The 71,524-nt window shown below is 44.8% G+C and overlaps 1 protein-coding gene and 2 long non-coding RNA genes across 7 annotated transcripts in view; all 3 read right to left on the reverse strand.

The window, feature by feature from the left end:
- Window positions 1-6,303: 6,303 nt before the first annotated feature.
- LOC108500023 lies at window positions 6,304-9,657 on the reverse strand. Its single transcript, XR_001875741.1, has 2 exons — window positions 9,459-9,657; window positions 6,304-6,476 (listed from the first exon to the last, which is right to left on the reverse strand). It is a non-coding gene; the product is annotated as an uncharacterized LOC108500023 (long non-coding RNA).
- Window positions 9,658-29,509: 19,852 nt separating this feature from the next.
- On the reverse strand, window positions 29,510-60,209 carry KLF15 (Kruppel like factor 15). Of its 4 annotated transcripts, none has more exons than XM_017820601.1 (3): window positions 60,056-60,209; window positions 44,413-45,520; window positions 29,510-38,474 (listed from the first exon to the last, which is right to left on the reverse strand). In XM_017820601.1, exons 2-3 carry the CDS (start codon window positions 45,453-45,455, stop codon window positions 38,306-38,308), a joined length of 1,212 nt encoding a protein of 403 aa, XP_017676090.1. In that variant the 5' UTR covers window positions 45,456-45,520; window positions 60,056-60,209; the 3' UTR covers window positions 29,510-38,305. The 4 variants fall into 4 exon arrangements, with proteins under 4 accessions (XP_017676090.1, XP_017676093.1, XP_017676091.1 ...); XM_017820604.1 differs by lacking the exon at window positions 60,056-60,209 and adding an exon at window positions 49,786-49,945; XM_017820602.1 differs by lacking the exon at window positions 60,056-60,209 and adding an exon at window positions 46,663-47,930.
- A 3,267-nt stretch (window positions 60,210-63,476) lies between these two features.
- Window positions 63,477-71,524, reverse strand: part of LOC108500046 — an 8,080-nt gene continuing 32 nt past the window's right edge. The window contains exons 1-3 of one of the 2 annotated variants that reach the window (XR_001875747.1): window positions 71,445-71,524; window positions 63,963-64,035; window positions 63,477-63,568 (exon numbers count right to left, since the gene is read on the reverse strand). The exon at window positions 71,445-71,524 is cut by the window's right edge and continues 32 nt beyond it. This is a non-coding gene — a long non-coding RNA (uncharacterized LOC108500046). Of the gene's footprint in view, window positions 63,569-63,792; window positions 64,036-71,444 lie in introns of both variants that reach the window. The other variant, XR_001875748.1, reaches the window with a different exon arrangement.

Genomic DNA, 71,524 nt, shown 5'->3' on the forward strand with positions numbered 1-71,524 from the left:
TTTTGAGGACAAGAAGTGATGATGCAGACAGCTGCAAGACATAACCTGGTCAAAGTATGAAATTGCAAGGCCATGAAAACAGAAAGCTCATGTACATGCCTATAGACAGGGCTGTACTCGTGCTCTTGCATGATAGTTGTTACTCACTGTCACACACACGACTTTCGCATCAGCTGTTGCTGTGGACCTCAGATCTAAAGAGCTGCAGAGGCCATTAGATGCCTAATCACCCGTGATTAATTCAAATGGAGCTTTCCTATTCACAGGAACACTCCCTGCTTCCGAACAAGAACAGCAGACTGTTCCCAATTGTGTCTCAACATGCTCTATAAAGTGTGATGAAAGAAGACAAGAAATTTTCCTCGAGAAAGACAACAGTCTACTGGTGTTTAATAAACTTGTACATTCAGTTCTTCATGAGCGCAGACTTTTATTACCTGTGGCAGGCCAAAAATGCTAAGCAATACACGCCTCTGGGATAGTCCCTTTAAAGCTCTCAGAGCCCACATTAACATGCCAAACACGCTAAGGTTTACTTCTCTTTGTCTCTCTCACAGTCCCATCTGCTATTTCCTTAAAGTGAGACCCAGTTTCAACAGCACACACCACTCACACACAGAAAGATACATTCTGGCAGGTTTGTAGCTACATCTGCTGCTGCTTGCATAAGCCTTATATATTTTAGAAATGGTAAGTCACGTCCTTGGCAGCCCATTCTCACCTGTGTACTACAGCAGACAAAAGCTAAGTAGGTTTCTCTGAATCAGGCTCTAGCTTCAGGGTACGTGTAGGAGGAACTATTTCGCACAGGCAGTCTTTCTTACTCAAGGAAGAAGGTGGATGCACGGTAAGAATTTTTACAAAACATATATTATTCAGATAATTCACTTCTATAGCACCCAGAATTGTGCACTGAAAAGGCACTATATATCTCATAGATAGGGGCGAACATCTAGAGTGAAGAGACGGGTCAGGATGGGGAGGGGACACAGACAGGGATGACACAAAAAAACCCAAAAACCAAAACAACAACAAAAGGAAAAACAACAACAAAAAGCCCCCCCCCCAGGTTCTATTAAAGGTCTTGCACTGAGACACCCAAAATCATCACTCCTAACCGAAAGTCACACCCAGAGTCCTTAAATGACACCCTAAGCTCTTTCAACGATTTCGTGGTCACTCCCTGCCTCAGTTTCCTCAGTTACACAATCACGAGTTTAATTCTTATTTGCTAACGCTGACAGAATGTGGATAACAGTTTGGGGGGGGGCTGTTTTCTCCATTTAATCTGGCACAACGCCCATGATTTACTGCTCAGTCTCATGCAAAAGCTCTGACTTTTTTGGTTTTTGATTTGTTGGTTGTTTGTTTTTTTTTTTTACAACTCCAGAAGCTCCACCCTTGGCTCAGCGCATCCAGTTCCAAGAGAAAATGGCCAGAAATTCTCTCCCCATCGTGAAATTTCACATGGAAGAAGCAAGCCAGCTGCATCGGCCACATTCTGCTTCTATAACCACTGTGAAATGTGAAGAGATGCATAAACCTACATGGAGAAATAAAAGCTCTTCCAGTACTGCGCTGAGGCACTAGGAAGCACATGTACAGGGTAGCTAAGCCTCTCTCTTGACATCAGTTATGCCAGATGACCTCTTGGCACTTCAGTTTCAGCCAGACAACAATGTAAACGTTATCGTGCATAAAATGAATTGTTGTCACAATAAAAAGAGGTGCTACAAGTTTCCAGGGAAGCCAAGACAAATAGGAAACTGAAATGGTTAAAACAACATATAAACAAAAGAAAACAACCAAACATCACATGGCAGGAGCTCCACAAAGAGCTGGCCCAAACCAGCTCTCCAAATACACCCAGAGGGTGAAAGAAGCATCTGCTCCCACACACATGTTGTGACCAGTGTCTGCACCAGCAGCCAGCACTATGAAATAAACGACTCCAGAAAGCACATAGAGCCTTACCTGCTGCCCTCAACCTTCCCCACTGGGCACTGCTGGCTCCACCTAGGCAGGGCTCTCCTCCAAAGCCTCTCCCACCTCCAGAGCAGCCAGACCACTTATTCCTGCAGTAAATACAATTTACTACAGCTGCTTTTAACATACACCCCTGCGAACTGAGCCCACCCACCACAGGACCCACAAACCTCCTGCCCAACCCCAAACCCTATCAGCAAAACTGATGTCCCTGGGCACATGGGCACTTTCAGGCAATCACAGCCCCTGACAGCTGCAGCTGCCATCCCTCAGGGAACCCTAAGCTCTGCGGAGGGAAGAAACAAATCGAGAAATTGTTAAAAAATAGCTGCTTTCCTCCCAGTCTCCTGCCCAGGGCTGTTAATTAAGTCCCTAGTGAGAGAAGCACACCAGTCCCCCAGTACTTTTCACAAACACCTGTGGAGAAATGAGAGCTTCGACCAGGGCTGAGACTGGGCTGGGCAGAAATTTGGAAACCCCTTTCTTCTCTTAGTAGACTGCAAAGTGTCTTGGGATCTGTTTTCAAATTAGCAAAATATTTCAGGAATCGCAAGGTTCGTGTTCTTGTAGTACACATGAAGCCATGGGCTACTGTGAAATGGCCACCAACTGAGGCATAATATTGCTTTGAAAACCATGAGGTGATACAAGGCCAGAGCACAGTTAGTGCAGGTTTTATAATATCACTGTACATCCAGGAGTCACTGTATGAATTTTACATCCTGCCCTGGCCATCCCAGCAAACTATCCCTTTATCTCTCCCTTGTGTTCACATCCATCTTTACAATGAGTATGAAAACAAAATAAACTTTTTTCAACAGGGTTCTGCCTTCTAAAACAAACAAAATAAAATGTGTGGTTGGAGCTGTGAGTTTTCCTAATGCATCAGAACCATCATCCAACTTCATGGGAAGGACCACAGAGCTGATAGAAGACTCTGACCTACTTGATTTCTCAGGAAGAAGCCTTGGTATTTATGAGCTGCGAAGTCTGTCCTTCTCTGTCAGAAAAGAAAGCTATAAGACTAAGACTTAATTCATTCCTCCCACACATCACTCCTTTAAAAGTACCACACCACTGCTCTAGGTTGATACACTTTATTCAGTTTTCTTCACTGAAGAAACTTCACTTCCAGCTTGTCCTTAGAGCTGATGAAGTCACTTGCCCCATAACCTGATGGTAAAATTCACAATATACAATGCACACAAGCTCCCAGCTGGCTGCCAGATGGCAAGAAAGTCATCTGATTCCTATTAACTTCATTGGATTTGAACCCAGGAGTTGAAGAGCCCCATATCTCACCGCCAGTCTTGGCTGAGTCAGTTCCCTGCTGCCCTCCTTTCTTTGAACATTCAGATTCCATTCACACAACAAGACACATGTCTAGCCAAATACCACCTCCAGCCCTAGCTAAACTAAATCCAGCTACCCACGTGAATGATGAGCACAAACTTAACTACGCAAATCTCCGAAATACATTATCTGAGCAGACACTTGGGGTGATCTCTCCTATGGCAAGTATAGCCAAACCACCTGCACTATCTTCCAGAAAAAGCACTTTAAATATAGTAATGATTTTAAATTCTTCACTTAGCGTAACTGCTCACATCACTTTGCAGATTTAAAGCCATGAGGCAAAGGTATGTTAATCAACCCAGATTTATGGCAAAGCTTAGAACAAAACCCACTCTCTGCCCATAGTGTTAAGCAGTAACTAGAAACACAATCCTCCTGTATATTAACACCTCCTCTTCCCGGTGTCATTGAGAATAATGAGATAAAAACTGCAGCAACATAGCATGGAATGGAAATTAGTTAGAAGTCCTTGATAAGATTGTCTTCATTGCAAGGTGATACTGCTTTGTTAGTTTCCAGCTGACACACAGAGAACTGGCAATAGCCTTGTGGTATTGCATGGAGCCTGAAATGCATGCATTCCCACTTCTTCAGTTGAAAACTGAATGTCACGAATTGATTTTCTATTCAGCCTAGAAGTGTCCTTCATGACCTCAGACCTCAGGCAGTTGGCCTGAGAGCTCACCCTAGAACTGCAGATTTTGACAGGAAAATTCTGTTAGATGTTACACCATAACTTTGTTTGAAGGGTGTGGAGGAAATGCTGTCCAACCTGTTAACTGCGTAAAAGGTCCTTTGAACTGTACTTACCTGTTGGCACAGAGCTCAGTTAGGCAATCTTAAATGTTTGCATTTGATTATACATATAAAGAAAATGTGAAGCTGTGTCACATTGAACTAAGATAATTTCAAAAAGACATGGATAAACGGCTCAGGAACACACTGCAGGAACACCTAGAGATCTCTGCCAAGGGAAAAACAGATGAGAGAAACCTCAGGTCAGCCTTTTATGTTAATTCATCTGATCATTCATCCATCCATACTGTCACCATCCTCCTCTTCAGTGCCAATGGTTTTCGATAAAGCACAAGGAAGGAAAGTTTTGAATGGACAAAACACAAAATCAGTATCCTCATATGTTGGCCAGTCCTCATATTTGCACTGGATTCTCCCACAGCACCTACATTTTGGGAGAGTGAAGTTCATGTTGCAGACTCACATGCACAGAAGCACAGCAACAGGCAGTTATCAAGGGTTTTCATGGGACTGGTGGTAGCATAAAAACACACACAAGAGAACAGAAAGTATTCTTGTTACCCAGTATACAGGCACCCCACACTCCCTGTGTCCAGGCTCCCAGAGGGTATTTGTTGTGTAGTGTGGAAGAGCTGGTAATGGGGAAACTACTAGAGATACAGAAAGGCAGCTGCTTTGGTTAACACTGTGACTGTTGTAGAGGAAAAATTTAGGGATGAGTAAGGGAGGGAAAAGACAAAAGGAAAAAGATGCTTAATGTCAAAGGGCTCCAATGCACATCCTGATTTTTAGCATCAGCCCTTTTGGGTTTACCCACATTTCTATGGAATAATTCCTGTGTGGTGAGAAAGTAAATGTAGTTCTGCAGGCTATATGCCAGAATATTCAGGACAGTTGTAGATGATTTATAACTTAGAAAAGACACTGAGATCAGTGCTTGGACCACACTGGCTCTTTCTCTATGACAAGGCACAGGTCTATATAACGCAGAGGGATTAGGGCCTATCCATCCATTGAAGACACTCATGAGACATCAGGATTCTGATGCCAGGGGAAAAAAAAGTTCCCGTTTACTGCCTCCTGGCTCTGCCTAATGAGCTGCAGCATATCATGTGCACCACTAGTGTTTTAGCCTCTTTATTTGCTTACAAAGCAGATGTTTGACAGGCACAGAAATAATTCCTTCAAGATCTGCAACAGCTGTGGCCAGCATTCAGATAAGAGGCTCGATATTTCTACAGCCATCCAGCCAAGGCCTTATGCAACTTGGTTAAATTGCCTTTTGAGACACTGCCTTGCCAGCTCGAGTAAGTGGCAGATACCTCTCTATGGGAGAAGAAATAAGTCTTTTGTTAGACGTCAATTTGCTTTTCCTTTGGGCTCAAATTTTGAAACACTTTATTTTTTTCCTCTGTATTGTTTTGGGAAGGTTTTCATAATGTGGAGTCTTCGTGCATCCAAACACGTGCTGCTCCTGCCCCTGCCAACCTTCTGTGCTTTGGTGTGGAGGCACATCAACTCTGTCTCTGTATGAACAAAGAGCCTTCCTGAAGTCCATGGTGTTGAATGTCCATTTTCATAACCCTAGACCTCCTCCTGTCTGCCTGACACTGTTTACTCTGTGCAGGGTAGAGTCTACAGCTGATGTGTGAAGTTTAAAATGTTCTCTTTCCAGAACTAAAATATCATTCTGTGACCATTCATTAAGGAAAAGAGAAACCAGGCTGAACTCATCAGTATCCCTTTGGATATCTGTCAACAAGCAAAGGAATGTCCCAAGACAATTTTGCACACAAAATGGAAAATGTGGGAAGATACAATTTTGCACACAAAATGGAAAATGTGGGAAGATACAATACAGAGGTACTTACCCTCTGTGGACACAAGCCGTCAGCAGTATCTCAACGCTGACCTAGTATTTGCTGACCTAGCAAACCCAGTGTCAGGAATCAGTGCATGGTCTCAACCAGCAGCAGGTACTGCAGGTTTGGCTCTTGCTGGTTAAAATATGTTTTTGCTATAGTCCACATCTATGTTATCATCACAGCTTCTTGGTTCACTGAAATCATAACTGGCTCAGAATTTAAACAAAAGAGCTGAGTACGCGAGGCAACAGCAAATCTACCTGGCACATTTCACCTGTGGTTTTGGGATGCTAGAAGTAACAGAATATATGCTGATGACATGGAAGAGCTGACACCAAACCAGATGGAATTAACCCACAGATCTTTAATTAGGAACACTATGGAAAAAGTGAAGGTAGAACAAAAACTTTCAAATTTCCAGTGAGGAGCTGAGAATAAAACTGAGCTTCATCAGTTCAGACACAAATTTCCTCAGGCTTGATTGCTCTGGGAGTGGTCATCACAAAGGCAGATCTAGGAAATAGAACAAACATGAGTGAAGTTCAAAACAACAGCACACGACCACTCTTTGCAAAACAGGAGTCACAAAACAGTCAAAGGAACTATTGATACTTCACCCTTCTATTGCATCTCCCTTTGGAGGACTTCAAAGTGCTTCATCAAAGACACATGTCAGATTGTGATGCTTTTACTCATGCACATGGCTGTCTATGTGACCTCATTTGATTTTATGGTCCAAAGCAGTATATGAAGTACAAAGGGATCAGATTCCTGCCCTAGCTGATGCCATGTCAGTCAATTTAGGATTGTTTTTTACTGATGAAAACGTCGAGTCAGTAATTACTGACACTTTCTCTTGCCACTAGTCTTGATATTCAGAGTCCAATGTAACATCACTAAAAAAACAGAACTCTGAAGATGAAAGTACTAGTCAAGGAAAAATGGAGAAATACCTGAGGTGTTAAGCACTGCTCTCAGTGGTTGATACAGTGCATACACAACATTACTTACTGCATTAAAAGGTATGAAGATCTCTGGCCTGCTCTTACACTTGGTCTTTCAGATTCAGATGAGGGATCATCTTAGCTTTTCCTTGCACTCATGTGAAAGGTGCCTGAAGACAGGCCCACTGAGGTGTGGGTAAGCTGAATCAGGAGCCTGTTCTGTGCTACCCTTCCCCCTTTCTGAAAGAAAGGTCAACCCACAATGGCAATTCCATGGTGAGTAAAGTGGTGACCATTAGATCATCATAGCATGGCATACTCCTATTGTTATCATGATCATCCTAATAAAGAAATCTTCATGAGGCTTCTCTTGGGTGTAGCTGTCATTAATAAGCATTTCCTCTTGCAATTTATTTCAGTTTAGTTAAATGATAATTCCACTAAGAAACAGTGTCCATAAAGCAATGGTATATATGACATGATCCTGCAGATGGTTAACATTTAAGAGAACTAAAAACATCTTAAATGCTTTTAGGGACATTTCACAGTAGTGAGAAATGAAATTAGATTAGATGGATTGGATTAGAATAATTTTTTTCTGGCCTATGCTATTGGGGATTTCTAGGAGCTTGAAATCACATTGTGAATCCATTCTTTGAAGTGGAAAGAAATGGACCAGAATTTCCTAGAGATTTTCTGCTGTTTCTTTAATTCCCAGGTGCAAATTTTGTTAATTCTTCCCCTTTTAGACCCCCTCTCCGAATTTTAAGTGAGTGTTTAGAGAAAATCCTCCTGAGCTCTGGCCAGGCTTATTGAGGTAGGGACTGCCTGTGTGTCCCCTGCCTTTACATCACCTTCACAGCCCAAGACTGGGGCTTCTCTACTCTGCCATGATCAAGTCAACATCTCTGAATATTCATTAGAATCTTTCTGGCTTTGTGTCATGTTCAAGTGTTGAAGTGCCCACTAATACCAGAGATGCTTCAGTGTGGGAATCAGATCCAATTAGACACTGTACCTTCATGTTTCATCCAGTAGCCCACAGTTTGAGTCAAGGCAAGCAACTGAAATGCTGATCAAGGGGAATGGAGTCCTCTTATTTATCTATGGCACAGATCAACTCAAACCATAACTGCTCAAGAAGATGAGAAAGAATGCTTTGAAGCGCCAGTGCAGCCCTGGGAGCTGTTTCACAGCAAATATCTTCATTGTAGTGTTTCTCTTTACTCAAGTATTTTCAATTCTTGGTGGTTCTCATTGATGGTGTTTTAGCTTACAGAGGTTCTTCAGAATGGTCAAGATCTTCCCCTGTACAATTGCTCAACATGGTCACAATTTTGAGACAAGCTGTGTTAGTCAAGGGCAGACCTTGGACTGCCATGCCGGAATTTTGCATTTGCAACTTTTCTGCAAGCATATTTTTCGGTTTGACTCTCAGGTCAAACATCTAGTTGATATATGTAGAAATAATCTTTTGTGGACACAACTCAAATGAATCTGAGTGTCCAATGAGAAAATTATTGTTTGCAACTGATTGCACTTAGAGTTGCAACACAGGGGAGAGTGGTTTTTTGCTTTTTTCCCCACTCGTCGCCTTTGGAAATTTCACAACCTACAGTTAACCAGACTCTGAGTCTGAGCTGAGGATCTTGCAACACTGGTTTATCTATGCCACTGAAAACCAAATCTGTACAGCGTCATAACTTTCATTGATCCACCAGGCTGGATCCAAGCTGATAGCAGATCCGATGCGATCTCAGGCAAAGAAAAAGAATAAAATCAGATCTGTTGATTCAGACTGACGTGGAATTGCAGCCTGGCAGCACATAAGCCTTCTGGTTAGCAAACAGACTGCATGGCCCAAAACTTCATTCAGGACAAACTCTGACACAGTATGGTAAGGCAGACATGTCCCCATCACAAACAGAAAGATTCTAGTCTCCTGGGACCTGTGGGGTACAGCCAGAAGAGGTACTACAGACTTCCTACAGTGCAGGGTCTTTGAAAGCTACAGCCCAGGGCCAGAGACCCAGATGCTCCTCAAGCAGATAACCTCACATAATCAATGTTCACTAGTCTTGCTGATGAGCTTTATAAATGCTCTCATTGATGCTCTTGGTATATATGACCTGGTTGGTTTTGTTTGCATTTTTCTCTCTATTTATTTTCTGCTACTACATTAATGTAGTCCTCCTTACACTCACTATTGCCTGGATCTGTCCCACAGTCTTGTTAATGATGTCACAAGCAGGGTTATGACTACTTGTGACAGCACATGCAAAAATAACCCTTCAGGAAATAAGGAAGCCACTGGAAGGACTGACATACCAGGAGGCAGGAATCCCACTTCTGTGCGAAATGTCCCATGTCAATAAAACATTAAAGAGGGGGGAAAGTATGTGGAGTGTAAGGAGATCTGCATCAAGCATTGGATTTTCCTTTAAATCTCATTCCAGGCTCAACAGAGAGACAAAGGATCAGGGACTTCACGTTGTTTCATCTCCTTTGTTCTGCATTCTTGAAGGGAACAAGTGAAACCACAAGGACTGACCTTTCCTAGAACCTCTTCCGCTTTTCCTGGAAATCAGTCTTCAGTCACATGATAGGGTTTTACTGCTCTTTAGGAATTCCAGATCCTGAATGAGGCAGACTGTAAACAAGGAAACCTGACACCTCAAGGACAGAAGGAGAGAACAAGATGTCCATAGACACGCTGGAGTGTTTTCGAGCACTGCAATGTGTTCTGTGATTTGTTTATAAATGTACCTGTCTCTGAGTGTACACACACATCTATACACAGTCCTACAGAGTACATACTATCATTTTTTCTCCCACATCTCTCTGAAAGCAGAAAGACTCAGTCATAAACAAAGTGGTATTCTCCAGGACAGGCACTGCTCTTTCAGCCCAGTCGCTATCACAGCCCTCCCCTTGTGTCTGCAGTTCTGTGGTTTCAAACCCAGTTGTTTTCTAGGATAAGGCAGGGATTGCAGGGCCTTGTTTGTGGGTGCAAGCAGGTACATGAGCACCACAAGCTGTCACTCACTAACGGCCTCTCTCAGTTAGCTGGTTATTAAAAACCAGTCCAGCTTTTAAGGACCATAGCTGACTTTGTGGATGCTGGAAACAAGACATGGGCTGGGTGCTGAAGGGCAAACAGATGACTTTTTTGGCAAATAAGAAGTATGATTTAAAAAAAGAGATGGGACAGACTCTTCAAAATGCACAAGGAGAAAAAAGTAACTTGGAGAATCAGGGTAGAAGCTGGATTGGTATACCACACCATTGAAACCCTTCTCCAGCAGGAAAATGATAACACAGGAAAAGCTGAATCTTTACACTACAGCATGTTCTTTCTTCTCCAAGTCAGATGCAATTTAGAGTCCTGTGCCAAATGTTCACATTAACTGCAAAGAGCTCCTTAATCCTAAGACATTTTCAGTCTTAACATTAAACAGTTACCCCTTATCAGAAAACTAAACTTAATACAGCTGAAACTCACCCATAAACAGGGTCAAAAATGGTTTCTTCTCCCTCCATTTATAATAGAAAACTTCTAGACAGTTGTAGACAAACGTTTGCTATCAAGTCCTTCCCAAGAGAGTTACTGTCTTGCCATTTACAAAATGTTGATCAAGGAGCCCTGTTTGCTTAAGTCTGTTTTGGAGGCATAACTCTGAGTGGTACTGTGAGAGGAACATGCACAATCATAGCATCCAGGCCATTAATTAAAGCCTTATAAAATCCCAACTGAAGTTACTGGAAGGATTCCCATTGATGCATTAGATTTTGGATAAGGCTTCAAATACAAAAATTGAACTGATAAGTGCAGAGCCCTCTCCCCTCTCTTGCTGGATTTTTCCTGCTATTTGGATCCTTTGCATGTCAAATGCCATCAGGATGAATGACCAAATCTTTGCTGGAAAGAAAAGGTGGTTTATTTTGTGTGTGGTCCCTTCTGCATTGTGCTGGGGCTTGGTTCAAGCTGCCAGGTGCTGTCTCTCCATCTTCCTGGTGCTGTGGTATCTCCAAGGCCTTGCAATACCAACAAGGCTATGACTAACAGCACGGCCCAGAGTAAGGAAGAAGCCCTACTGCCAGTTTTGCCATATCCCACTGAGACAGGATGAGCTTTACTGGTTGGGGTGGACAGTGACCTTCAGAGTATTTAGCTGAACAGCTTCTCATAACAAAACTGTTTTCTTATGTTGCATGTGGAGCCATCACAAGAGCTATTCACAGAATCTTTCCTCAGTCCTCTCCATTGTTATACACTGGTTTAGCCCACAAAGCACCGAGATCAAAATATTGGAGTGGGATAAATGTGAAACTATTGGAAGGAAAAAAACTCCCTTATCTCAAGGACTGTGGTGGTACAGCTTCTTGGTTAGACAGCTGCTGGGGCTCATTTTGTTCTAGCCCTGAGCTAAGCATCTGCCAGATCGTTTTTCTGGTGCAGTGTTATTTTCTGTAAAAATAGAACTAATAATTAGATGGCGCTAATATGACTTGTACTCATCCTAAGAGGCCTAATAAATAGAGGAAAATTCATGAGGAAATAGACTTGGAATACAATGTTAGTACTAATCATAAAATTGAAAAATTCTGCTCCCTCAGAAAAATCAATGGGCCCATGAAGTCCCTGTTGTTCCCTCCTGCACGAGTACAGCTACACGAATAACCCACCACAGCTTTGCCATCCTGCAAGGAGCTGCCTGTCCGCAGTTGGATACACCCTTGGATAAATGTCAGTGTGCTTCCTTGGCCATGAAAGCATGGGAAGCTGCTTTCTACCCACTGCAGTGGCTCTTACTGGGCAGGAAAAGACAAGCCAGCAATCAGCCCAAATTTACCTTGCTCATGGACCCATAGCCTGGAGCTACTGCAAGACAGTTCTGGTTCCAGATTTTCATCTCTGGATCCTCTGGACATAGTTCTAATGGGCTGAAACATCTCAGAGGAGGAGGAAAAAAAACAGCCAACAGCAATATCTTTGGCCAACCAGCAGATTTTTCTTTCCTGACGATCCACCAGTGTGTAGATGCCTGATGGTTTGTATCCCTTCTGGTATTTTTCTCTCCTATCACATGTAACTGTGAATTCTCTCATTAGTCAGACTGCACTCATTCCAGCACATCATTTAATCTTTCTTTATCAAAACAGTGTATAGACAAAGCTAACTTATCTGAAATGTAGGTGGTCTCATCACTTCTCTCTGTGCTGTATTTTTCACTGCTCTATTCTTTTTTGAGGTAGTCATGCCAGGTAGCTTTTGATGAGTAACGTACTGTTCATGTTCATCTGTTGCTGTCATGTAGCTAACAAAGCCCCAAAGATGCCACCAAAGGTAAAAATAAAGCCCATTGCATGATACTGAAATCAGCTTTTCTGCATGAGTGTGTGCCCTAGGCCATCAGACAGCTCTTTTCCTTATGATTCTCTCAATCTCTCTTTGGAAAACATCTTGCTCATTTGCACAAAGAGAAAGCACAAATCCCCTAGATTTTACGTGAAGGAAGCATAACACCTCACTCAGAGTCATTTTATGAGCAATTAAAACTTAATTGCAGATACAAGTTGTTAGAGAGGGTGCAGAATATTTCTGCTGTGGCTACAGCCACTGCAGAGAGGCAAATATTCCCTGTTCTGGTTAGTGGGAGAGCATGCCCATTTCTTGGCTACATAGTCATGCATGCACCATGGATATTTGCAAGCACAAGGTAATTTATGTTAACATCGAAAATGTGTTTACAAGTACTCAGCTTCAGAAATCTGTTGTGTTGTCTTACTGTATAGAAGTGGCCAGCAGAACGCACTGTACGTGCGGCACAGATATAATTTGGATCATTGCTCAATGCCCAAAGGGACAGGGTTAATAAAGTAAAAGGGAACAGAGCACCAAAGCACTATTGATAACTGTATGTGCACCAGAGACCATTTCACTGACTTTGTGGAAGAGCTTTTTATCATGTAATTTCTCAATATTAAAAACAATGCTTGATACTGCTTATCCAGAAATCTACAGTTCCAACCAGAAAAATATATAGACTGACAAAAGGCTATTATTGGGAAAGTCACAGCAGGAATTGCAATGAAAAAGCAACTAGCCAAAGGAGAAAATTCAGTAATCAAGCACTATGACATAAAGGTTGGTCCAGGATCTGTAATGAAACTCAAAATTTGAATAGCAAGGGTGTAATTCTGGAAGGAATTCAGGGATCCCCACTCTAATTATTTCCATCACAAAGGTAGGAATGAAGGTTAAGGGTCTGCCCAACACCATATGACAGAGCCCATCCTAATGTGGAGCCCAGTGACTCCTGAATGTGGTACCATTTCCTTTCATCATGTGCTTGCTCCCTGCTTAGAACAGTAGGTCAAACACAATTTGTGACGACACCAGGAGAGGAAGAACCTGTGATAAGGGGAAGGTTTTAAACAGCAATAAGAATTAAAATGAGACTGCTGTGTTTTCATCATGGCAGAAGTAGAGAGAGCAGCCTAAGGTAAGTGTGGAGCTGGGGGTGCAGAATGAGACAAGACTAGAATGAGCAGGGCTGTTGAAACAGCATCAACCATCTCTGGAGGGGAGGCCTGGGAAATCCCCACATCCCCTGCTTTATCACACAGGGAGGGATTTGGGGAGCTGAACTAAAGGGAATAGGAGAAGGAGGAGGAAAGAGAGACACTTGCAAGCCAGCTGTGGGCAGCATTGCCCCCTGGAGTGAGGTCCAGCTGGGGGAAGAAGGGAATCTGGCCAACCTGAGGCACAGCTGTAATTTTAATAACCAGACGGGAGACTCAATGCCCCACCCAAGGGGCAGGAGCCGGTATATTTTCCTCCAGCAGCGAGGTCACCTTTTCATTTCTCACCTTGCACCGACAACCTCCACTTCAGCATGATTTGCTCTCGTGGAGGCACAGGGAAACCAAGCCAGACACTGCCGGATCAGAGAGCTTTGGGATGGGCACACTCAAACTGGTGGAGCAGCAGTTTGAGTCAGTCTTTTATGAAGTGGCTTTAGAAGCCACGGGACAGTGGCTTATACTGTCTCTTCTCTCTAATAAAGGCTCACAGAGGTCTTAGCTGGCTGTCCTGGCTGTCCCAAGGGAGGGAGGGGGAAGGACCTGACACGGTTTGTTTTGCACATGTTTTAATCAGCAGAGCAGTGCTTCATGAGTGCTCTTATACATGCCAGAAACAATCCTCCTACACGGAGTTGTCAGTGATATTAAACAGAGTGAGAAGGCAAGAAGGTCCAACCTCATATGGGCCAGAGCTGCTATTTTCAGGGTCAGATAGAGAGCCTGAAGTCTGGACTCTGACTTAGGAGAAGACTTTCCTCTCAATTCTGTTGGACAAAATGAACAGGCTCTGCCCTGGGGCAGAGGACATGGGGGTGGGGAGTGGTGACAGGAAACCCCTGCAGAAGCCATGGCTTTTTATGACAAGCAGTTAAAGGCTGGGGTTTCCCCACAATTCCTTGAGTGAACAAGTGCATGTCTTTCCTCTGCTGAGTTTGTGTTTGTCCTTCTCAGCAGTGCTGGATCATTGTTCCACTGCAGTTGTTCCAGTGACTGATGCTAAGAAGATAACACTGAGTTTAGACTGCTGGGAGCTTATAATTACTTCTTTTGAAAGTCTGTATAATATATACATGTGTGTCAACACTCATATATATATGCACACACATATATACATATATACACACTCATATATGTGTGCATGTATATATGCAGGTGAAGTTGTTGCTCACCTATTGATACCCTGTACATCTTCTTTTACAAACAGGAAGAGGAAAATAATACTTCAAGACACTGAATAAAGAGTCAGAGACCGAAGGGACAACTCTACTCACGTTGCTACTAACAACTGGAGTATTTTTGCTTTCAGTGTGGTGATAAGCCTGGGTTGTGCTTTTGGTACTGTGATGATCTGCACATAAACCAGTCACAGATCGATAGATCCTTATTCAAGTTTGGATTTTTTATTTCTTTTGGGCAAGAAATTGTAGTTTCATTCTGCCTGTAGTAACACAACCCCCCTTTTGAGCATTATAATAATTACTGCTGGTAATAATTACTGATCAGTAGCAAACTCTTCTGGCAACCCACAAGAAATACCTGCAGTCTCCACTAAAATGGTGGCAGGGAATTTCCCAGAGATACACCTAGTAGTGTTCTCCCATCCTTTTCCCTATTGGAAGCAGGAAGAAATGACAGCAAAGCCAATGAATTGGTTGTTCCCCAAGGCCTGTACCCATCACCAAATCAGAAGGAGGTACGCTGTTGCACAAAAGGAGTCTGCCACAGGAAAAAGTCTTACTCCCAGCAGCTTCCAAGGACTGCTGTGTTGACTGCAAGATTTCTCATCTGCAGGTCTAATCCTGCCCAACACAAGCAGTTTAAGCACAGACTGCTAAAGATCCCCTCGCCTTGCATGGGCTCATGATCAAGTTGTAATTGCTCAGCTATTGCATCTGTTTGCCTAATTAAAACCAGCTGTCTCTGTTGAGCTCCCATCCAAGAAATAGCTGTGCAAATGCATTTTTTACTGTTAATGTAAAGAACAATTTTGTGGCCCCTGCCCCAACTGGCCCTTCAAAAGCAGCATTGGTGTTTTAATTCCTTCCAAGTTCACACAAAAATGTTACCCCTCAAAACAATCAGTTCCTATCCTTTCCTACTATCCAGCACAAGACTTGAGATGTTTCCCATTTGCATGGATTTATTGCCTAGTAATTATAGTTCATGAAATCCATTCACAGTAAAGTGAGTCCTGGATACTTCAACTCATCCTGGCAAACCAAATGTTTAACATCATGAAGGGTATAAAAATATAAGCAATCGTGTTTGAGTCACTTTTAGTACAACAGATTAGTTTGCAGGGTCTGGCAGTGTTTATAGTATAAATCACATTTTAGAGATGGGAAAATACTCTGAGATTATCTAGTTCAACTGGTTTTTTTGTAAGTGTATATTTTTTGCTGCCTTCATCAAAACCTAATTTGAGAAATATCTCCATGTATGAGATTTCCACCACTTCCCTTTGGGATTAGACAACAACTTGACAGAAATCACTGTTAAGAAATATACCCTGACATTTAAATCTACAGTTTCCATTGCTCAGTTTAAGCTTTTTACTCCATTTAGCATCCTATTCCCTTCCCTTTCTCACTTCCTTCAGCATTCTTAGCCTCCAAAAACTTGCAGCTGGTTCAGCTGTGTCCTGTTGTTTTTTGCTGTTTCTCCCAGCTAACCTGTGTACGAGTAGAGACAAGGACAATTCTCCAGCTCTGCTTCCCTCCAGGCCAGGAATCACCCTACAGCTCTTGAACACGGTTTTGCCAGCAGCAGAAAAAAGAAAGGATTGCTAAGGACAGGTCAGTGGCCAAGACAAACAGTCGCTCTAACACAAGAGAGCCATTTGCAGTATTTTGAATTATTTCTCTTTTAATAGGTGTTTTCTCCCCCTCTGGTAATGGTTCAATCACCTTTCCCTTAGCTGAATCACTCCTCTGACAAGAAAACAGGAGCAACCAACCGAGACCAGTTTGGAGCTAAAGGCAGCTGCTGTTTACTTGCGTGTTTTGCTTTCTCACAAAACCGCTCGGTACGTTGTGGCCTTGACGCTGAGCAAGGAGAGACTGTGTGCATGGGGCATGTAAAGTGCATATTCCTCTCCTTGGCAGGAGTCCCTTGGCAGCAGCAGCTTAATGCACAGTTCAGAGCCCTGACTTCCTCCTCCTGACCCCCCTGCTTTATTCTGCACTTGATACACGTAAGCGCTCGCCCCTCCGCTCGCTCAGTGCCCTTGTGGGGACGTGAGAGATGGAGCCATGGCCCCTGCTGAAGTCACTTCAGAATTCCCACCAACTCCTCTGAGGCCAGGATTTCACTTTAAGTGACCCTTCTCCAGAAGCAATGAAGGATTAAAACTGTGCCACATGAGTGCACTGGTTAAAATGGAAGACTTGCTAAGCAGTTACAGGGTCCAAAATGAGTTACAGAGGGTCAAGTTTCCAGTTCAGTGAACCCTGTCAGCTGTCCCAGGGCACTGCCTCACTTGGGACCACGGACTTGCCATCCACACACACCAACGAGATTAGAGGCTGAGATTTCCAAAGTTCAGGGCATTGAAGGCACAAAATACATTTGCTTTTATGCTGACTGGGAACCGGATTCCTACCAGATCCAAGCCCAGGAAAGCACATACTCTCCTCCAAGTTCAGAGAAGTGAGGTTTTCTGGATTTGTCAATGCCTGGCATTGCCACAGCACCTACAACAATTCCACTCAACACCACGACTCACATGGGTCCTGGAAGAGGTGCAAGGTCTGCTGGGAGCCACATGCTGCTCCCAGCAGAGAGCCACGTGTAGGTGCAGTCACTGCTTTGGTGGCCATCAGGCTGCTTTGTTCTCTCTGCATCGCTGCTTTTTGGCACAAAGGAAGCTGGCAGCAAGGATAGCAGAAAGGGACTAAAATCACTGGAAAGGGAAGCGATGAAGGAAAGAATCCAAGGCAAAGAGAAAATCTTTCCCTTTCATACTCTATGACCTTTACATGCTCATATCACTTGAATATAAAAACTTAGGGTGCACATCATGCAGTTACCTGTGTTGCTTTACATATACATAGATATCTTGCATCAAGCACTGACATGTTTCATTACCAACAATTTAGCCACATTTTAAATAAATGCCAAACAGAGTATCTCTTTAAAAATGATTGAAACAAGCACCTGGACTAAACTAGACAACCTCATCACTTTTTTACTGAGAGTAAATCTCCCACATGATCATATTCCAATGCTGTAACCTGCAGCTTGGAGAAGAATAAACCCCTTCTCATAGGGATGAAATGTTTATAAAACAGTGACCTGCAGCATTAGTAATACCAACACAACAGAAAGTATCATGTCTAGCTACTTCTGTGTCCACTTTCCTGTGTGGAAATGTTACAGACTGGACGAGGTTTGTGCATAACCAAAGAAGCACCTCAGTCCTTCCTACAAACCCCTGCTCCTGAGGAAGTTCCCTTCTTAGTCCCCAAAACACATATCTCCAAGGAAGCAAAATGCTGCTTTCCCCACCTTAGCACCTTCAAAAGGGCCCAGGTGAGGCAGCATGTAAGAAGTAGCACAATCCAGAATTCCACAGAGCCAATGTTCAGCTGAATTCCTGCATATGCCTCTCCCACTGAGGGCCTGCAGCAGAGCTGGTCCTACCAGCACAACACAAGCATGGGTAGTGCCAACATCCCCCTTCTGAGAAAAGGAGACCTATCTGTACAGAGCTCTACAGGGGCAAGAGATCTTCCATGGTGCCAGGAAACCAAATGCTCTGACATTACTTTCAATTCTATCATAGGCTTGACACACTGATCATTACTCTGATCATATGCAACAAAATGCCTCTGGTGTCCTGGAATCCCAATTGTATTGGATGGAAAGCACCTAAAACAAAAAATTCTAGGGCTCAAATGAACAACTATTCTGGATGCAAACCTGAATTCAGTGCAAGGTCAGAGTTCTTCCTGTTCAAAACATCAGATCATGACATAATTTGTAGCATGAATGTGTCAGTCAAAAATTATGCAGCTTTCTGACAAACCCTGGCCCATTCCTACGTGCAGCTCTCCCCTGTGAGAACGTAGTGTGAAGATCTACACTGTGTGCTGTCATCTCTGCAAGGTATTTCATCAGTCACCAGGCTGTTCTGCAATGTGCTTAACAGCAGAATTGTGTAAGCTCAAGGAAAGTGAAGGCAAAGAGCAACTTTGGCAATCTCTGCCCAGGCCAGGGAAGGTGATGAAGGCTGAGAATGGTCCTGCCGTTCAGTTACGTTACAGGTGGTGATTAGATATTTGCCAAAGGTTTTGCAGGTGCTTGCAGTGCTGAAGCAAGGAAGCAAAGGCTCTGAAAAGAGATATATGTAAGCTCTTTTATTGCATCAAGCTGGTTGACTAAATGCAGCAAACAGTGTAAAGTTTTGTGTCTGTGGTTCCTCTCTTTGCTGAAGCTGATGCCTCAAGATAAAATTGTAGTTTATAATACCTTTATCAATAAAATGGTAATGAGCACTAATTGTAATCAAAGTTCCTTTGCAAAAGAACAGCCAAGGAAGGGAGCTGAGCCTGAGAGAATGGATTTAATCAGCTTCATTGACATTTGGCCTGATTAATATAACTGAAACTGGTCTTCTATCTTGTTAAATGAAAGGAAGGCTTGTCAACGCTCCACCAGTAAACCCCCAGACTGATCACAAGAACCAGTCTTTACATTAGATTAGGGACAGGAAAAAAACCCAACAACAAACAGCTGACACCAAATCACATTTGTCTTGCACTTCCACAAAGCTTTCTCCTGTCCTGAATGACACTGCAAGAGCTGACAATGGCTTCCTCCTGTCCACAGGAATTCAGTTAACAAACACCTCGCTTTGCTCTCTGGAAATGGATACATTAAGTTAGTTCACACTAGACTGTGTGATGGGGTCTTTGCAACCTTGGTCTTCCTTTCATTCCCCCATGCATGGTGGGGTGTGTTTTCATGCTGCTCTTCTAATTTGAGGGATATACACCAAAAGCCACAGTTTCCAGTAGCAGAGGCAGCGCATCCAGACAGTTATCACTACATGCAAGCAACCTGGCAAAACATACCTGCTCCCCTGAATAGGAACCTGGGATGCACCTGGATTTTTTTCATGTGTTAAATGCACGTGAGGATTATTCCAATGAAAGGTGCCAAAGTGGCGGAGACTGAAGTCCCATATTGATCTCCCTAATGGGCAACAGCAACACAACGTGCCCTGGCCCTGACCCAGCTGCAGGGGCAGCCACTCTGGCGAGAGCACTGGGCCCCTCCATAAAGAAAACCAGCACAGAGAGCAGGTAAAGTCACCAGTCTGATGACCAGGCAGAGGGTGTTTATCTCCTGGGTATGAGAAATTATTCCCATCAGGAGATAGCTTTGTTTAACATTGCTAAACATCTCCAAAGTACTTCTTATGGCTCATAACCTGGCATTGTAAACTACGGAGGAAATCTGCATGGTGGGTGCTTTTTATGGAAAACATAAAAAGATATTTTATAGGGCCTGCCTCTGGCAATTCATGCAGCAGCATCTTGCCTGCTCCAGGGATGCTGGGGAGAACAATACCTGTCTTCTGATCATAGACAAGGATGCAACTAGTCCACAAACAAAACTTATCTATAATAAAGGTTAAAGCAATTAAAAGCTGCCTCAAAGGTTCAGTGATAAGATATAAAGTCTTTTTGCCTCTAGACAACTGGTGCTAATTATATAGATTTTATTTTATTATGGTGTTGCAAAGTCATGATAGCTCAGGTAGTTCATGGGTGGAATAAGCCCAGTTCTCCTCAGACAGAGGTTCAGGTAAAGCAAGCCCAAAAGCATTTGCCTTTAGGCAGGCCCCTGGCTTGTTATCTCAGTTTCAGGGCCAAGGCTTGGCAATCCTAGGACAAAGACTTGCTTTCAAAGATGGCTCTTCCCTTTTCCAGAAACAGACCATGTTTCTGCTATCCTCTCAACAGCACAGTGGCAAAAAGGTGTTTTACAGAGAATCTTGGAGACAAGATTCCCGGCAATGAAGGATTGCAGTCAAAATAAAAAGCCAAAGAAATTAGAGAACAGAAACAGAGAGAAAGGAAAAAAAATTATAAAGCAACTGGAGCACACTGATTGGGGTCCTTTGGGATACTCTGCTGGAGCTGTCCTGGGGGCTGGCAGATAATCTCAGGACTTTGACTCTGAAAACTTTTGCCAGCAGCATCCTTTGGCCCTAGTAACATAATAGTCAAACACCTCAAAAGGGGCTGCCGAAGGCATTTGGATTCACTTGTGGCTAATTATAGATTTAAAGCTGTGGATGGAGCGGGTGTTTCCTCCATTAAAAAAGAGCATAATTGTCTAACTCCACACCCCCTTCCTTTCTAGTGCAGCACATACAGGGAACCTCGTACATCAACTACAAAGTGCACATTGTTCTATGTCAGCAGATAAATAATTCGCCATCTGAAGACTTGGAAGCTGTTCTCTTAGTTCAGGATTATTGTTCCACTTGAAGCATGAAGTTGGCAGCTTTACTTTCTTCTTCTTCCCGAGAGAATTGGATTGGTCTAAGACTTGAGTAACTTCCAGGCTAATAGCTCACCAAGATATTTGTGTGTGTGTGTGTGCGCGCACACGTGCATTCCTATGGAAGAATTTAGGCAGAGAGGTGATTTCATTTGTCTTTTACTGTCATGCATTCTTAACTAGATACTCTTAATACCCACTCCACCCCCCCCCCCCATGATGTTGCAACTGTTGCTTCTTGAATTTCTTTCAGTTATATTTAAAATCCCTGAAGCTATATCAGCCAAAAGTTTCAAGGGAGGAGGAAAGGGCCGTGTTGCTGGTTGAGGGTTTGATTTTGGTTTGGTTTGTTTTTTTTAAAAAGGTATGGGAGTGAATTATTGTTAATGCACATCTGACCAGGGTATTGCAATGTGGTCATGGTTGCCCATTGTGACAGCCTGTCACTTGCTAGACTACTGCAGCAATCAAGAAACATGTTTTCTGGCAGGCATGGACCATACTCCATTTTTCAAACCAAGGGGAGGTCCAGATGGTTATTCATTAGCCCCATTCCTAATTTTCAGTAGTCCAGAAAAACAAAGATCAATAAAAATTTCCATCAAGAGAGCAAATTCCTAATGTGGTTAAGCTTTTATTCTGGTATTCTTAATAGTAATTAAAATTCTCTTGAAGAAGAATGTTTTTCATTGACTTCAGCAGCCTTTGGATGAGAAACAGTCTGGAGGTTTTTGACAAAATGTTATTTTGACAGAAAATGCAGACTCACTGAAATTGAAACAGTTCCTGGGAATAGCTCTCACAGCGACAGCTCAGTAAAAATGCTGTTGTTATCTCAGGTCCACAATGTGTACTTTTCAGAACCAGAGCAGGAAGAGAAAACATGAAGTAGCAAAGTGCTCTTGGGCAGGCCATTCACCCTGATACAGCAGTCTCAGAGTTGAGTTCAGACTATGAATTCAAACACGTCTCAGCTTCTCCAAGAGAATCCAAATTACTGGGGCTTTAACTAGTTTCAATGGGCTGCTCCTGCTCTCCAGTTTGGGAGCTGTCAGTCCATCTCAGCATGGAGCAGGACTATTTTTTGAAGGTTTCAAGTGCTCTTCAGGATAGGAAAAAACATTTCCTGCCAGCTGTACTTTAAATTGGGCCATAAAACTTTACATTTAAAAACAACTGTGAAACATGACTCAAACAAGACACCCTCGAGGCTGCACACTAAAGACAACAGCAGCTCTGCCATCAGCTTTGATGAGCACTCAACTGTATATTTGTAGCCCCACATTTCATTAAAATATTTATACCTTTGTAAGAGACAGAGGAAGCATTCTACCTAGAAAGAAAAATGTGTGTAGTGCACACAATCTCATTCTGGACCTCTGCTCATATCAGAGATGCAATTGCCTAGACATAGAAAAAATTCTTGACCTTGAAAATTAGAGAGAACTCAAACAACAGTGCTAAGATTAACATTCAGAGAAGTAAACAGAACTAAGGAGGTTTCTACTGCCGCAAAAACAAGTGGCCAAAATCTCATCTGACATTAAGTGGCACACTTGCTGTGAATTCAAGAAGGTGATATTGATTTGCACCTACTGAGAAGTCATCACAAAAAGAGTTTGTAAAATAGAACCAGCATTCAGGGGAAATTTTGAATGCTTTGAGTCTGGGGGAAGTCCAAGAAGAAAGAACCGCCTAGCCAGAAGTTGTATTTGAAAGGGACAGAAAAGAAGCAGCTTAGATCTGGCACAGTGCTGTGTACAAACTCGTGCTGAAAGGGGGGCACAGATGAACATTGTCCTTCCAAAAGCCAGCTCATATCACACCTCAGACACTCTGCCGGTACACGGCACATTGAGGGCATGCACACTCACGGGCCAGAATTACATCGTGTACAGTGATAACTCTGCAAGAAGAACAGACCAGTCTGCTTTCTTAAAACAGCATCACTGAATGGCTTAGTGCATGTCAGAGGAGGGCACAAAATTTAGGGTTGGTTGGGTTTTTTATTTTTTTAGCAGTGCGCAAGAGCAAATGGTTTGGAATGGGGTTGTGCAAGGATTGCATTAAACTCTACAGTACATTTCCAAGCCTTGTTTGTCTCAACAACTGACTCTGAGCACAGACACTTATCAATAGAAGCCTAAGCAAATTTCAGGACAAGCTTTATTTTTTTTCCCCCTACCCCCCCAACTTGAACATCAAGGTCTTCCAGGGCTGCAGTTGCTGTAGCAACGGAAAGGAGCTCATTAAATGATCAACCTGAAGGCCAAAGCTATCAGAGCTGGAATGACCAAAAGTTAATATTTAACCTAAATCCTCTTATTTGTTTAAAAACATGCAGCTCGCTTGTATTAGCAGTTGCCTCATGGGACCTACTTCAAAAATAGCTGTAGAACCATGAGACAACCAAAATTTTCATACATGTCCCAAAAAAAATGTCCAGTTCCTCAGTGGAGCTGGCTCTGACAACTGCTTCGTACCAGAAATCATACAACAACATGCTTAGGTAGAGACCTGTTTCCTCTAATCTTTTGTGTCTGACAATCACGATGTGCAAGTGTCTAAGCATGGGTTTTTAATTATTTCCACAGTCTAATGGCATTATACATTGTTTTATTTTAAGAGCTAAGGAGAATGAGCACAATCAATTTTTAGCTTCATTAGATTCTGTCCTTTGGACAATCGTTCCATGGGCAAGTTACACTTTGCCTTGGGCCCCAAAAGGCAGAACCAAATGGAAATAGATTGCTGCAGCAAAATTATATGACCCGTCCCCTATTATTGCTTAAACTTGTCTAGCCACCCTCATTGCTGTTTCAAGTGTCTGGCAGGCCACTTTTTCCACTGCTTGCAATGCTAACTGCTGGTTTTCATCAATGAAATAACATCTGTGGACAGCCAGGAGGGACTTATTAACTGGGATTGCTTCAGGCTTGTCCACCAGCAGAACAAGGACACACTAAGGATGGCCCTCACTTGGTCAGCTCCGACTTTAGTAACATAAAGCAATACATCTTCAGTACATGGATGCCAAAGGACCTCAGCAGATCATTGCTTTCAGTAATTTCTTGTGGCTATATGACCAGACTAGGTCCCACAAATCTCTGACAACACCCATCCCAGCTGAACATAGCTTTTAATGAAAATACCGGGAGGAAAAAATGCCTCTCTGATTCCTACTAGCAGTCCTGGCTCAAAGGAGGGTTCTGTCAGCCCTGGGAGTATTATTCTGCCTGCAGTTTCTTTTTTTGGGAGATCTCATTGCAGGTAGTAGCTGCTGACACAAAACATTTACATGCAATCAAAAACTAGTAGGACAGTAATGTTCAAGTTTGCCCTGTCCTAATGCACAGGCAGAGTTTCTCCAGGAGGGATAGGGCATGGCAAGTCTACTTAATAGGATTTCTCCAAGCTGTTTATTCAAGGCTTTTCATACACAGAAGAAATGACAGTTCTCTGCCATTTGTGACTTAACTAAACATAATTTTGTGATTCTAATTAAACAAAAGCAGATCCCAGGCAGAAAAATGCAGGTCATGCAACCAAGTGCAGTGATATATGTGTCACTGAATCATAGCACTTTCTAATACTTCTGATCTTCTTTCCCCTAGATATCAAACCCAGAGTGAAGACCACACCAGTAATTCCAATATTCGGGTTTTGCACATTCATGGTCAGCAAAATCACCATGTAAAACAAAGCTGTGAAGCTGATTATGTTATTCAATAGCTTCACAAAAACAGTATTGCCAAGGCTGATGGAGTGGGAGGACCCAAAACTTTATAAATACATTAAAGGAGCCCAACCCAGATGCAACTGCCTGTCTTGGGCTCACATCATTTTTAGGATGAATCTGACATCTCCTTTGCACCACTACAGCTGGAGGCAGTTAGGTGGGAGGCTTTGTATTAATCCAGTGCAAGACTATTTGTTTAATTCTAAAGAGACATCATCCTTCACTGAACTGATGGGTCTCTTGCAGAGCTAGAAGGCAGTGTGGAAAGACCTGAGACACCCACCCACACATCTTGACGTGTCCCAGTTAGGCAGGACCATGCTTCAGGTTTTTTTGTTATCCTTTTGCCCCTTGCTCAGCATATTTCAGCTGACCCTGTGAGGGAGCAGAAATAGCAGTGTGGCTGAGAGGGTGGTACATCACAGCTTGCAAACAGGAATAGGAAGGCAAGAAAAAGAGCCATTGTGATAGATGCATCCACTTGGGGTTTTTTTAGCTACCCTCACCTCATGGCACATGAGAGACACTCATCATAGTGAGACCTTATCTTCCCTTCCCAGAGATCCTATGCCAGGGCAGGGATCTTTCATCCTTTACCCCCATATTCAGCTTTGCCTTAAATGACCATGAATTCAACAAGGAGAGGCTTGCTTGAATCACCTCTACACTGATGCTGTCAAAGGAGTGCTCTGCAAGTCAGCAGAGCTATTCTGCAAGGGTAAGGATTAGAGCAGGATCTGAGCTATCCCAAGGAACAGCCCTCCAAGCAGGAAAACTCAGAAAAAAATGAAATAATAATAAAAAACCCTCCACAAAACAAACCACCACCAGAGCTCAGCTCTACTGTTGTGCTATCTCCTGGCTGCTTTCTCCAAGCTGCAAGCTCCAAGGAGGAAGTGCATTTGGACTTTACACATGTACGGTCAGCATGGAGAGAGGCTGGGAAGGATTCTTGTATATCCCTTCTCTCAAATACTCTCTTGTATGATCCAACTGCAACCTGCACATCTGCAGCTGTCAGAGTCATCTCTCTGTGCTTGGTAATCTGAGGCTCTGCAAGCCAGCAGTAGCTGCTTGCCTCGCCTGCCTTCCTAAGGCAACACTTGCTCAGCAAACACAAATATGTTTACTGTGGAAACTTTGTACTTGCCTTACTGCCCTCGCTCTTTGCCAGGTGTTTTTCTTTTTATACCCACAGGAGATAGAGAGCCATGTTCTAATATAGCAATATAGGTTCATGCGCATGTGTTTATTAATAAACGGGGGGGGGGGGGCAAATCTATTTACTTACTGCCTCATTTGAGTGATTTATTTAGTTATTTTTAGACTTGTTAGACATACAGACTCAAAGCAGCAACATCAAGGGCTGGCTATTGTAATATACTGAAGCTACTTTCAGGGACTGATTTTTACAGAGAAAGAAAAGAAAAAAATTTAAAAATTATATGTAACTATAAGGGCACCCAGCACCAATCGACCTTTTTTTCCTTTCACCAATTTTGAGCTGGTGTCATTATTGTCTTTCCTGATGGTGTCCTGGGAGTAAGGTGGCAATAAATTCAGTGCCCAGGTAGACCAGGACCCCCTCTAAGGGTTGCAGTAAGGAATCATACCTAAGCATCCTGATAGTACAAAAAGATGCAGCTCCAAGCAATGCTATCTATGGGAATATATACACACACATGTATAAAAAAAGGAGCTTGAGATACTGCGTTCATACCCCCAGTGTCAGGGGAGATCAGAAGCAGACTGTGTAGCCCATGAGTAAGGCACACTGTGCAGAGGGGAATGAGAAGTTGATGCCAATGTAAAACAGGAGGCTACAGCCTCTGGTATCTGGTGTCCACCCTTCTTACCCCACAAGAAATCCGAGAGATGCTGAGCATTCAAGCCAAAGCAAGCTTAGCCCACTGTGATCCAGCTGCTTAGGGATTCTCCCAGTCAAAAATCACCTTAAAAAACCACCAGTGTCATTTGCAAGCCGAAAAACATAAAATGCAAAAACCTCCTTCCCTGGGGGACTGCTTTTACTTCCTGAGGATGGAGTCCTACCCAGATCCACAAGGACCCACCGCAAGGAGGGGGCCTAACACAGCACAGCCAGACAAGGGGCAGCTGACAAGATGCACCACAAAGCAAGAGCTCCTAAACGGTTATGGGTCAGCCAAAACCCCAAAGGGCTTTGCTCTGGCAAGACCATTCTTGCTTGTCCCTGGGCCCTGCCTCCATCTGATATTTGCACAGCCCCCCCTCAGCCCCCCCCAAGGTGTCTGCCACGGGTTTGTATCCCTCTGGGGATGCACACACAGCTGAACAGGCACTTTCACTGTTCTAGCATCCTCCTTCTACCCTGTTGCAATAAGCAGAGTTGATTGTCAACTTCAGCCAAATAAGCAAGCATAAATGCCAGTAAAAGAAAACATTGCATACATCCCTCATCTGGAAATTAATTTTGTTTTTATTTATGTTCCCACATGTTGTCAGGGTGATGTCTGGGCTCAAGCCCACACGTGGAAAAATCTGGACTGTGCCCTGTACTAGCAAACTCACTAGCTCAGAGGCAAAACTGTTTGCTCCTCCTTGCCTCACACAAAACAGACTTGTGTGCTTGCCTTTATGGTTCAGAGCACAGCTTCTTTTATCCAGAGAAGAGGAAAATAAAGAATCAAAAATATGTTTATTTTTACACTAGGACACTGGAGCAGGAGGAAGCCCTCTCTTCTGTGCCAAGAGAAGAAAAAGAACAGGTCCAGAAAGGAGTATGATCCCCTGAGTCATGATTTGTGGTCAAATCTAGGCTCAGCCGCCTAGACTGAACCAGGAACCTATTCTACATCCCTCTGAGCAAAACCAAAGAAAAACAGAACACTAAGCTCAGACACCTCAGCTGGAGAACACCCCGACTTCCTGCCAGCCTAGCACAATTCAACATTACCTGGGCTTAAGCACCAGCAAACAGGTTTTAGCCTCAAGCCTCTTTCACCCCTGAATGGACCCCATTTCCTCAAAAAACCCCAAAAGGTTCAACCGTGTCAACCACAGCCTCCCCAGTACAGTACCTGCTGAAGGCTCATTCCTCAAAGCATCTCACTACACAGGCCAGCTGCTCCTTGCTGTAGTCTCCCTCCTTGATCACTCGCTAAAATCTCTGCATCCGAACTACCTTCCTGGCCTGCCATAAGCACCCCATCACCATCCCACCCACCCACCTGAGTGCCTGGGAGCACTGGGAGCCTGGAGATGCCCTCAGCTGAGACCTGTGATTAGACCCAGACCGAGGTGAGACTCCCCAGTCCCCTCCCAGATCAGCCCAGCAAGCAAAGGCATTAGCCCTGAGAGGGAAGGCTGCAAAGTGTGGTAGAGAATCACTGAGAATATGACCTTGCAGATCTAAACATCTTCTGTCTGCCAGAGTTTTTCTCTTTTCCCTCATGATGGTCACTATCACATTGCACCAGAAATGTGATTCTGTTGTTGCTCCCTCCACTTGAAGGCCCTACAGACTTCTCTTCAGTGTTGCACTGAAGTATGAAAATGGCCTTGAGATGGCCTTCAGGGAGTGTATGTGCTGATGCCAGGCAAGGGGAACAGCAAAAGACTTTTATCAATGGTTGTATTTAGAGGTGGCAGCCATGGGACTCTGAGATGGATATTTTCCTAAGACAAGCAGAAAACAGTGGACATTATCCCATGAAAATATCTATGAACATGAAAGAAGTCTGTTCCTGTGAGTTGTTCATTCTTTGGTCATAAAAATCACATTTCTAGGGTTGCTGAAAAGGGAAGAAAAAGTTAACTTCAAAGAGGATTGCTGAGGTTTGAACAAAATCATGTAATTCTTGACATTCACATTTGACCAAAAAAAAAAAAAAAAACAGAATAAAAATATTTTATCAAAACTGAGAAAATCTGAAATCGATCTTACCAAAAAGTTTTGACTGGTGGATTACCTTGAACTAAAAGGAAAGAGGAGTTCCCAACAGCAGAGACAGCTGGGGTATTAAGAGTCTTCCACTGGATTCGCATCCTGTTGTCCTAGGTCTCCTCTATTGACATAGTCTTAGATATGGCCTTATAAGGGGCCTTCAAGGACAGACGTAGAGAAGATTCCACTCCTTATTTTCTCTGCATAGCTGTGTGACCACAAGAAGTCCCCAAACAGCACTTCTTCACATAAATAAATCCCCCAGCTGGCTGCCATGTTTTGCACTAGAAACTTCGTTTGTCTTTAACATTAGCTCATCCACAGAGTTTTTCTGGTAAAATCATGACTTCCTCAGTTCACAAGAGGAGCCTCAGAGGAAAGGAAATGAGGAAGAATGAGCATCACTTCAAAACACCCGCCACTGGCAGGTGCAGGTGTTGCACAGCCGCAGTGAGGGACCAACGAACCAGCACAGGCAGCATCCCCAGTGACTGACTGCCTGCCACCACAGCAGCAATTCTGCTGTCTATCTTGCTCCTTTGCTCTCTCACATCTTCTGGTGAATGCTTTCAATTTTTTTTTAATGAAAAGAATTTTTTTTCTCAGCAGCCCCAAATGTGCTTTACTAGTCCTGTGCATCTTGTTAGATTGCCAGCTGACTCAGACTGTTAGCTCTGCAAATATACTGCAAAGAAACTCTACTTGCAAGGCTTCTCTATGACTTACACATACCTACTTAGTCATTATAAGGTAGGTTGAAACCTCTCTCTACACAGAACATCACTCTAGCTAGTGACTAGTTATTTGTTGATCCAATAAACTCCCTTGAAAGTAATAATTAGAACTTATCACAACAAAGAGTAGAGTTTATTAATTACCACACAAATTATCTGGTTCCAGAAAGTTGAATAAAAGATCAGGATAAACAGCAGACATTACATTGGACTAGTTCTTCTGTACTAACTTTCAAAACTGACAGTCTTACACAATCTAAAATGTTTGTGTTAATAGGTAACAGCTAGTGCATCAGTAGCAGGTCATTTTCTTTAAAACAAATGTGTTTGAGAAGAGTAAGCAGAAAGTGTCAAAGTTAAGGAGGAAGGACTGTAGGTAGATGTGTAGGAAGGTACTGCAAGATGCAAGTTGGATTTTAGTGCAAAAAAACCTCTGAGGGTGCTCATCAGCCTCCTTTCTGTCACGCCAAGAAGGTGACATATTCAACAGCATGGAAGTGCTTTATGGGGTGATAAAGGCAAGAGAAAACTTTGAACTGAACCTCTTGCTACTTACTGTGGGAGTCAACATGTCCCCCCAGATGATGATGAACACGAACCCATCTTGCAGAGGTAACCAAGGGCCAGTCACAAGCAGATGCAGCCAAGTTGTTCCCCTACTGCTTCCCAGGTCCTGCAGCAGCCTCAAGGGCCACAAAACACCTGCACCAACATTAATCCTGCTACATCAACAAAATGAACACATTTGTCATTCCTTCCACTTGACCTCATGTAGGTCTTAAGCGTATCCAGAAGCTGAAAAGCATCCCCACTTCTTCCCCGGTGTGCATCTACACCTCAGTGTGTACACATCTCAAAATCACACCAAATTATTAAGCTGTGATTATCGCCTGAGTCTGAGGAGGAACTGGCTTGCTCTACATCTTTGCCACAAGCTCCCTAAGTACTATTGGTCAAATAATTTAAATCCTTTTTCTGACTTTGCACAGTGAAGGTGACAACTACTTTTCAAGGGACTGGAAAGGCTTAACTCCCCACTGGGAATTATGTTCTGCTCCTCAGCTGGAAGATGCTAGAGAGCTGCCAAATACTATTATTAATTTAGAACAGCTAATTTTTTTCAATGAGATTATCATGAAAATGCAGGAGCAAAGCTAGGAAGGTGGCTCCAGCTCTCCCTGGATTCATGGTCCTCCACCCACCCACCAGGGATCAGTCACAGGGTATCAGGTAACTTGCACAAAGTCATCAGGACCAATTCTAATTTGCTAATTACTCCTTTAGGCATGACAGAGATTGATTCACATTAAACTTTCATGGGTATCACTGATCTCATGCACAAGCCTGGATTATCTACCAGGCAGTGCCAATGGTATTGAGTGAAGGTTGGGTGCTCAGGCAGCCAGGCAGTGCTTGAGAAGGGCTGTTGAGAGTTTTGGTGCCAAAGAAAATCCACACTCTCTTGAAGAAAAATGTCTTACTAATGTGTGTTTATTTATCAGTTGTTGGAATACCAATATCCTGTGAGGAGACTAAAGGTCCCAAGTGGCAGGTAAATGAACACCCTCCAGTTGTGCCATTAATTCCTAGGGAACAAGTGGGAGAGTTTTTCAAGCAAACTTGTCAGCTGTAACTAACTTGATTTTCTGAGTGAGGACAGATTGCTCATCACCCTGTGCTCCCCTCTCAGCCAAAGTGGACCTTCCTCAGCAGCATCTGCCACTTCCAGAAGTGGAGAGCCCATACCAGAGGTCATTGCCTCATCAGCCAAGGCAGAGAGGTCTCATTAGAACAAGAGGCTTCCCACATCAGCCCTGTCCCTGGACACCCACATAAGTTTCTCAGTTCCACGGTGTCACAGTGTCCCAGTCAGACCCAAGAACCAGCACAGGGGAGCCGAGGTCCAGCACAGGCAGGGGTCCATGAGACCACTTGCTCCAGCAATACCACTGTCAGCACAGCCCGGGTGTTTTTCCAGCTGTGCTGGCTGCAGGATCACTGCTCTGACATGCCAAAATTTCCAAGCCCTTTGCCCTCCCTGAGGCATTATCTGCCACTAGAGACAGATGATCTGAATGAATCTAGCTCCAGCCAGCTCTCTGAGGTCCAGAACATGTTGTCCATGGAAAAACAACACACACTAGAGAAACAAAAAGTGAGAGACTACCTGGCTGCCGTTTATAGACTTCTCAGAAAAAGTCAGCAGTCAAGAGCCAAACTCGAACGTTCACGTCACTCCTTCGCTTATGGAAGGTGAGTTTGCTAAATGCCTGGATGCTTTTCAGCCTAACAGCCCAATTCCTGTATTTGCAACCATAATGTTGGAACAAGTAGCAGGGCTTAAACTGGTGCCCACTGGACTCAATAGGAAAGGCAGATGCCAGAAGCTTTTTTAGATACATAACAGTGATTCTTCATACCTCTCTTTCTGTGGCCTACTGGACTCCACCCTCAGTCACATGCAAAACAATTCATGGATAGATTTTTCCATTAAATACCTCAGACTGCCTATTGAGGTTCCTGGTACCTGGTTCATGGATAAATAAAATTTCTGCTTTGGGAAGTGCTAAGCATCCCCTGAGTCCAATCCAAGAATCAGCTACAGATTCGGGAGAAAAGCAGAATCATACAAGGAAGAGACCTGAGGGACTGACAGCAAACCCTCCCAAACCCTTTGTGACTGCCAGCTGTCCAAGGCACAACCCTCTGACTATTATTCACTGAATCCCCTGACGTAAAGCTGCTGTTGCCCCAGAGCAGCACACACGAGCTGCTCTGATGCTGGATGCTGGCTCAGACCTTCCTCCTGCGCAACAAGCAGAGTCCTTCCTGCAAAAGGAGCCCATCACTCTCTTTTTACTGGAAAAGACAGAACAGTGCTTGCTATGCCATAATTTGCTCCCATTTCTGTTTTCCTTCCTCTGCTCCCTTACAGAAAACCACAGACCACATTCACTCCAATTTTCTCTCCTTTGCAGGATGGTTATGAATCCAACACAAGCAGGGGATGGGTTAACAGGTGTGCACCAGTGTGAGCAACAGGAGAGCTGGCTTTCCCAGGAATAACTTGCCATTCATGTATTTCACTTCCATTTTACCTAACATCTTGGCATGCTGCACTGAGCAGAGATGCAAACACTGTCCTCTTCTCATGATGGCTAGACCCTTGTCAGACCCTGCTCTAAACTGTAGAATGTTTGAATAGAGATTTGGGGTTCAGTGAGATGATGGCCAAGGCATACACGCTCCGTAGGGCAGAACGGCTGAGCTGATGAAAGCTCTCTGCAATGGACGTCTCCAAGAGCTAAGAGATTCCTCTAGTCTTATCTCTTTAGGAGATCAAATACTTACATGGGCTTTGAGTCAGCCTAACCACAAAACTGTCATAAAAGTGATATTTGGGTAGAGAACATGGCAAGAGATGAAGGATGTGCTCCAGCTCCAGCTGGAGGAAGACCTGCACTAAGCTGGCAGAGCAAATCAAAGCTTAGACCTGTGAAACACCTGTGAAACACTGAGCACTGCAGAGCTACAAACTTAGTGATATGGATCATTTCACCAGAAGAGTCTTTAAGTCCCATCCCTCAAGTTGTATGCAAGCAAACACGAGATGTTAAGGCTAGAAGATTCTTCACAATATCTATTTTTCACGCACCACACACCTTCAAACATCTCCCTCCCTCACCCCTTCCCTCCCCCCCCCAAAAAAAAAGCGAGAACAAAACACAAATGTCCCAGAAGGAATGAGCAAGGAAAGCCAAGGACCTGTTGGGATTTGCAGTCCCTGCCTTAGCTGGGAATTTTTTCCCCCGGATAAGCCATGGCAGTCACTGCCTCTGGCTTGTGAGGAAGCCAGTGGGAGCTTAGCACAACTCATTCTTTACGAGCAATGTCTCTGCATAACAAGCAAGCAAAGCGCGGCAGTCGCTGAACCGAGTGAATAACGGGTTTCATAGGTGCTGTCAAAAGGGGAGAAGGAAAATCCCAGCTGGCTCCAAACAGCTTTCTATGTGTGTTGGCAGGTCCTTGGTATTTCTCCCAGACTGGGAGGGCAAGTCCAAGCCAAGAGCCCAAGTACAGCACATCCAGACTTACATAACCTAAGGGGCCCAGGGTAATCATTAACACTGGATTATTGCCACTGGCTTTTGTGCTGGAGTCACCTGGTTGTTTGGATTAAATGTATAGTGGCCGTTTAGACAAGGAGAAGGCTCATGGCACAAGCAATTAAGTGAAAACAACCCCCAGGGAGGGTGGGAAGCATGAGACTGTTGGAAACATTGCAGGGTCTAAACTCAAGCACTCCTCTGGGGAGCCAGATTTGCTACCTTTCATCACAGCACCCTGCTCAGTGGGCTAGTTTGCTTTCCATAGGGGTGCAGCTCCCTGCCCTCCCCCCAGAACTGCCAGGGAAAAAAGCCCCCACGTAACATAGGTCAGGGGAGCAGGACTCTTCTTAAGTTGTACCTTGATGACTGCCATGTGCTGCACACCAGCAAGTGAGCTCTCATTCCTCTCTCCTTGGCATGCTTTCCAAAAGCAGACATTATCAGTGTCTGCTGATAATGCTGATAAAGCCTGACTTTATCTCTGTCCCATCTTTGCCTTTCTTTGCTTATCTGATGTCTCACGTGTCCTATTACTCTTTGCCCTCTGTAACCCCTCGTGTGTTATTGACATGGGTTTGCGCCACTGTCTGGGGCAAAGGAGGTTTGGGACTTCTTGGTTCTGCTCCCATTTCCCCTCTGTGTTGGCCTGTGGTCTTGGACGCATCACTCCACTGCACTGTGTTTAGCCACGGGTCACAGAAGTCAGGTTACCTCACAGAACATCCCTTTACTCATATTTCTGGTGCTTAGTCCTTACCTCAAGTACAACCATCCCAACTGACAGCTCCTTACCTCTCATAACTACCACTTCACCACTAGCTCTGATGAAGGGACTACAAGCCTTTTAAAAACAGAGAGTTCTTGCAAGTGTTAGGAACCAGATCACAATCATTTTGCAAAGGCTGTAACACTGCACATGTCCATTCACACCTCAGAAACGAAACTATAACAGCTTGAAGTCAATGAGACATAGGCTTATGTATAAATATGCCATGCTGTGCTTTGTCATGCAGAGTTGCTGAAGCAGTGACATAATAAACTTTTCTATAGTTGTGCTATCAAACCACTTAAATATATATTTATCTTCAGGTGGATAAAGTCAGGCTTAAGGCAAGGCCACATTTTTCTCATGAATCGGCAAAGCCCAGGCAGGCCAGTAATTTCACATAAAACAAACACTGAAATCTCTTCCGGAAATTTCTACTTTTTTTGTGACAAATCTCTAAAAATGTTATTAATTTCATGCAGAATTAAGTCTCCTTTCACAGCAAACACAGCCCTACTCTTTTCAGCAAAACACTGTGACTTATACATAAGCTTACATTTCCTTACAGGTATAAACTAGAAAAATCCACACAATCTACACTCAAAACCCATACTTAGAAAAGAGAAAAAAAAATAAAGAAAGAATAAGGATTTCATGGAAAATATTCCAGGCTAAAACATAACTTAGATCTTAGATTTCTGCCCTGCTGTGCTCCAACGGCAGGGATTTTGCATTACTCCGCTTCAGCTTTAAGTATTGCCTCTTGCAGAAAAATAACAGCTTCTGCCCCGAGTGTCTTGCAGGGTGAATTGCCCAACTTTACAGCAATATCAGAACTCCAGGTGAGATGGGGAGGAGACTGAGACGCTGGTTAAAATAAAGCAGCTGGTTTACTGCATGAAGTGGGTAGGGTGAGAACAGAAGGGAATCGCAGATCCTCTTGGTGCAGGCTTGCTAATTAAAATGAGTACATGACTAGCACTTAAAACAGCTGTGCTTAGCACTCTGGTCTTCAGGCTACACCTCAGAAGGTAACAACAACCTAGAGTGCACAGAACTTAGTCTGCCTCATCCCTCAGTCCTCTTTGCCAGACTGATAGGGATTCTCTGGGAAAAATAATCAGGGGTCTGGAGAGCCCTGGCTCATCAGCTGGCACTTTTTGGTGTCTGTTCTTCAGGGAGACACTTAAATCCCTCAATGCCTGTTAGTCTCAGAGTGATTCTTGCTGGGAGAAGATCTGGACCCACTGCACCATTGCTCCCATGGAGACTCAGAAGTGACTTTAACACCAGTAATGTTGCTGGTTTCTTCTTCCAGTGGAGGCCAAACAACCAAAAGCACAGTGCAAGAGATGTCCCAGCTTGCAGATCACCAGAGCATCATGTTCATGCCCCTGTTGTTACAAATGGGAAGCAATGGCTGTTGCAGAACAGGGCGTCTTCTCCTCAGGCCTGAGGCAAGCTTCATACCACAGATCCTTCACATCACTCTTTTAGGCGTGGGTTTACAGAAGAGCCAACTGAAGCGCCTTGGCACCAAGACCTCCATCATGCCAAGCCTTTCTTTACCAATCTAATCCTGTGACTACTGGTCTTATTCCTGCTTCTTCCATCCAAGGATCATACAAATGTAAATTAAGTCCCACAGTATCACCGTGATGCATTATTATCCCCATTTTACAAGAAAGGGAACTGCAGCACACGGCAATCGAGTCCTTTGTCTTGGTTCGCACAGTGAATCACAGTCACAGTCTGAAGCAGACTTTGAAGCCCTTCCTCCTTCACACTAACCACTGAAGTTTGAATTCCTTCAAAACCTGTTTGCTCTAATCCATTAACCACAGTTTTACTGCATCTGCAGACCTGTTCCACAGCAGTCAGGAGCCAAGGAAGGCATTTGGGTCCCAGCGTGGCTGCCAGGCGAGGCGTGAGGGCTCCAGCGAAGAGAGAGCTGAAACATCTTGCGCCTCCCAAGAACTTTCTGAGATGAGAAAAACTGAAGATAACTTCAGAGCTCTTCCATCATCTCCCTGTTAAAAAGCACCTGAAAAGTTACATCCAGGTGAATCGAAATTTGAAGTGCTATTGTCTTGATTACAGAGCTGGCTACAAAGGAAATTAACGAATAATAATTTCAAGGAGGGATTTAAAATTTCCATTTTCATTTTATTGTCAAAGTAAATATATTTTTATGAAGAACAAAAGAAAATATACAGAATTGTAACTTATGTACACTGCTTTATAGGTACTTTTGTTTCCAATTTACACAAATTTGATACGTTATTAAAAGATATTTTATATAGATATGCATCTATGTACAGTTTTATTTACATACATTCATAGGATGTGATATAAACCAGTCAATAGATGATAGTTCATTTATATTAATTTCTAGAGGACAAAAGGAATGCATTCACTTCAGCTAGACCTGCTGTTCTCGCACAGCGCGGGCTCCTGCTCTGCCTAGCACTAGGATCGCACTTTCCTATTTCCCATTTTGCCAACAAAAAGGACAAACAGATGCTGTCAGCGAATGGAAAGGAAATGCAACATCCATTATAAAATCATTTCTAATTACTGAATTCTATTTTCTTCTAAAGCTTCTTACAATTGCCAGAGTTGAAAAGAAAAAAACAAAACAAGAAGAAACAAAAACAAAATCATTTGCCTGCTACCATCTGATTATTTGTTTAAATTCCCTTCTTAGCCAGCTATCACACAAATTTGTTTCTTTTGGCTACTGTTCTCACCCATTCACCCTCCCCAGCTGCATGGAGCTCTGACATGGCTGTCAGGAAGGAGAGGATTAGCACTGAAGATCACCCTTAGACCCCGATCTCGCAGTGCTGTCCCACCAGGCCATGATGCCTCCCATCCTCCCTGGGCACAGGCACATCCTACAGACCCTGCCTGCCAGCAGGCAAATGGAGACTTAGCTCCAGCCAGCGAGGCCCTGATTCATGGTGGTTGTGGGGATGCCCGGTACCTGTCAGGACCACCAGGCACCTCCGAGGCTGGGGCCCTGGTTTCTCCCCCACGATCACACAAGAGGATGGGAGCAGAGATAGGACCAGGGCTCAGATGCTCTCAGAAATGTCTTCCTGCTGCCTTACATGCAGACAACAGCTCTTCTGCTAAAGACAATGGATGCTGCAAACCAGACTCAAAGGAAAGCAGTGTGTCCTTCCACACCTGGGCATCCTTTCACCCCATGGCAGCATAGGACAGAAGCAAGCACAAAGTACTGAAAGGCTCCACTCCAAGCCATTTCATTCAGCCTGAGCTTCCCAGTTTGCCTGGGATGTGCCTTTGCTTAAATATATATATATATATGTATGTATGAATATATATACATAAATATTTATATATAGCCCTAGCCAAGGGAAAGGTAAATGTGAGCTGGGGAAATTAGAGCTGCATAGAGATGTGTATGAAGGCACATTCCAGTGCTCTCAAGCCTTCTCTCCCCCTGTCCCCAACTCCCACTATTCCTCCTCCTATGGCCAGCCCCTACAAATCCTTGGCTCAGGCGACCCAAAAACAAAGGAGTTGTTTTCATTTCAAAAGGAATTTGCTGTTTCCAAACTGGACAAATAGAGCAGCTTAATAAAAACTCACAATGAATGGCCTGTACATGAGCAAAGCCCTCAGGAATGCCAGGGCTATAATTAACTAGCAGCAAGCAACTTTTACATTTTCCTGTGCAGCAGAAAACAGCTAAAAATAAAACACTGTAATTTCCAAAAGAAGCAGCAGCAAAGGAGGGACAGATAGAAGGAAAGAAAAATAATATCCTTAAAAGAAAAAAAAAAAAAAAGGAAGAAGCACCCCGCTCCCCTGACCCAAAAGGAACTTCATTCTCAAATCATCTTTGAAGGAACATGGGGCACTCAAACATGGTGGTATAAAGTAACAGCATTGACTGTTCTGTGGAGACAAATAAATTATCACTAGAAATACAGTGAGCAAAGTGCTGTCATCGGCTGTTGTGAGATGGCTGGGTGGGAAGGGGAAAGCAGGAACAATCAGTTCACGGAGCGGACGGAGCGGTTGCTTCGTGGGAATCGATGCACCTTGACATGTTTGGACAAGTGGTCACTTCTAGCAAACTTCTTCTCACAGACAGGGCACTGATAGGGTTTCACCCCTGAGTGGGAGCGCCTGTGCCGGGACAGCTCATCTGACCTGGAGAACCTGCAAGAGAAGAGAAGCCTTTTCAGATAAATGGGGTTTTATTTTGCTAAGTCTCTCACAGCAGGTAAAAAACAGTCCTGTCGGGCCACTGGGAGACTCCACAGACTGAAAGGGACACAAAGCAGGGCTGGTTTGGTCTCAACCGCCAGCAGCAGAGATGGAAACACACAACTATCAACCTCATGCCATGTCAGCTCTGGACTCAGCAATACATGGAGGCAATGTTTGTACCAACCTCACCCTAGACCCAATAACATGGGTACAGCTCCACAAAACCAGTGCTGCTCTTGATCCCTCTGCCAGTCTCTCTCAAAGCTTCTCCCACAACCTCTCTCCTGCAAATCCAAGCAAGCAGAGACAACAACCACCGTCTTTTAGGAGAAATCTGCTTTCAAGCTCCCACTGATGCAAGCACAAGGGATACCCACTAACTGCACCTAGTTTGAGAGGGACTCCAGATAACAGCCAGCCATAGCTACCCAAAGCAATTTGATGACTTAGATTCAGCTGAAAAATTGGCTTCTGTAGGTGCTCCTGCAAACTAAATAAAGAGTTATTAACATCCCAGTAACCACAATACAACATTGTAACAGCTGAAGTTCAGGTGGGCCCCAATGGCCATTAGCATAGTTACTATATGGGTAAATTGAAATCAAGGTTGAACCTTTAATTACCAAAACCGCCTTCCATAGTCTTTTGAATTTTAGATATTTCCCACCTTCCATCTCCATAGAAAAATCCCCAAATAGCCACTGTGAATCCCCAAGCTTTACTGAAATCAAATCAGCTAATCCTTTGGTCTTAACGGCAGGACTGGCTATATTCTGAGTTTGGACATGACTGGGAGACAGAGGGTTAATTAACAATGTCACACTAAAACAACCCTGTCCAGATGGGTACAAAAAATTTTCTGCCTGACAAAGGGCAATTAAGTGTTTTGTTGCCAGAACAGTAACAAAGAGAGGCACAGAAAGAGAGCTTGCAAGAAATGGTATCAGCTGTTTATTTACAATAAATAAATGAAGTCATGGGCACTAGCTGAACAAATGAGGGAAAGAACATGTAAAAAAATGTGCCCTTCTGGCGCAAAATATCATATCACCAGCAGAGCGAATACACTACTTTTATAAAAGGGGAAAAACAGGACCGTTGGGCTCCTATGAATAAGTCCTTCATGCAAGAAAAATAAGTTTCCACATAAAGGTTTTAATCAGCTCTGATCTCCTGCCACCAGTTGAGGAACAGGGCATAGGCAGTGGGAAAGCTGATAATGGTTTCCTCGGTTCCTGCAGCTCTTCGGTCTGGTCATGCTCCTCAGAGAGCACTGAGCCAGTACAAAGCAGATGCAGATACTCGCCATGGGTCAGATATGGTGTGGACACATCTCTCCCGGGGGCATTTCTATGGGAGAGTCTTTCATCCGTTCACTTGCATTTCTTCCTTTCCTTGCTTTGGTATCCCCAAGGTGAAAGATTCAAATTCTCCATTAAGGACAACGAGCAGATGCCCTTATGGAGTTGTCAACCTGCTCCTTGTCTGGGATGAATTTTCTTTGTAAAGGCTACGAGAGAGGTTTCTCTTCATCCCTTGTACTTGCACATTTCCTTTCTCTAGCTCCTCTGCTCCTTTCAGCCATAGCTTCCCAAAACCACAGTCTGGACCTGGGAGAAGCAGGGTCAGGGATTTCTCCCAAGTCCTTAGCAGGGAACCAGTCCAGTGCCACATCCTCTCAGGGATGCTCTTGTAGAGCTACAGGTGAGTGGGTCTGGAGAGGGCAGGATGTTGCCTGTGCAGACTGCCTCAGCAGGACTCAGTGCTGGACAAGGAACAGCACTGTTGACAGTGGTGGTTACCAAATCCAGGGAAAAGAGGGAGCAGAGAGGAAAAAGTGCCTTTGCAAAGAGCTGTCCTCTTAAACACAGACTCCAAAGGAGTAAAACCAAATGTGGCCAAGTTGCCTTGTCGCATGTCCTTGGCCATTAAGGTCACCACCTGCAACAGAAGTGCAGTAGCACCTGGCTAATCCTGCACAAGAGCTTCACAAGTGCGTTTTGAGGGGAATTGTATGGATGGTGTCAGAGAAAGAGGCGCATGTCAGGAACAAGCTTGGATGAGTTCATCTGATAAAAATACACTCTGCCTCATAACGATGTCCTTAGCTGAAGAGGCAGGAATGTTGCAACACTGTTCCCCAGCAGTGACAAAAAGATCAGCTTACAGAGCCCACAGAAATAAACCTCGAGCTCTCTGTGTGTTTACAAAAAAACAACGCAAAGGTTAGGACAAGGAAGCCAGGAGGATCTGGTGGCCTGGGTCTGCAGTGAAATATTTGCAGCACCTCCTGGCACTGAGATCAACCTAGGAAAAGCACAAATAATCCCCCGTGGAATGCGAAATTCAACCAAAAAAGAGGAAGCTCCAAGGAACACCTCACCATTCTGTCACTTCCATTTCTAGACAGATTCCTCCTTCACGAGAAAGGTGAAGGGATCTGCGCAATCCCACAGCAACTAAGAAGAGTCTCCTTTATCCTTCTATCTAGTGGGATCCCAAAGGACCTGTAACTACATCTCCCTTGAAGACAAATCCTGGAGCTCCCTGATGTGTAGGACATGTCCTGTGTCTCCTGACCTTATGAGGACATAGCTATGTGGCTCACAGGGCAAGAAAAGTCAACAGCTTCAACCTGGTACTCCATGGTCCCTACCATGGTCACCAGCTGTTGAGGCCAACTCACACTGTGCCTCTCCCCTGTAGTGGAGGGGAAGCTCTGAATTTGTCCTGCCCATCCTGAAAGCTCTGCTAAAATAAAGCAGCACACACCTTCTGCACACCTGGAAACCCCTTGCACCATCAGGAAAAGCCAATGCAAGACACATGCCCTACCCTACATGTGGTACTTTCCATGCTGGCCCAGTCCCATGCACACTCCTGGCCACATGCATTACCAGCCTTTAAACCCTCCCTGCCAAACCAGGCAGAACTTATATCCCACTCTGTCACCTGTGGAGCCTCCAGACAGAAGGTGCAGTGGGGCAATTGCCTAATCCTCCCGCCTTGCAACAACTGCAGCTTTGCACATGCTGCACCAGGGAGGAAAAGCTGTGCCATGACACAGCTGCTGGGCCTGGCCCACACTACAGCTCAGGTCTTTGGCTGGGCCTTTCTGAGGAGCAGGGCTAACCAGAGGCTGGTGTGCCAAAGGTATAAGTTGGCACGACACAGATCAGCACATCGACCGGGCCAGCGGGGCATTGAACGCCGCGGGTCACTGGACACTTACACACGAACGCCTCTCTGCAGCCTGCCGAAAACAGCTCTTGCCCTGTGCCAAGGAAGGGCATAAGCAAGCAGAGTTCAGCCTCCTCCAAGGAGGTGCTCTGGTTCTCCAGCTGTCCTAGGAGTGAGCAAAAGGGTTTGCTGTGTGCACACTTCTCCCTGGTGCATTTAAAGCATGCAACCCATCATAGCAGGGCTGCCCAGAGAGCTGGAGAACCTTTAACACCCCAGAGCTCAAGCACTTTGTGCTAGGCAACACTTTGTTTTGGTTTTGAAATTACTATCTCCAGTGAGGTCAGATCTTAAGTGTTTTCAGTGAAAAAATAAATACACAAGCACAAGAATGTAGGGAAAGGAGGGGGAAAGCAGAGCCCAGCAGTGGTTTAGTGCTTAAATTCATTTGAGATTACATAAAACTGTGAACAAACAGAGAGTCCAGATGCATTTGACTTAAGTCATGTGAGATCACAGCTCTCACTGAACTTCTGGAAAGGTAAACATGGTTTATTGATGAAAGGGGACTGAGTAATTCAATGCTCAATTGGATCTGGCCTTTGATGTGGGAGCAGCGTGCAGGGGATGTGCAGCAATCTGAGGCTTGTGCTAGGTGAGCACGAGAGGCAGCTCCCTAAGCACAGCCTCTCCTGTTGGCTATAAACCTCCTCTTGGAGCAGAGCCCTTCCAAAATTTGGGGGTTTGTGGTCACATCCTGGGCTGTGAAATTCAACAAGACAAACAGCAACAGTTTGAAAAGCCTTTCCAGAAGCTGTTCCTCGTAACATGTTCCTCATAATGAAAGTAATTCCTTTCTCATTCCTGTTAGGGTCATCTTTAAAAAGTTGTGGTGGTTGGAAGTTCAGGGTGCTCCTGGTTGCAGGACCTGCACTTCTCTTGGCCCACCAGTATCCTACTTTTGATCCACATCATTCACTGTAACATTGGGAGAAGGGTGGCACCCGTTGTAAGTTCAATCATCCTTCACCGCTTAATATTTTTCCTAAATGTTCCCCTTGGTTTTGCAGCCTGGGGAACACCAGCTCTCTAATAACACGGAGCTGGAGAAGGTCATCCACAGACAACGCTTCAGGCTCTGTATCCTGAGCCACAAAGTCACTGAGAGCATTGGTACAAATTTCAGCATTCATCAGACAAACCCTCACGTGCCACATGCAATTGTCACAAAAAGCAGAGTTTTGGTTACATCCCAGCACAAGGAAAGCCAACATGATCTGCTGCCTGTGTGCTTGTACTCTGGCACTCAAACCAAAAGGAGCGAGTGCCTCTCCTGTAGGTGAGGAGGAACCAGCCTGCAGCTTCTGGGACCAACCAGCTGAACATCACGGCTTTGATGTCAGGGCATCCTGAGCAGCAAGGCACTGAGCTGGCTCATGAGAAGTGCCACCAGGACAAAAGGAAAGAAAATCACCCCCAGTTTGTACAGCCACCATAAACTGATCTCCTCAGTCCTTCCAAGAGGCAAACTTCAGACTGGCCCAGTCAGGGATCAGCAGGTTCAGCTCCATTCTGACCTTTTCCCTCAAACCAACCCAGCCATCTCTAACTGCTACGTCTCATGTACTTGCATTTTTACAAAATGCTCTCCTGTTACTTTTTACCTGATCTGTTGCCCATGATCACAACCATTTCCTCGTTAGACATTGTTCACTGTAGCTCTGCAGCATATTCTTTGAAAGAAATTCAGTTTAATTTAATACAAGGTAGTTAAGACTATGTTATCTCCCATCGTCATTTGTGGTGCTGTATATTAATTAGACTTGGCTGCTGGCAAGTAATACAGCTAATTGGAAAGAGGGAGGAAGGCTCCCATCAGTTTCCTTAAAATAAAAAGTTGATATTTTTAACAAAGATTCAATTTTTCAGCTAGTATTAAAAATAAAATTAAATTAAATTAAATGAAAAAATAAATAAAGAGATGCCCTCTTGCTCAATCAAACCTGCAATCTTTCATTCAAGCAATGCTTAACTCCACCTCAGCCTTCTGGTTATGGTGTTACATCTGACAGCTTTTTGCAACTTTGAGTGGCACCCACGCATTCTTCTGAATCAAGGCAGAGAATAAAACCCCGAGTATGCCAGAGTGTCACTGCCAGCATTTCCAGAAGGAGTGGGATGGAGTGCATTTTCTATGAAAGTGCACAGAATACTGCTTTTAACCACACTTGCTTATCACAGCCCTTCACTGACCATGTTTAGTCCCACACAGTTGGAGCCACACACGGCCATGCACAGCGATTCTGCCCTAAACCACTCAGTTCACTCACAGCCTCAGCTGGTACCAGCCACAGGTCTGCTGTGGCTGGTGTGCTGCAACCAGACTGACGCAAACACAAGGTATTACCTGTGGTAACAAGCTTAATTTGACCCTCTAGAATGAAGTACAAATTACAATGCTACTCCTTCTATTTTTTTAAGACACTTAAACAGCTGCTGCCAGCAGGTGATGCTCTGCTATTTAATTTATCAAAGCCCTTGGATCACCTAACAGAAAGAAAAAGGTTTTCATTCTCAAACCAACCAAACAAGTTTTGGGAACAGAAACAGTTTGTAAATCAGAGTACAAACCTACTTGCTCAGCAAGTTAGGTCAAGTGAGCAGAAAGGGGGAGGGGGATTGGACAGAGCTGCACCCCAATACTGACCTCCATCCACAGCCCGGCCACGTGCACGCAAAGGGCTTTTCTCCCGTATGTCTCCTCAGATGGGCTTTCAAATGGCTGCTTTTGGTGTACATCTTGGTACAACCAGGAAAAGAACATTTGTGCATTTTAATGAGTTCAGCTGCAGGGTTCTTTTGAAATTTCTGACCCATGATGATTCCCGTCTGACCCTGGATCATGCCTCCTGGCCCAATTGGCTTGGCAGCAATGGGGACGGGAGCAATGCGGACAAATTTAGAGGACAAGTTCAAATTGGACGACTGAACTATCTGAGGCACAAGGGCAAATGTCTGTCCTTGGATGTTGACTAGGAGCTGTGCAATTTTAATATTTTCCTGTGCTGGTCCTTGGGAACTGGGGCTCGTGTTGGACTCCTGTTTGATCTGTACAGGCTGAATTTGGAGCATAACCGGTATCCCATTCTCGAGGGTCATTCCTCCATTTGAAGCTTGGCCACCTTCTGTTGTGCTGTTCAACTGTTCATTTTTACTCTCTTTTAAACTAGTGCTGGGTAACATATGGTCTTTTTGCTGTAGCGAAGCAACAGAAACTTGGCTGCAGGCTCTCAAGTCCTTGGTCTCACTTTTAGGTCTTTCTTTGAGCTCCAAGTCCATGTTCTCCTCCAAAAATTCCTCAATTTCCTCAAGTGTGGGCTGAAATGGTCCTGAGTCTTCCATATCCACAGCAAATTCAGGCAACCTAAAGTACTCCTCTTTCACTATTGGCTGAAGTCTCCTTTTGTCCCACCATGATGTATTGGTGTTCCCCAAAGATGCCTGGGACAATAAGTAGTCTAAGATACTGTCCTGACTTTCTGCACTGGATGTGCTTCCATAGCTGGAGCTGAGGACCTGGGAATCAGGGCTGGAACAAGAACAAAAGCTGGACGAGTCACTGTCATCTTCTGACAGGGGAGAGGGCAGCATTTGGTAGGACCTCACCCCCGCTGTCATGTCCCCAAAGTATCCAAGAGAAGATCTTGTAGATGAAAAGGATTCATCAGTAGGCAGCAAGTGATCCACCATTCCTGGGCGATCTCTTAAGGGTATCCCAACAGCATATACCAGGCAGCCAAAGTTCAGGTGAGAGCCTGAGTGTACAAAAACAAAACAGCAACAGTCAAAAGTTGGTTTAATTATTTATCTCCATGAACTAAAGCTTGGAAAGCCCTCTAGCCCACAGGAAAGTCCAGAGCATGCAGCCTCACTGAGTACACATGCTGCTACATGCTTTGATATGTCTGTACCACCCCAAGGACTGTCAGGGCCAAAGCGTTTTGCAGAATTGCACCACATATTTGCAAAAGAATTCTTTCAGAAATCATTTCCCAACTGTGTGTGCTCTAGATTTACATCTCCGTTCCAGAATAATACTGGCAAAAGCAAATAAATTATGAGCTTTTGCCTAACAGTGAAATCTAGAGCCAAAGAAGGGAATGGGGAGAAAAAAAATAAAGTGCTGAAATTTTTATCACCTAAAAAAAAACCAAATAAAAAAGAAGTTTATTGCTGGTGACCATAAAATGCAAATCCTTTTCTTATCTTGTAGCTTTCCACCACCTTATTTTTAACTTCCTCAGTTCTACAAATATAGGCTGTTCAGCATAATGCAAGGATCAATCTGGCAGGAGCCAAAAATATTTACTGTGCTTCAGCATTTACTAGGCGGATTTTCCCCTCCAGATGTAATGAATCAGTGCGCCAACGTCATCATCACCTGCACTGTCCTTAATAAGGCTGGCACTGCGCTGAGCTAATTACCATGTCCTGCAAGGCAGCTGGTGGCTGGTTTCACCTCGCTGCTCCATGCTCCTTTCTCTCTGGGTACGGAGGTTCATGCGAGCTGAACCTCGTTCCAGTTGCTAAACTGGGAGGGCGGTACGGACTGTATGGACCCTCGGCATCTCAGCCTGCTGTGAGCCACGGTGGGCAGCTGCGATGCCAGTTTCCCCCTCCTCCGTGTCGAGGCGGCGAGCGGAGCATCCCGCAATCCCGACTCACGTGAGCCGTAATCCCGCTACAAGCCCACGGAGCCACAACAGCAAACTCCCCCTCCCCAGCGCAGCCCACCACAATGCTTGCTGACGGCGGCGATTGTCCTGCGCTTTCCCGCTTAAGGCAAGCAAACTTCCTAGAAAGGTTTCTGGACAGGGAGAGGCAGGAGGGACATCTGCGTATTTTTTTCTTTCCCCCCCCTCCTCCCCGAGGAAAAAAAAAAAAAAGAACTGCTTACGGATGGAGACTATGCCTCCTAGAAAGCAAACGCAGAGACCTCCCGATGGAGCGAACACTGGCCCTCAGTCATTCGCTCAAGGTGACTGATTGAAAACAGAGCTGTACATGTGCATAATAAAACAACTCTTTCTGTGGAAGGTATGTGGACTGCAGAGATAGAAGTCATTTGATCAGCCTATGAGGTTTTGCGTGTGTGTGAATTAGGAGGCATGTGACCCAGTGCGAAGGAAATGCCAGTCAATCTTGTTACACGCTGTCATTTTCCACAGGCTCTGCTGCTGCGCTTTGGACGCTTTGCCATGAATAGTCAATAGCTCCCAGTTTTGTGCAGGGAAGGGGATGGTTGTTACTGCTGTTGCAGAGCATCCTTGCTGCCTCATCTCCAAAACTTGCCCTATCTTTCCTTCTCTGGAGAAAAAAAAATCAAAAGGTGTCTGTGTGCTCAGGGCTGCAGCAAACGCAAGGTGAGGTATTTTACACAACACCCCTAAAGAGCTCTGTCCCATTGGCAGCATCTATTAATATTTCACAGGAAACGGAGGTGGGGGTGGAAAGCACCCATATTTCTTAAAGATACGGCTTCCTCATTCAAACACACATGGAGGAAACAGTGGAGGGTTGAAAGAAAGGCTTAAAAGTAAGATTGCACATTTTCCTGGTATGCGCGTCCTGTCAGTCAGCTATGCCTGGAACAGATAATGAAATACCCACATGTGCCTGACACGAGGAAGTTCAAACAGAGGTTAGTGGCTCTGTTTTGTGACCTTAGCCTATAATCATTGCTTATAGTAAAAGTGAAGAGTCAGAAGAGCTGAACTATTTCTAACACACTTTTTTTTTTTTAACTCCCTGCATTGATGGAAAGTTTCCCCAGCAGAAGTCCCAGAGCTGAGCTATTCCAGTTTTGAAATAGAAAACACAATATGCTTCTGACAAGTTTGTATTGGCATCCAGTAAGAATTCACCCAAGCAGATTGTTTCTATCTTGCACCAAAAACTGGTGACTGTCTTGTGAAATTTAGGGCAGAAAGAAGGACTTGCCCTCAGATAGCTTCTGATTCTTCCTTCTATGTCTGCGTTGTTTCAGTCTAAACTTCTGTAGAATGGGGCTGTGAGAGAAAACTGGACTGCAATGTGTGTTTTTCTAAGAAAAGCTGGCGTGCTCTGCGTGCACCAAAAGCAGCTGGCAAAGTTCTTTTCAAAAAACAGATAATAAAATGCCTGCAAAACTAGAAAGCAGCATATCAAAATATCCATGTATTTCACTGGGAATAGAACTAAACTGTAACTTGAATAAGGGCTTAAACGAGGGGAAAATTAAAACCAACAAACCCCTAGCAACTGCTGTGGGCCAGTTATCACAGCAGAAAACAGCCAGCACGCTTGTTTCTCATCTCCTTTGACAAGGAACATTGTTACTCAGTGTAACCGGAGTCTTTTTAAGAGGGGACTGTCAGAGGCAAATAGATTCAGGCGCATTAAGGGCCAGTTCTGCTTTCTGTGCACTCTCAAAGCTTGCAGAACAGCCAAGAAGATTTTGGGGAATGCCTGGAATGCAGAATCAGGCCCTGGCTATATTTTTCCCCTAAAGGCCAGGCTAACAACCAAAAGGCTTTCATCCCTACTTTGCCTGAAGACTCAGCCAAACCCAGAAGATTAGAAAACAAAACCAAAAAAAGCCAGGGCTGTGAAAGCTATGAAAACTAATGATGCTGTTTCCATAAAGCACTTTCATCTCTAGGAGCCCTGAAAACATGTTAGAAATGTAAGCACCTATAGTGAGACCGCAGTGCCTGAGCCACTGAAAACAGCCACTTCTACAGTGAAATACAGCAGCTGTTCAGCAGCACAACCGTCTCCAATTTTTAAGAGTTCCCTGGGTTGTTATGATGTCCTTTCTGCCAGAAACATGTTGTTCTGTTTAAAACCTCTCCATCTAATCGCCGGCTAAAAAAAATATTGACAAAACGAAACAAACCAGAAAAGGCATATTTTGATGCAGAGCAACAATAAAATGCTAAGTCCTGGGAACTTGCTGAAACATGGGGACATTTATCCCAGTCTGTCATTTCTGGACAGTCAGCCCAGCACAACTCATCACACAGCATATATGAGATGCTGACAGTCATTTCCTATGTATACTGCCACAGCTTTTTCTGGTTTAGGACTAATCTCTTTAGTGTTTTCTCTTGTTCCCTAGAAGGTTTTAAATCTGTTCAGGCTGACTCCTGCTCCACAGAGCATGCCATAAACCAGGCAGTAAACCGGGCCCAGCATTTCTAAGAAATTAAAACAGAAATGCATGGGGGGAAAAAAAACTAATAAAAAGAAGCCACGAGCCAGGAGTAAACCCATTTGCTCTCCTCTCTTCTGCGAAGTGGCTGTGTTGCTCCATGGACACAAGGGGGTGTTTAGAGTCTCCCTGTTTGTTTTTTCCAAACCCAACACTTATGGAAAGCTGCAGAAACGTTCCCAAAGCTTTCTCTTCTGAAAACTGTCCCACTCCAGCCCCAAACTTTGGTTTCTGCAACAGGAAGCACTTCATCTGCAATGTCCTCCCCACGGAGTGCACCCCGCTGCCTCCTGCACCCCGGCAGGGAAGGGTGCCCCAAATAATGCGTGGCACCAGCTGCCTGGGCAGGGAAAGGGGGGCCGGGAGACACACACATTCCCATCCCAGCACAAGCACAGCCAGGTTTCCACGCCTGCAAAGCATCTGCTTATTTGTTTTTTTGATTGTGGTTTTCTGTTTTGTTGGGGGGGGTGTTAATTATTATTTATTTTATTGGTTTTCCCTCCATCCCTTTTCAGGAAGCTTTGGGGACCTGAGCTTCCCCTTTCTCCCCCGCCCCCGGCGCGGACCCCTGGTCGCGGTGACCGGGAGTAAACCCCCCTCTCCCCGCCTGTCACTCCACCGGTGCAGCCCCGAAAGAGCCCCCCAGCCCTGGCCGCAGCCCGGCACCCTCCCGCTGCGCCGCCGGGGGTGGAATTTAATCTCCCACCTGCCCCGTGAGCGGCCAGCAGCGGCACAAACACCCCGGCCGCCGGTGCGGTGCTGCGGCAGCGGGTGCGGGGGCACCGCCGGAGGGGTCGCGGCCCCGCGCCCCCCGCTCGCCCTTACCTGAACTCCTCTGCGAGCCGGGACGGGGGGGAGAGGCCAGGAACGACCAGAAGAATGTAAAAACAGCAGCGAAAACGGGGGAAAGAAAAACAGAAACCAAACAACAAAGCCAAGCCACAAAAAAAATAAAATAATTTAAAAAAAAAAAAGCAAAGATAATTATAGAAATAATAATGATTAAAAAAAAATTAAAAAATAAACATGGGGGAAAAATCCCACGCACGACAAAAACGCAGAATTAAAAAAAAAAAAAAAAGCCAACGACAACACAAAACAACAAAACAACACCAGAAGAGGATCCCGCACAGGCAGGAGCGGCCCCGGCGGACGCGGAGCGGCGGGAGGCGGGCGCAGCTCCCCCGGGAGGCGGGTGCGCGGCTGCGGAGCGCGGCCCCGCTCCCGTAGTACTATATCCCCCTCACATGACGGGCGCCCGGCGGCGGCGGGGGAGGCCGGGGAGAGGCTCGACCGCGTCCGCCGCCACCATTGGCCCCGCGGCGGCGGGGGCCGGCCCGGCCCCGGCCTCAATGGGAGCCGCGGCACCGCCCGGCCCGGCCCCCGGGGCGGTGCTGGGCCGCCCAGAGGGACCCCGGGGACGTGCGAATCCCGCAGGGGATGCGCGGTCCTGGGAGCGTTTAGCGGGGCCTGTAGCGATAGGACAAGGGGTAATGGTTTTTGAAGTAGAAGAGGGTCGATTTAGATTGGACATAATGAAGGATGCTTCACAATGAGGGCTATGGAATACTGGAACAGAGTGCTCGGAAATGTGGCAGATGCCCCATCCCTGGGAACATTCCAGGTCAGGTTGGACAGGGCTCTGAGCAACTTGATCTGGTTGAAGATGTCACTACTTGCTGCACTAGCTGGACTTTAAAGATCCCTTCCAACCCAAACCATTCTATGATTATGTAAGCGTACAAGTTTCTGGACATCTCCAGGAGATAAGCAAGTCCCTGGGGAGGTGCAAGTCCCTGGAGGAGTTTGAGGAATCCCAGACTCTTTCCCTGCTGCATGCCCTCACTCCTGCCCCACACCCTCACACCTGCCCCTTTCTGCCTCCCAGAGCTTGACAGGGGGACTTCCAGCATGATAGAAAGTATCGAGGTTTGGGATGTGATCCCCTCCACACACCCCCACTATTGTTATTACAGTCATTACTAGTTTTTAATAAAAATACATATATTAATTTAGATATATATATATATACACACACAGTATAGTTATGCAATACTTGGCATGGATCATGTTCAACCCCTGCAGAGGTGAAGCCCACCTGAGGAAGCTCAGAGTGGTGCCAGCTGCTGCAGAAGTCAGTGGTTTTTCAAATTCAGTTTTTTCTTTTTTCAGATCCTTGGGAAGATGAAGGCCAGGATACCATAAGTCCAGCTAGTGCACCCTTTTCTGAGGGCACATGGGACAGCATGCCATTCCTACTCTCTCACTGTGGATCTCACTGTCCCACAAGGAAAATGAAGTATTATTTTCATTTTATGGCGAAACTGAGGCACAGAGGGTCAAACCAAATGCCTGTGGCAAACCAAGGTGCAGTCTCATCTCTCTTCAACTCCAGCTCAATTTTTAAACTGGCAAAAATATCCTCCATCTGCATTTCTTCCTAATTGCCAGTAACACATTCCACATCCTGGCAAATGTAAACCACTCACTTTCCGCGAGGGCATTCAGCCTTAAAAAGTCACTGCAAGAGGGCCTGGGAACAACACAGGGGTGACCCCACAGGTGTGGCCTCACTCCAGGGGAACAGCCAAAGGACCCGGGAGTGCTGAGGGCTCTGCTTTCATGCACATACCTCTCTCTTCCTCTCCACATTGTCTCAATGAATAATGCATGAATACACACTCATCACAATCTAGATACTATATTTATACAAGTACATCAGGGCCAAATTCTGCATTAGTGTAATTCCACTGACGTAAAATGCATTACATTGGTAAAAATGTTGGCCTTAAATATTTTTACCCAAAATAGATGTTTGGCAAACCTTGCTTTACTGCTTTCTGTCAGTTAAAAACCCCTTGTTTCCTGAGTAGGTGAAGTTTAGCTTCGCAACGCCTAGAACATAAGATTTAGATACAGCTAAAATCCAAGCTCTCAAGATTGGGCTTAAATGGAATTTGAATTGTTGGCTGTACAGATATGAAATTCCCTTACCATGAAAATAACCAAAAGTTGCAATCTTGATTTTATCATTATTATAACCTACCTAGGCATTGGGACACATTATAGAGGCTTCTCTAACTTATGTTTTTCCACTTGCAAAAGACAATGTATTTTAGTTACAGTAGTTCCCAACTTCCTCTGAATTGCTGGAGAGGTACTGAAGTTCCATATTTACTTTATGTGGAAATAAAAGGGTATGTGTCCCAGTTCTGCTTTTCAAATTTCATCCATTTTACTGGGCCCACAACCTTTTTGCTTCTCTAAAAGCACCGCTCAGGTCTGCATCCATTGCCCACTGTGCAGCTGTAAGGCTGCACTGCTGGCTGTTGTTGAAGCTAGAGATACAAAGGCGAGATGTTTTCTGTGGGATCAAGCAGATCCAAACACGTGCTGCTGCTGGAGAACATTCTCGGCCAACTTCCCTTGTGCCAGCACCTGCCCTTGTGTGGCTGTGCACCGAGACGGAGGAGGGATCTCATGCTTTTTCACGTCTGAAGAACCCTACAGAGCATCTTATCCTTTCAATATAAGGCAACAGTGACCACTGCGAGGTGAAATGCAATGGAAAATATCAGGAAAGTGTAACTAAGCAGTCTGTGTTTCTCCCTGAGATTTCCTTGGGGGAAAAATAAACAAAAAGTATTAACAATGCAGGCAGGCAGCACACAGCACCTGGGAAGTCAGTCCAGAGCATCCAGGATGAACCCCTGACCTGAGCTCACTCACACACTGTGTGACAAGTTCTGGATGTACTGAATTTTTTACGTATGTCCAGGTCCCCTTTGCCATGCACACAAAATCCACGGGAAACTTCAGCACAGCCCTTGAGTGTAGGTTCAGTGCTATGCCTTAGGCATTCCTGGGTGTCCAGCACTTCGGGAAAACTGCTGCCCTGACCAGGATATTGGGCATCAGTACACCCTGGACAAACATCCAAAGTCCTCTTTTTCTGCCCAGGCAAAATTTCTAGGCAGAGAAAAAGCACACATTAAAACCAAACAAACAGGATATATGACAGCACAAGTTCTGATGCCTCACTTCAGCACAAACCTGTCGCTGTACAACAGAGGATACACAAAAGTCACTGTCACCTTGTGCCCCAGTCTGGAGTTGTCCTTGGTGAAACCTGCCCACAGTTTCATCCTCTACAGCATCTTTCCTGAGCAGATTTCATTAGAGTAATTTCCTTTCCACATTATTTTACCCATGAGTCTGCTGGAATGGCCCTGACTGCAGTCCTGGTTTTGGGGTCTGCTGGCACAATTTGGGGCTTAAGCCTAAAAGAGAATTACAGAGTACAGTGGCAGGTGCCAGCTCTGGGCTGACTCAGCCACTTCTCCATCCCTCCGTGATCTCTGAATGCACTTCTCAAGCTGTGGACTGATTTACTGGTTAATCCTTCGGAGCCCCATGACAGTGAAAGCAAATTGACACACATCTAAGTTTTGCTCAAGGTTTTGGAAACACTACAAGCCTTTATTAGCAGCAGGAGAAATGCACAGATCTAGACAAACATAATGATTTCTGATCCCTTTTTTCTGCCAACTTTTCATGAGAACCAGGAATGACTGTTGGGCTGGGACAGGCTTTTGGAAACGAGTTTTTGTGCAGCTGTGACTGATGCCTCACATCAGCATCTTTCATTTTGTAATGTAGCACAACTGAGCCCCCACTACCTGCTACAAAATACATCTGTCTTTTCCCTTGTCCAATCCTTTTTGTGCATCACTAAGAGATTTCCTTCCCTCTGTTCATGTCTTCAACAAGTCCTCTGAAAATCTATTATTACTTCTGTCCCTTGATATTACTTGGGGATTTTCCATTCTTTTTTTTTTTGCCACCTTTCAGGAGAGAACTTCAGTCAAACTGGTTGCCCTGCTCAGACAAGCTTTCTAGCATTCCCATAGCCCAGTCAAACACTGGGGATAACATAAGGTTAAGGTCCTTTTAACTGGCTGTTGTCTGAGGCTGTGTGTTAAAGATCTAGTCAGGAAAGGCAAATAAACCTCAGTATTCAAGCTTTTAAAAATTTCTCTGGAGATAATAATTACATTGCTTTATAAAGTTAAAAAGAAACCATAGGCTGAAGCTGTTCCCAGGTTGTTTTGTACCACATAGCAGAGACCCATTAAAGGTGGGAAAGGCAGCAAAGGGCTCGTCCTTTCAAAGTTCATCAGTTTACACCTAAGAATTGTCTGGCTCTGCCCACATGTTGCCTTTCCATACGTGCTGTACAGAGGCTAGTTTTTCCTGCCTCAAGTTTTCCCATCTTTTGTACATTGCCTGCACAGTTCTGTGTTACAAATTACTTCTCATTTTTGAGAACAGTGTTTGGGCTTCATGGATGGGCAAAAAGAGGGATTGTGTTGCATCGGGTGAGTGCTTTGCTGTCTTTAGAGGTCACCCGTGGTATTTCTGCCCCAGCCCTTGCTATTTCCCATTTACTGCAGCAGCAAACTATTAGTAGTCCGATGAACCAACCAGACACCTGGCAAAACAAGGGTTAGTCAGGCTGAATTGATTACTCACACATTTCCATGTGATTTACAAATCAAGGTTGCTCTTTTCCAATGAAAGAAGCAAAAATAATCAAGCAGAGAAAAAATATTAAAAGGAAGTTCAAATTCTCTTTGGGGATTTTTTTTTTTTTTAAATTAGTCTCCTGCAGATGGATCCCTTCCATGTGCCACAAAGCTGACAGTCACATCCAGCTGAGCTCTACTGGGCTTCACCTGTCAGCACCAGAACACTTATGTAGGCACAGAGGAAATAAAAAGGCCTGTCAGACTCTCCAATAATGTTATGATCACTTTAACTTAGCAGTCCTTGACACTCATAGATAAGGACTGTAATTTCTCTCGGTACTACAGAAATATTGACACAAAGAATATGTTTATGCCTGGCTGTGGCTCTGCAGGACAAGATGGAAACAACAACAGCAGTCTCAGGACTTAATTTCTTTGGCTTTGCAAGGGCATCTCTGCTGCAGGGCCAACTGTTTATTGATTTTTCTTTTTTTTTCTTTCTTTCACAGGTTTGGAAATTATGTTGTCTTTTCAAGTCAGAATCATAGGCCTAGGGGGAGATAAGTTGGAAGAAACTCATTTTAGGACTTAAATGTTAATGCTCCTTTGACTATTAAAGACAGTGGGGATCTGGGAAGAATCTCTGATTTTCTCCCGAGCTTTCTCTTCATTAATATAGCGAGAGAGAAAATGTCAGCTGACTTTCTGGCTGCATTTCTCTAGGCCATCTTTAACCAGGTCCAGCTCCAACCTCGGGTTTCCATGCTCTGCATTTTAATCTACTGGCAAAGCACCCCCACAAGCAGAGCTGTCTGTGCCTGCTGACATCATGAACATCCAAGGGGATCAGACCACCTTCTGTAGGGATAGGGGTGTGCTGAGTGTGTGATAGACAAGTTGTCCCATCGCTGCCTCCTCTGGAGAGATGAAGCACAAGAGCTGGGGCTCAGCTGTTTAAACCCCTGTCCTGAAGATGCACAGAAGCCAATGCCTTCGATGAGACACACAAGGCTCATTGCAAGAGATTCAAGAGCACGGGGAAGAGCCTAGTCCAAGCTATCTCTCATGAAGATGACTCAGGGACGGGAGGTCTGTAAATGTAACAAAACCCATTGGCTCGCCTTGAGGAGATTCAGCTCCTACTTCTGCTAACCCAAGTTTAGGAAAGCAAAATAGACTGGAAGATGTACAGGAAGAACTGGGCCAGGATGAATGTTGGCTCCAGTTCAGAAGTGGATCTGTAATAAACTGTATTCCCCTGCCCTCTCCTGGAAGGAATACGCCAGAGCTGGGTGCTTTTGTGCAGGATATTTGTGTTGAGCACTCCGGGGAAGTGACTCAAGGTGGTGAGAGGAGATGGTGATTTTGAAGACAGTGTTTACAGGAATAAACAACTATGACCATATTGTGTCCATCGTGCACTGCCAACACCACATCTGCCAGAGAAACTGGCACACCTCGAGCGAATTTCCATGTTTTCAAGGAAGAGCTGCCTGCCTGTCTGGCCATTTGCATTGAATTGGGAAACAGAGAGGGTGACCCAACCGATGGAATTCAGAGCCTCTCTCTTGCCTTAAATAGGAAACACAAAGCCCACATGAAAACCCCAGCAACCTTTGCTCAGGGAGCAGCAGAGCATTGCCAGGTCAGAAATGCAGCACCACGGCACCAACAGACAGTGCTCCTGTGGGCACCAGGGCGGAACAGGCAAGTGGGACCTCATCACTTGGACAGTGAATTGGTGAGAGCCCAGCAAGGAGGTTGACTCAACCTCTTTGGAGGTTCTAGAGTAGAGACAACACCAAAGTCCTCAAAATCAGGAAGATCCAGGTCTGGTGTCAGGTCCTGAACCTTCTGCTGTGATGTTACCGTTAACCCTCCAGACACAGAGTTCAGTGACTATGATCCATTTACCTAGATTCACAAACAGATATCTTAGGAGCTTTTGCAAAGCTTCTTGCTTTTCCAGAGTCAGAGGAACTACATTTTTTTTTCTGAACACTTAACAGCCAAAGCAATACTAGTCCTGTCCTACAAAGGACTGATTAGCAAATCACTGCTGTTGAGATAATAATGGGAGCAATGAACCACAAGACCCAAATGTAGAAACTATATATAAGTCTCTGGTTCAATAGTTACAGCACAGAACTATGGATCAGGACCTCTGGAAGTGCAGGATCAACTACATGTCCACTATATAACCTCACAAGTGTCTCACATACTTCCAGGTTATTTTGCAGTTGTGTTCCACCAAGTCTTTCTAAACCCAGCAAAGAGTTATGCAAAGAGGTATCCTTCAACATGGCTGGTAGGTAGAACACTTCTGTCCAGCTGGGGTGCCCCCAGCCCAGAGGAGAATTAGACTGTGCATTGTAGACAGGCTGTGAGCAAATGCTGGTGGGGACATTATCTTTTAAACCTTGACTAACTGCTCTGCCTTCATGATGGGGGAGTCTCTGAGAGCAAAACAGGCACTACATAATATCTTAAGCAGTTCCACAACTGGTTTCTTTCCCTGCTCCACCCAAACTTAAGTCCCATTTTCTGGGTTTGAGGTACTTTCATCACATTTCTTTACCCTCTCCTTCACCCTCTTATCAAAGATATGAACTTCAATAAAGTTCAGTTCCAGCTGCCTTAAAAAGCAAGGTTTGTATTTTCTGCTTCAGTACAGGGGTTAAGAACAATGTGTCTGTTCAACACAGAAAGAGATGTTAAATGAAAGTTGAGTTATATCCCTCCTGTGACTAATGTTCTAGCTTGTTTTCTAAAGTTAATTTTTCATACGCTATTTTTCCCCTTCTTGTTCTTTCTTACATTTGTCCAGACTCCCGTGTTCCTGAGGGACTAATTACCCACTCAGCAGTTACTCTGAAGTCCAATTGTAATAGCTGGCAAAACTCTGTTCTATGCAAGCTTTTAAAATAATTCCTCAATTTATTTCAAACAGCACCACTCTCCAGAGCTTCTTCCTAATTTGGGTTGCCCTGAACTGAGATTCATTTCACTGCTGTTGAGAGCTGACTGCTTTGCTTGTCACAGGGTAAATACTTTCAGCAGAATAATTAATAATAAATAAACACTCAAGGTCCCCTCCAAACAACTGGATTGCTCATATAAAAAATTATCCATTGTGATGCAAGCCTCTGTTTTCTCATCTAATGCATCCTTAGTAACAAACTAAAACCACTGATTCAGACCTGGATTTTTCTTCTTCAAAATACAGATGTGATCATAGTAAGTATTTTCATTCACACTTGTCAAAAAATTGGGGGGGGGAATTACTCATACATCCTGTGATCTAAAGATGCCCATTTTCTAATTCTGTAGGTGTCTGGCAGTAAAATATTCACCCTTGCTGATGTCACAAGTAATAACAGAGAACTAAATTCAGATTACTGGCTTATATTTTTTCCCCACAAACACTGCTTGAGAGGAAACCACGTCCTTTCCCAATCCTGCTACTATTTAAATATCTATACGGCCAGAAGAGACTCACCTCATCTCCTTGCTCTGCAGTTTCTCCACCTGTTCCCTAAGGATAATAATCTTGACAATGTATAATCCTGAACAAACTGATGTTCATAGAACAGACTTCAACTGTCTGGTGAAGAATATATAGAAAAAAGATTATGAGAAAGCTTTTTTTTCAGGACAACAGAGTTGTGCAAGCAGCACAGGGAATATAGAAGCTCTTATGGGAAGAACCTGTAATCTCTGAATGGAAGAGAACATCACATCTTATTTAGAGATTTAATTCTCCCATAACCTCTTCTTAATGACATGCTAAAGTATTTTTTTCCTAGAGAAAAGATATCTCTAAACATTTGCACATCACCCAGTCTTTGTCCAAGTGGACCTGGGATCCGTCTGCTGCAGAGGCTGATGCAGCAACAGCCCTCAGCTCTAAAGCCAATTTACCCCAATGATTGGGCAACATTTAGATATTTTTGCTTAGGCTTGCATTTAACAGTGACCAGCCTGTGCATCATCTCTCTTGTTATAGTGAAGCACTGATCATGCAAACTTGTCAGAGTTAGCTGAAGTTCATTCTGGTGATTTCCTTTGGATTTCTTGTCTAAATATCACAGTCCCTGAGGTAAATACTGGCCAATTTCTGCCCTGCAAAGTGTGAAGCATTGCCATGCCCTTCTCCTCACAGCCTTCTTAAGACAACCAGTCAAGAAAACTACTTTTGCTTTTACACCTAGAAATAAACTACCAAAAGAAGACAGAAAGGATGTTGGTTCTGAGATGTCCTATTTTTTACTTCTAGCATGCAAAATCTAGTATAATCACAAGTATAAGTTATTTGCTGATGGGACCCACAGCAAACCAACACAGCAGCACCACTACTAACCTGGAGTTTCACTGGTGGTCTCAGCAGAGGCTAAAGAAATCAATTGCAAACTCTGAATCTTTTTGTCAAAATTGATCTGGTAATTAAATATTTACTTTCAAGACTTGTCTCAGTCCTATTTCCAGCTCAAAATTACAGATTTTTGAGAAATATCTTACCTCTTCACCTACATGCTAAAAACCAATCTCTTCCATTTTTGTAAGGCTAGCAATTTTTTTAATACAATTTTCTACATCTTATATTTTTTCACTTCATGAGCCATCAAAAATGTTCCTATTAATGTAGCAGTCTCACTTTCACTTTCCCCAGGGCAAGTCTCTGGGAGCAGCTGCCACCAGCAGCCCTGAACTGCCTAAAGGAGAGGATGCTGTGCACAGCCCCAGGCATGCTGGAACTCCTCCTGCTGGATTGACAACTTGGAAAATCCCAGTATTTCCAAAATCCAAACTTGGGAGCTGTTCTTAATCTGTCATCAGCTTTTTAAGAAGAACCTAAGAACTGTCTGGGCATTCATAGAAAAATTGAAAACGTCAGACGCTCCTTCCTTCCCCCTGACCTATGTGCAGAGCTGTCAGAATGGACCGTGGCTTGGGCCAGCACACTGTTGAGAGGATCAGAAACAGCATTTCACCAATCTTGGGCTGGATTCAGCCCACTTCAGGCTGGGTCTGGCAGATGTGAAATGTCAGCAGCCACTTCACCAGCGGGTAGGTCCAGCAGGGCACAGGCAATGCTTGCAGTGGTGCCAGGAGGTCACAGTGAATCACATCCTGCTGAGCAGCACACGGTGCTTCCCAACCTGCCTGCCCTGCCACAGCCCCTGGGGAGGGCAGAGGCTGATGTGCCTCAGGGAAGTCCTGCCCCAAGGATGTGCCAGTCTCTTCCTTCCCTGCAGCACTGGGAAACCTCCCCTGAGGCAAACAATCAGGTGTAGCAGTGTGTGTCACCCTATTTCACCACAGCTTGTTGGGTACAAGCGGAAGCCGCTGTTGCGCTTGCCTTCTCATGAGCATCCAAAATAGCTGCTTATAGGTAACTATTCCTATCCTCCTAACCAATGCCACAGAGAAGGAAGACAAGCCACATCAGGGATTTACTGGCATCCCCTGCTGTGCTGCCTGCTGCAGCTCCATGACAAATGGCATTTGCTTGTGCCAGCCAGTATCCCAAGAACAGGAAGAAGGCTGCGAGTTTGACAGTATTTTATCTGCTCACGGGTCGACAATGGAGGATTCTCCTTTTAAAAATCAACTCCCACTTGCTTTCAGCCAGAGGTTTCTGGAGCAGCAGGAATTTGCAAGGAAGAAGGGCCAGGTGTGTAAGCAGATCTCCACCACGCAAAGTGGCAGGGGCCGCCTGTGCTGCCAGTCGGTGACCCATTAACCACCCTGCGAGGGGACAACCTCACGCGCAGCTGCGGCAGTGGCACATGGCCAGCCCCGGCCCTGCCAGCCCAGAGAAGAGGGACAGTATTGCAGCCTTTGACGTCATTCCAGAGGGATCAAGCTCAGACATCTGTCCCAGTCAGAGATTGCGCATGGCCCCCCCAGAGAACAGACACATTGTGCAATGCCAAAACAGACTTTACCAAGGAATCGGGCACATCCATGCCTGACAGCAACGCAGCTCAGCGCTGTCAGGATCAGCCTTGAGTGGGTAGAAACGGCAAGAGTTTGGCAAAAAAAATTATGAAAGTCTGCTCAAAAAGCTGTTTAATGATTTGCCTTTAGGCAAAAACATTTTAAAATAGAGGGGAGTCACTGTGCAGTAGCAAAATGATGGCAAAAAAAACCTGTTTGCCTTCACAAGCAGAGCTGTTTGCATGGGGTATAGGAGAGGGTTTCTTGGATTTTTTCTTTTTTTGGGGGGCATTACCTAGTACAAATGGGCTTCGAAAAGAGAAATAAAGGATACAAATATTCCAATATCAAATATCAGTAAGCATGAGTGTGTGGAGATGCTTAGGTCTTCTCTGGGTAAAAGAATCAATGAAAATTCACGGGAAAGCCAGAGGATGGTGATGCTTTTGGAGATGGTGGGAGGGAGAGAAATCAGAGCACACAAAAAGGCTCCAAGGCAGCCAAAGGAACTGGACATGGGCAGGAACACAGAAAGCCCCAGGCCACTTGACTGAATGCTTGGGGCAAAGGTTTCAACGCTGAACTCATGTGTGGGATGTCACCTCCAAGGAGAACACGAAGGGCCAACATTTCTGTCCAGGCAATAGAAGATGAGCAATGGAGGGACCACTGGGCTCGAAGGTGGGCCAAAGAATCAAGAGTTGGAGGTTTTTCAGAAAAGGAATGAGTTCTGTTTTTCCCATAAAGGGCTGAACAGAGCTGCTGGTGGATCTGCAGCCTGTCGGGGCAGAGCCGGACCAAGTCCAGGCATCCCGGCTGAGGCTTAGCTGTGCCATGGCTTTGCTGCAAACCAGCGATGGGAAGGTGTCCCAGTCATCAGAGCCCAGTGGGTGCAATGAATCCTCATAAAAATACAAGGCAGCAGAAAAGCTTCAGCAACCCAGAACAAGAAGTGGGGAAAGCAATAAAAATGCTGAAAGAAATTGTCTTGAGCAGAGGCTCCTGAGCCACACTGGAAGGCAGCCTCTGTGTGGGACAGGGCCAGCCTGAGGAGTTGGCAGTTCTCGACCCTGTTTTGGAGCCCACTGAGACCCAGACAGGAGACAAAAAAATTTTGTCAGCTCAATTACTGCCGCCTCCTCCTCCCTCACACCCACTCTTGAGAGGAAAATGTGCCAGGAGCCTTCTTTGGCTGCCTTCAAGGCCCACAGACCTGCCGAAGAGCCACGTGGGCTGCTTTGAGGGGCCGTCTTGAACAGCCGCACTTTAATGGAGCTGCAGGATTTACCTCCTGAAACGAGACCAAACTGTGACCCAGGATGAGCGTAGCCCTAAGTCCCAGGTCTAACATAGTGTATGGGGAGCGGGAGGTAAATCAGGCAAACTGCTGGAGGTTCACTGGGCTTGGCTCATTGCAGTGCTATATATTCAGAGAAACTTAAAACAGCTTAGATGTATTGTAGCAGTAGAACTCCTTGCTTCGCCATTTAACAGTGTCAAAGGCAGAAAGTTTTTTACAAGATGCCAGAAAAAGTATCAAGAAAATAAAAAGAGCCTTTTAACTAGTCCCTTGAGAATGTTTTAGCCATAGGCCAGGCTAAGAAAGCACCGAAAAGTCTACAGGAAACTAAATACGTGGATAACAAATCTAAACACCCTTATTTTACAAGACCCTTTCCCACAGCCACCGCTGATCTGAATAGCCTGAACAAGCTCCATTAGATTTTATCTGGGAACTGGCAAAAGGGGCTCGATCTGCAAGAGAGGAACCAGATGCTTTCCCTTCAGTGTACAGTCTAGGGAAATTTGGGTCAATAAATTTTAGCTCATGTAATACACATACATGGCAGACCTTTGGAGAAGGTACAGCATGGCAAGCATTTTCAGCCTGTTTTCCATACCTGGATGGTGTCCTGCTGCTGTATCTAAAAGGTTCATAGTAAAACAGTCTGCCAATCTCAGCTGGAACCAAAGCTGTCCCAAAACCAGGTAATTTGCCTTGGACACACTGCTGCTGACAGGGGGAAAAGCCATGAGCAGGCAGGGAGCAGCGTCCCCGCTGAGTCAGCCAGTGCCCAGGGCCCCCCTGAGCTGCTCCTAGGATACTGGGCTGACCAGGTTTGCCAATATTGCACAACCCCTGGGGAGATGGGGTGATGAGGGAAAAGCATTGCACTGGGCACCTGAATGCATCTGAGCCTTTCAGCAGCCTCCCAGTATTGCAAAATCCACACTCATATAATATGCAAGTAGTAGGGTTTCTAATTTAGAATCTGCATTGGAACAAGAACAGAGAAGGCATTAAAGGGTACTGGCTTAACCTGGCACAAGTCTGCATTCAGCCAGGTAAGACTGTTGCCATGCCCAAAAGAAACTCCCATCAGAGGCTCTGAGCACCATTTTCCCCATTTTCCACAGGAAAAAGTCTGAGGCCAGGACACACCTTACATCTCTAGGGCATAGTTAGCAGCTACAAAGAACAACTCAAGGAGCAATCATAAACCTGCCCCCAGCCCAAATGCAGCAATGCTGATGCTCTCTCCAGACAGCTCAGCTGCAAACACGGCTCTGGGGGACCACAAGGGAATGGCTGCTCCAGTGGGAGCTGTACCCAACACAGAGGAGAGCCCTGCAGAAGTGGGGATGAGCTGCAGGGACACAGGCTGTGGAGTCTGTAGTGGGAGTTTGTGTCCTGTTGGAAGAAAATGGGCAGAATCTGAACCAGAACCTGCCTGAGAGCGAAAACGGGATGGGCAGCAGAGCACAGTAGAGGCTTGGAGGGCAGCAAAATTGGGGTGGGTGCTGAGAGAAGGAAATGCTGGCAGAACACGGGAGGGAAGCACTAGGAAACAAGTTTCCATTAACTTCACCTCCTAACCTCTAAATGTCTAAAAATCAGCCATCAGTCAGTGTGTGAGCCATTCAATTGTGGCTGTCAGTAGTCAGCAAGACACATGTAGGAGGAAGACAGGCACTGAGAGCTCAGCACAACAAGAACCGAGTCAGAGGAGCTACTTACCTGAGCCATCAGTCCTGGGAGATGCTTACCTGCAGCTGAGGTACAGGAAAAGAACGATTTTCATACAGGCTAAAGAGACCCATGGGAATCAGGTGTCGTTTAGTAATGACAGCATTCCTACCTAGGAAGAGAAAGCAGCCAAAAAAAGCAGTTATATTAGATCAGTATTGGCAGTGCTGCTGAGAGAAACAGCCCAGGGGAGGGAGAGCATTTTTTGGGCAGAGTCCTGGCTACTCAAAAAGGGGCTGGGGACTGTGAATATTTCAAGTGTGATAAACTCAGTATCACAGGAAAAGGACCTTTACCCTGCCTTGAGAAAGGGGGTCACCTGTCAGAAATACCCACCTCCTCCACCAAAGGCGACACCCTCAGGAGCTATTTCCATCTGCAAGTGGTGATGGGGTAAGTGATCTGCAGGTTTTTTTCAGGTGAGAGGCCTTTGAGTTAACAGCAAATACAAGCCTGCTGTGTTAAATGAACTTTATTCCATTTACAAAACAATATGAGCTCCTCACACTGCCACTGAGTCGCTGCATCTGTCAGGTCAAACTGTGTCAAAAGGTCTCTGACTCACTTCTTGCATCAGACCTGTAAGAAAATGAACCAGGGATGATCTTTAATATCTCAATCAGCCCCATAATCCTCCATAGATCTCCAGCCTAAATTCATCTCTCTCTGGCAATCTCTTTGGGAGCCAAATTTGAGGCTAATTCTGTGCCTCATTCAGTGCAAATAGTGTGTGGGGAATGACAATAGTTATCACTCGAGGAGGTCAGCGAAGGAAAAAGGGGTTAAGGGATACGCTCTGGGATTTAAGGGATACTGGAAGCCAGAGCATGTTGTATTTAGATGGGAGTGCTGGTGCTCAGGAAAGCATCACAGGACACATCTCAAAAAGGATTGCCAGACCTGTGATGGACTTGGTGAGCCCATCGAGGAAACAGAATCCAGCCCTGATGGAGAGGGAGGAAATTGGGGGTGTGGGAGTGAAGGGAGTAACAGGAGCCTGGGGGTGGAGTGTGAGAAAAGCGGTAGGAAACGTCCGGGGCTTGTAGTTGTGCAGAGGGAGCCTCTGCCCACGGCAGGGGACTGGAGCAGGGAGGACAGGGAACAGTGGAAGAGCCACATTGCTTGAGCAATGCCTTTGCCTGATCTCTCAAGAACTGGAGACTAGGATGAGACCAAGGAACTGCCAATCTGGAACAGAGCAGAGGTGCCTGCAGTCAAGTACCTGGCTTCCAGCAGAGCTCAGAATTGGATGCTTTAGGGCAAAATCTTTGGTATCATCCCAGTTCCAGGAGGAGTGCAATACACTGAGTGTTTGCTCCCTTTGAGATGGCTACAGAATCGTGGCAGGGCAGACAGGCTATTCATAAGCATATCAGGTGTCAGCTGAGCTCTTTGCACTTGCTACAGATCATACATCAAGTCTAATGAGAAGGAATACAGGCTGAGGGGAACAAATGAGCACAGGTTAACAAAGAGGTATCCTCTTAATACAATACATATGGGGAAGAACAGCAGCTGGCCCTGTGCACAGCACTGATACATGGCCTTTGAAAGCTGAGCAAGATCACTTTACAGGCAACATGGTGAGAAGGAAGGGTTGAGAATGCTGTTTGTGATGATGGTTCTGCATTATTAGGCAGAATTGTTTTTACCTGAAAAAACCTGTATCCAAACCTATTCATAGAAGTTTCATTATGCTATCTTCTAAGGACATCCTGTGCCTAACAAAATAATAAGCCACCAGAAGGGTTAACTCTTTCTGTTTCCAAACCCTCTATGAGAGAGCTAGAACACAGATTTAAGAACAGACAAAAGATGATAGTTGTTTCAATTAATGTTTCAGCTAGCATCTGCTCTTTTTAATTAGTTGAAGTCTGGTGTTGTCTGGAGACAGAACTGCTGAGTAGAACTCTGCAGGCTTCCTTTCTGCTTAGCCAGCTATTCTGGTCCCTCTTGGTCCCTCTTGGTCTTTAGAAGCTTCTTCTCCATTTCAAAAAGGCCAGAGCCTGTTGTGCACTGACACTCTGTGCCCACAGACCTTGTATACGTTTCACTGCAATAGGTTTCAAATCTGTGTTTCCCCCGGAGGGAAAACTGACAGAGGAAGATACCTTACAGATGTCCTCTCCCCCTCCCAGACATGTGTCTGTGCACTACTTCGCTTATCAAAACTCAGTTTTCTTCCACAAACAGGCATTGTCATAGAGTAGATGCAGGTGGATGGAGAAGGGTTCCCCAGGACCTGTTAACCTTCCTGTTTTGCTGGAAGCTCGCTGATCCTTCACCTCACTCTTTGTAACATGACCTTTGAGGATCTGAGTGTTTCAATTACACACAGATGAATAATTTACAAGTCACAGTTGTTGTAATAAACAAGTTCTTCTGCTCTGTCCAAACACTCAACATCTAATATTAAATTTCCCTCAATTTGCAAAAACCTCCAGGACTTAAACAGCACTCAAAAATGTTTGGAGGAGAAGCTGATGAGGGAAGAGCAGGGTGGCATTTCACAGCAGCAAACAGCACTGGCAGCAAGTACTCCTCTTATCTCCAAGCAGGGCATTGACCTGTTGTACAAACTCCAGGTAGGAAAGCCAGTGGTAAAGCAACCCCAGATGTAATATTTACCCAAGAAGAGACATTTCAATGGAAAACAAGCTACAGGATCTGCTGACATCCTGGTAGGGAGAACAGCGGTCATTCACACAGGTGCTATTCCCTCACAGCCAAGGGAATAGGAATGGGATGTGGAATTTCCAAGCATTTCTAAGTAATAAAGCTGTTGTTTCATGAGGAGCATGTTTGTGCTGTCCATGATTCCAGCTAAACAGATGTAAAATGTGGATTTGGTTATTGTCCCACCAGAGATCCACCAGCAGAGTCACTTTGTTTCCTTGTGCCCTGGTATTCCATACTTCAAATAAAGATGCAAACAGGCAAATCCTGCAAGAAAACAGCCAGGCTGGCACTAAACATTCCTGAACCACTGCACCTGGTACCCAGTGATGCCTCATTCTCTGGCAAAGGGAAGTGGATCCCATGAGCTACCCGGGGAACAAGAGCCACAGTTTTAAATTACAGATAATAGTTCCTATACAAGATTCTCTGAAGAATAAGATAGACAGGATCAAAACAGCTCAGAAGCAAAGCACATAACAGGGCTGTTTTTATCTTTAATCCATTCCACATGAGCAGAAAGAGTTTGGAGCCATGAAGCATGTGCTTCCTTTTGCAGCTCAACCCATAACTTTACTAATCCTTTTTGCTCTGCTCCATAAGCCTTTGTTGAAGGAAATTTGTGTGCAGGACTTGCAGGATCAGCCTGTCTTACCAGCTGCAGCTTCATTATCTTCCTAAGGTGACCAAAACATAGGCTGTCATTGAAAGGGGCAATTCCAACAGCCCCAAGCCCACATGTCCCTCTTCCTCAAGCCATCACAATGATCATAATAAAAAGGGATCTTTTCCTCAGGCAGGGTATTTTTCAGCTGGATCAGTTCCCATGCAGTCACAGCAGTTGAAGTTTTGCCACAAGGAAAGGGCCAGGAAAAAGGCTGGAACTGTGCCTCAAGAGCTTAATGCAAAATCATGAAGTTAAAGCCTCAGGTTCCTGGGTCATTTGTCCCTGCAAATAGCCTGGATTTATAGTCCAGCTTAGGAAAGTCTCCTTGGCTGCAGCTTTGTGGCTCTTTTTACAATGGGCCAAATGCAAACCCCTAGGTCCCCAAAGTCCGGAGCTCTGAGCGAAGTCTGGAACTAGTTACAGTTCATAGTTGGGGGTCAGGCCTAAGTGGTTATTCAGTACTGGCCTTGAAATTGCAGCCATATAATTCATTTGTATTCTCATCAGAGAAAATCAGTGGGGTCACCCCACTGAGCCCAGGCTCAACCTCCCAGATCTCACTCTCCATTGTCTGGATCCATCCTTAGAAGTTTTCAAATGAGCTGGACAAGGCCTTGAGCAGCCTGACATGACTTTGAAGTTATCCCTGCTTTGACCAGGAGGCTGGACTAGAGACCTCCAGAGATCCCTCCCCAATGCCATTATTCTGAGATTCTTTCATCTTCCACTGCACCTGCATCAGGCTCTGCCACACCACCACCAACAAGCAGTCCCCACACTGACTGAGCCACACGTCAGGGAGCCCAAGTCAGCTGGCTCTTCATGGCCTTGGCTGCATTAGCCCGGAGCTGGAGCAAAGCACAGACTTATCTGTGTGCAATGGTCTCAGCACACATCAGAATAAGCTTTACATTGCAAAAGAAACTGTCCCAGACCTGGCTGGGATCCCAAGGTGAAGATTGCAGAACGTTTTCTCTTTTTCCCGGCAGGAAGAAGTCTGCATCCTCAGCAAGAACAAGTGTGAAATACAAATCACTGAGCACTTGCTGCTTGTTGTCCAAGTCATTACACAGCACAAGAGTACCTGCAGTGAAAGGGCAGATGATAGGGGCTATCTTGTCACTTCTGTGTGGCCCTTCAGAGATTTTAGCAGTTTTCATCCACTAGATTGAAATCTAAGCAGTTGAAAGAATACCACACATTCATTTCAGATGAGACATCCCAGGAACACACTGGGGCTGGGCATCAGTGGTAGCAAACAAAGACCTGAGTAGGTTCTGCTCCATCAGCTTGTTTGCAAAGGTGGGAGGTCTTCTTTCAGAGCCCCGCTCTGGAGTCACTTCTCCTTCAGCCCAGAGGATGGACCAGGGTTTCTTGGTGCTCGTCAAGCCTGGAGACCTCATCTATGAGGTGAAAGGGGCGAGAGTGGGACAGAGCCAAATCCCCAGTCCCGGCAGTACAGGGCTGCTGCCATCTCGTGGCTGCCTCTGGACATGCAAAGATTACCGGGGATCCGGTAATCCCAGCTGGAAAATTTTCCATTGAGATAAAATCCTTCCTGGAAATAAGCTTCACCTGGAGAGCAGGGGGTAAACAACAGTCCCAGTTGTTAGAGCCTGTGGGGCCATAGCACTTGGGTACCACAGCTTTGCTGTTCCTGGGAGGTCTAATGCTCACTTTCTTCAATAGCTGCTCACCTGGTTTGGGATGGCTCCACCTCAGGCTGTAGTGATGCTTTTTACATCAGGCCAGCACTTCCCTGTACCCTATGACCTAAGGAGACAGGAGACATTCCTGTTGCTGTTGAAAGGCCCCGGATTTGCTGTGCTGACGAGCAGTCAATTTGTGCGGCCGTTCAGCCTGGCCTTCACGATGGTTTGGTGCTGGGAAGGGAGATGATCTGCAGGGAGACATGCTGGGGTCAGGTGGGATGGATATGGTATCCAGTACTGTTTCTTTTGGCATCTTTTCATTGACCTGTGGTGCTGATGGAGGGATTTATAGTCTGAAAAAGGTAAAAATGGAGGAGAACCACACGGTCGCTCTTTCTTCCCCTTTCAGCCTCCCTGCAGAGCTCAGCACCCTGCACAGAACTCAACATAAGTGTGAGAGCAGCCACATATTCTCCATGGGATCTCCAAAACTATCTACTTCCCCCCAGGCAGGAGACAGGCAGGAGAACAGTGTCCCAGAGAGACCCAGCAGCAGAAAAACTTCTACTGACAGCTCACCAGAGACCATACTGAAGCAGAGAGCTGGCTGCACTGCCTTCAGCAGAGCTCTTGCAGGTGTTGTCTTGTGGACATTCACTTGAGGATACCTTCTTCTTCATTGGCTTTAATCATGGGAATAGGCTCCAACTTCCTCTTCTCCCTCCTGGGATTCTCCAGGTTCTGCAGTTGCACAATTCACAGGGAAAGAGCAGAACAAGAGCTCCAGGGAAAGAAAAATCTGCCAATCCCTTTGGTATTTCTGTGGTGTTTGCTGGTGGCTGCCAGGCTTTTCTCTCTGGCACATATTGTGGCTCACATCACAGAAACTAAAGTGAAATACTGAAATAAATGAGTCCCCTTGAGAACACTCTGGACAATGGGGAGATGACTGCTCAGTGACCTGTGCAGCATCCTGGGTACACGGGGAATTTCCTGTAATGATAAGACTACAAAGGAATATTTATTTATCTAGATACTTATTCAGCTTTCATCTCTGTCAGCATTTCTCAATCAGCCATTTCAAAATGTTTTGCCATCACTAATTAACCCTCACAGCACCTCTGTAGTAGAATCAGCATCCCCGCATGCCCATGGGGTGACCGAATGGAGAAGTAATCCCTTCATGAAAAAAACTAAGCAAAGAAATTATGATATCTTGAAATCCTAATCCTGTGCCCTAACAAAATCACCCCCTACAAGTCCCAAAATCTCAGACATCCTGTTGGAAACATAAGCAGCTACCTGCCTTTCTTACCATGACAACTGCCTGACTTTCTCAGCTGGGCACCGAGGAAGTACTGTCCAAACATTTAACAATCCCAAAAACTGGGGTGCCCTGAAGTGCCACTACAGAACCCAGAAACCCTTAAGGACCTGCAGGACTGGTCAGCTGCACAGCCTGTGCCAGCAGGCAGATTTTTCCCATGATGTTGCACATGCTATTTATTCCATTCATTAACCAAGTAAATGGTGGCTAACAATAGACCCCAGATGTCCTTCTGGCCTTAAAAACTTCTTTGCCCTCAAGGAAACACAAAGCCTAAGTGGGTCATGGCATGTGTAGGACACAAATAGTGAACCCAAGCTATGAAGAGCTTGCACATTTCCAAGAATTCACAAAATGCATCTCAGCTTTTCAATAACCTCTGTTCCACTTCTGAGAAATAAGTGGTTAGCAAGGATAGTTCAGAACAGAGCAATGGATATATAAATGTATAATTCATTGATATAGAGATTATGCCAGACAGAGACAGAGCTGTTCAAATGTCTTCAGTTTCTGTTGTCTATTTCTGTGATGTTACCACTGCAGCAAACTCTCAATTCTGTAATAAACTGGTATTTCTGAACAAAGGCTATTTCATATTATGCCTTTAGAAAAATGCATCTTTAGTACAATTTAGTCCTGATTTTTATTTTGGTTTTGGTAACAGAAATTATTCTATAGTGTCATTTTTTATACATACTCCCTGATACATTTGGGAAATTTCCCAAAACATACTAAAGATAGCACTGTGGTTTTCTGCATCACTGCTCAAAATCAAAGCATTCATGGGCAGAATAAAGAAAAATTTCTTCCTATATAAGCATTTTTCTTCTGTTGCCTGAATTCAGTCTCTTGATAATCAGCAATTAGAGAAAAGAACTATAACAATCAAATGGGAGTTTGCACTTACAGAAATTCAAGCTATTTATTGCACCAGTTATTCAGACACAGAAAGCTGTTTGAAAACCTCTCAGTAAATGAAAGAAGCTGCTATTTCTGAAAGCTGAAATTGTATTAATAGAGATTCTAAAGAGTCTAAAGAAGAACACAATCCATTTGGAACTGATTTGGTCTTCTGAGAAACCAGAAAGAGTAAATAGGGGGATTTAAGGATCTTCCCCTCTGTGAAAACGTATCACTCTTTTTCAACTGATATCCAGTCTCCAAACTGTGACTGTTCACACTTTACAAGCAGAAAGACCAAGGCAGAGGCTAGAAAATGATAAACTATGATCATTTCCACAACCAGGGGCTCCAGCTCTCATTTCCTCAACCTTTTGCTTGCAGACATGGAATTAAATACTCAATTCTTGGGCCTCAGGGACAGAAATAATCATAGAATAGAATCACAAGATCATTAAGGTTGGAAGAGACCTTCAAGATTATCGAGTCCAAATGTTGACCAAACACCACCACGCCAACTGAACCACAGCACTAAGTGCCATGTTGAACACTTTCAGGGATGGTGACTCCACCACTTCCCTGGGCAGCCTGTTGCAATGCCTGACCACCCTTTCAGTGAAGAAATTCTTTCTGAGAAGATGAATAATGGATAGAAAACCCAACAAGCCCAGGGAGATCTCTCACAACACAGCATTTTCCTTCATTTTCCAGGGGAGTTCAAACCAACATCTGATTTGAACTCCAGCAAGCTGCCTGCTCAGAACACCTGCTCATGTGTCCGCATTGCAGCCAGACATCCTGGGAGTGTCCAGGGACAGGTTAGACGGGGCTTGGAGCAACCGGGTC

This window comes from Lepidothrix coronata, unplaced genomic scaffold (assembly GCF_001604755.1).
Source record: "Lepidothrix coronata isolate B3197 unplaced genomic scaffold, Lepidothrix_coronata-1.0 Scaffold84, whole genome shotgun sequence".
NCBI classification, from domain to species: Eukaryota; Metazoa; Chordata; class Aves; order Passeriformes; family Pipridae; genus Lepidothrix; species Lepidothrix coronata.

Bases quoted from the DNA above. Each gene is read 5' to 3' on its own strand.
- KLF15 (XM_017820601.1), bottom strand. From the start codon at position 45,455: ATGGTGGATCACTTGCTGCCTACTGATGAATCCTTTTCATCTACAAGA. The intron at 38,475-44,412 runs GTCAGTATTGGG...CTTCTCTTGCAG, and splicing joins TGGCCGGGCTGTGGATGGAG to GTTCTCCAGGTCAGATGAGC.